Genomic DNA, 72,089 nt, shown 5'->3' on the forward strand with positions numbered 1-72,089 from the left:
ATATCTGTCTCTCATGATGTGAATAAACAACAGAGAAAATCCATTTTGCTCTTATGAGTTTGGAAAGAAAAGTGTTATATCACAGATATTCTTGTCTTCAGTTCCAATGATTTTGAACCTGTTATTCAGAACAAGAAGCCCTCTGATTCAAATACAGAACAGAATATTCTATTTAGTGAAAACACAAAGATCTGAAACTCCATTTTAAAGCCATTTCTGTACAGTAAGAATCCAGCCTGCATTTGTCAGTGGTAGAGAGAATAGCAAACGGAGGAGTCCCTCAAGAGGTCACAGTGTTGACAAAGTTCAACAAGGTAGTGGAGTCTACACAAACCCAGGGAACAAAGCTTGGCCCTTCCACACAGCTGAGAGGCCTTGACTTTGTTTTAAATCAGTGTCATTTCATGTCTCACATATTCCCCAGTGTCTGCATGATGAAATACCACAGTCACCAGGAGGTCCACTTTTCTGCAGTCTTGTGTAGATTTTCCTGCCACCCCAAAAGCCAAGGAATGTCTGCCATGGAGCACACCACCACTCGCTGGTACTGAGAAGTCTTTTTGGTGATTCAACCCAGACCATATTTCAACAGATGGTTCCCATACGGGAAGGACTGATCTGCTCCAGGAAGAAGCTCTAGGCTTCATCCGCACTTTGTACTTGGCATAGGGTACGAGGTAATCCAGAGCTGTGATGTGCAACTGAAACTTATGGGTCTTAGTGAATTTTCCGAAGCAGGTTCCCAGCAACACCAGCTTGTCCCTGGAGATACTGGCAGCCAACTTCAGAATCTTCTCACTCGCATAGCATAGGTGCCATTGGGCCTGTCAAGTGGCAGCAGATTCTCCCCGATGTATTTCATGATCTTCTCAAACATTATATGGGCCTGCTTTTCAGCCAGGTCCACATTTTCCCGCTAGAATGGAACACTGGATCCTCATGCCCCATTGGCAGGAAAACCTGAACTTTTAAAAAAACCTTTCATGTAAGTTGTGTCTGTTCTAATTAAGTCTTTCAGCTTTTGTATGCCTAATAAAGTCTTCATTTTGCTTTTGTTTTTGAAAGATATTTTTTTACCACATAGAGAATTTTAGATGAATAGTTTTTTTTTATTTCAGTATTTTAAAGATATTGCTCCACTGTCTTACTTTTTTGGATTGTTTCTAGCAAGTCGTTTATTGCTGTCCTTACTCTGTACATAATGTGGGTTTTCTTTTTTTTTTTTCCCCCTCTGAATGCTGTTTAAGATTTTCTCTTTAACACTGCTTGGGAGCATTTTGATTATAATGTACTTCCAAATTCCTTGTGCTTGGAGTTTGTTGAGCTCCTTGGATTTGTGGATTTATACTTTTCATCAAATTTTGTAAAATTTTAGTCAATAATTTTCTTCAATAATTTTTTCCTTTGTCTCTTTCCTCTCCTTTGGGGACTGCTTGAAGTCATCTCATGGTTTACTGATGCTGTTTGCATTTTTAAAATTCTCTTTTCTTTGTTTCATTTTGGGTAATTTTTATTGCTATCTATTCAAATTTACTATTTTCTTCTTCTGCGTGTCTCATCCGCTATTAATCCCATCCACAGTATTTTTTTTTTCCTTTTTGTTTTTCTCGAGACATAGTCTCGCTCTGTCGCCCAGGGTATAGTGCAATGCCGCGATCTCAGCTCACTGCAGCCTCCATCTTCCAGGTTCAAGTGATCCTTCCTGACCTCAAGTGATCTGCCTGCCTCAGCCTCCCAAAGTGCTGGGATTACAGGCATAAGCCACTGGACCCAGCCCGCAGTATTTTTCATCTCAGACATTGTAGTCTGCATCTGTAGAAGTTCAGTTTGCGTGTCTTCTCCCAGCCCTCTGGTATTATCTTCCTTGTCTCTGCTTAACTTTTTGAACACATGAAATATAATAACTGTTTTAAGGTCTATCTCTGCTAATCCTGACATCTGCATTAGTTCTGGGTTGGTTTAAACTGGTAATTTTTCTCCTCATTTTGGGTCATATTTTTTAGCTTCTTTATTAGACCCGGTAAATTTTAATTGGATGCCAGACATTCTGAGTTACGTCTTGTTTTTTGTTTTAATAAGACATTTTGTATTCCTGTAGTTATTGTATTCCTCTTACTGTCTGGGTCTTTCCAGACTCTTAGCTGTGTCTCCTCGATTGAGGGGTCGGCTGGATTCTGCTCGAATTACTCCTCCTTGTGCTGTGGCCTGGAAACTCTTTCAAGTCCATAAGCTGGGGCGGTCATAGGCTTCCCGTCATTTGTTCCTTATCACGCAGGGATCACTGTCCTTTGTTGCCTGCTACCAAGTGTCCTGGAAACTGCTGTTTCATATATTTTGTCCATTCTTTTTGGTTGTTTCAGGCATGGGGGTAAATCTGGTTTCCTTTACTCTTTCTTGGTTGGAAGTAGAAAGAAATCTCTTTTTATTGACGTGAAATTCAGATAACATAAAAGTAACCATTGAAAAATGAACGATTCAGGGGCATTTAGTATATTCACAATGTGGTGCAACCACCACCTCTGTCTAGTCCCCATTTTCATCACCCCAGAAGGAAACCTATTACCTCTCCCTCAGTCCTTGGCCTGTGCCTTCTCTCTGGATTTAAATATTCTGGATATTTCATATAAATAGGATCCTATGAGATGTGATTTTTTGTGTCTGGCTTTCACTCAGCATAATGTTTTCAGTGCTCACCCATACTGTAGCACATATCAGTACTTCGTTCCTTTTTATTGCCAAATGATATTTCTTTCATTCTATGGTGTAGGGGCCAAGGGAAAACTCCTCCTTTGCCCTGTGAAATTTTGCTGAAAAATCAACTGACAAAAGGCAAATTAATAAGAGAAAAGGCACACAGATTTATTAATGTGCACATGGGAGAAAACCACAGAGTAGTTACCCCAACCCCTCAACAGGGTTCAGAAGCTTATACAATATCTTGAGGTTGCAGAAAGAATAAGGGCTTAGATTACGGCAAAGCAGGTTATGGGAGGGGTATAAGGGGAGGTGTGGCTAGCATAGGTGGTCTTGTAATGTAAATGAAACTTCACAGGTAGCAGCCCTCAGAGAGAATAGATGGCAAATGTTTCTTCCAGACTTTTAAAGGTGACAGACTCTCAGTTAATCTTTCCTAGATTAGACAAGGGAAGGCCTCAGAGAAAGCCTGGCTGCATCCGTGCAGATTTTCTTTACAGATGCAAGTGTCTTCCACAAAAGGCAGCTTTGCAGGCCTGCTTCTGTTTGCAGGCCCTCTGATCTCAAAATACGTCCAACTTTTGGTTTTGGGTGTGCTATTTTGATTTCCTTTAATGTATATGCCATGATTTGTTGATTTCATGTATCTGCCGATGGACATTTGGGTTGTTGCACCTTTTGGATGTTGTGAATGCCGTGGCTACGAGCACGCGTGTATATGTGTTTGTTTCAGTACCTGTTTTCAATTCTTTTGTGAATATACCTGGGAGTGGGATTGCTGGGTCATATGATAATTCTATTTTTAACTTTTTGAAGAACTGCCAAATTGCTTTCCACAGTGGCTTAACCATTTCACATTTTCATCCTCTTTTTTTAAACAATCAATTTTTTGGGGGTGTGAATTTACATACCTTAAATCACACACATTTTAAGTACACAGTTCAATGAGTTTCCTCAGATGAACGCATTTGTATAATCACCATCACAATCAAGAAAAAAAACTTTTCTATCACCTTAGAGAGTTTCGTCATGTCTATCTGGAGTCAATCCGACTCTTTTAGTCAACCACTGTTTTCGTTAACTGTAGATAAACTTTGCTTGTTCCAGAACTTTATATCAATGGAATCATGCAGTGTGTACTCTTTTGGATCTGAAGTCTTTTGTTCTTCCTAATGTTTTTATGAGATTTATCCATGTTGGTATGTGTAGTACAGTTTGTCCCTTTTAATTGCTGAGTAAAATTATATTTTATTGCTATACCATGATTTGTTCATCTGTTAAATGTATATTTGGGCTGTTTTCAGTTTGGGGCTCTTATAAATAAAGCTATAAGCATTTTCAGTCTATGTGTGTCTTCGTAATGAACCTTTATGTCTTGTAGATAACATATATTTGAGTTCTACTTTTCTTTTTTTTTTTTTTTTTTGAGACGGAGTCTGGCTCTGTCGCCCAGGCTGGAGTGCAGTGGCTGGATCTCAGCTCACTGCAAGCTCCGCCTCCCGGGTTTACGCCATTCTCCTGCCTCAGCCTCCCCAGTAACTGGGACTACAGGCGCCCGCCACCTCGCCTGGCTAGTTTTTTGTATTTTTTAGTAGAGACGGGGTTTCACCGTGTTAGCCAGGATGGTCTTGATCTCCTGACCTCGTGATCCACCCGTCTTGGCCTCCCAAAGTGCTGGGATTACAGGCTTGAGCCACCGCGCCCGGCCTTGAATTCTACTTTTCATCCACTTGGCCTACAGGCACGCACCACCATGTCTGGCTAATTTTTTTGCATTTTTTGGAGAAGGGGTTTCACCATGTTGCCCAGGCTGGTCTCAAACTCCTGGGCTCAAGTGATCCTCCCACCTTGGCCTCCAAAAGTGCTGGAATTATAGGTGTGAGCCACCCTGCCGGGCCTCAATCTCTGCCTTTCAATTTGAGGCTTTTACATTGAAAGTAAGTTTTGATATGGCTGTGTTTAAATCTATTAAGTTGGTACAAAAGTAATTGCAGCAAAAACTGCAGTTACTTTTGCACCAATCTAATATTATTTTGCTACTTATTTTCCATTTGTTTTTTCAGTTTTTTTCTTCTTTGTTGCTCCTTGTCTGCCTTCTTTTTGGTCAACCAATTTTTTTTTTTTTTTTGGAGATAGAGTCTTGCTGTGTTGCCCAGGCAGGAGGGCAGTGGTGCAATATCGGCTCACTGCAACCTCCGCCTTCCAGGTTCAAGTAATTCTCTTGCCTCAGCCTCCCAAGTAGCTGGGACTACAGGCATATGCCACTACGCTCAGATAATTTTCGTTTTTTTAGCAGAGATGAGGTTTCACCATGTTGGCCAGGCTGGTCTCAAACGCCTGACCTCAAGTGATCCGCCTGCCTTGGCCTCCCTAAGTGCTGGGATTACAGGTGTGAGCCACTGCACCCACCACCAAATGTTTTTTGATATTCCATTTTATTTCCTCTATTGTTTCTTTCGTTTTCTTGTTTTTGAGATGGAGTCTCCCTCTGTGTGCGGTGCCACGATTTCAGCTCATTGCAACCTCCACCTCCCAGGATTAAGCATTTCTCCTGCCTCAGCCTCCCCAGTAGCTGGGACTACAGGCGTGTGCCACCACATCCTGCTAAATTTTCTTTTGTATGTTTTGTAGAGATGGGGTTTCACCATGTTGGCCAGGCTAGTCTTGAACTCCTGACTGCAAATGAACTGCCCTCCTCGGCCTCCCAAAGTGCTGGGATTACAGGCTTAAGGCACTGCACCCAGCCTGTTTTCTCTATTTGTTTCTCTGTTTTTTGGAGATGGAGTCTCACTCTTTTTTCTGAGATGGAGTCTAGCTCTGTCGCCCAGGCTGGAGTGCAGTGGCGCGATCTCGGCTCACTGCAAGCTCTGCCTCCCAGGGTCACACCATCCTCCTGCCTCGGCCTCCCGAGTATCTGGGACTACAGGCGCCCACCACCACGCCCGGCTAATTTTTTGTATTTTTAGTAGAGACGGGGTTTCACCGTGTTAGCCAGGATGGTCTCGAACGCCTCACTTCATGATCCTCCTGCCTTGGCCTCCCAAAGTGCTGGGATTACAGGCGTGAGCCACCGCGCCTGGCCGAGTCTCACTCTTGTTGCCCAGGCTGGAGTGCATTGGTGTGATCTTAGCTCACTGCAACATCCACCTCCCAGTTTCAAGCAATTCTCCTGTCTCAGCCTCCTGAGTAGTTGGGATTATAGGAGCCCGCCACCATGCCCAGCTAATTTTCGTATTTTTAGTAGAGACAGGGTTTCACCATGTTGGCCAGGCTGGTCTTGAACTCCTGACCTCATGATCTGCCTGCCTTAGGCCTCCCTAAGTGCTGGGATTACAGGCATGAGCCACAGTGCCCGGCCGGGAATTTAATTTTAAAAGGTGAAACTTGCAAAGTTGGAACAACAGGCAAGAGGAAGGCTTGGAAAGGGACTGAGGGGAAACCATCCAAGAAGACGGTGGCTTGTCAAGATTCCATGCTCCAAGGGAGCATTACTGGTTTCATCCACTTTTCGAATATTCCATCAGTCTTTCTGCTTCACCTAAGAGGACATTGCATGTTAACTGAGTATGTGTGGTTTTTTTTTTTTTTTTTCCATCATTAATGTACCAGTATCTGCTTATCAAAGCCCAAAGGAGGGGTCACACGACCAACCCAATGGATCACCAATGGGTCACAATCCCTGCCACCATGCAAGGTAAAGAAGGATGAGGCACCCGTTTCTCACTTTCTATCCCCACTGAATCTTGTCTTCATGCAGAGCCTCAATGAAGGTGAAAGAAGCCACCATTTATTGAGGACCTACTGTGTGCTAGGCACTGTGCAGACCATTTGTTGACATTATTTGTCCTTCCAACCTCAACAGAGAAGTGTGAGAATGCTATTAGCTAGCGGAGGAGGGGGGACTCAAAAGGTCAGAATTATGGAATGTATTTATGGCCTGAAATTTTTGCCATATTCACCTATTTTTCCTTTCTAGTATTTCCCTCCTCCTCTTTCTCTCATTCAAACAGAGAGTCACCCTGTGCTCCTGAGCTCAAGGTAGATGTGAGACAGAATTTCCTGGTGTTTATTTCCAAAATTTTAAAAACATTAATAATAGTATTTGAGGAAGGTGAGGAGGGAAGGGTTTTATTCACACTTAAAAAAGTGTGTATACACACTTCTGGGGCTAGAGATGAGTGAGGAGAGCAGAGAGCTCTCTTGTCACCAGAGCTGCAAGGGAAGTGCTTTCTAGTGTGTGTACAGGGAGGGAACAAGGACAGCCAGGCAGAGGGTCCATGCTCAAAGGTGGCACAGAAAGGGGATGAGAGAAGCATTGCACAGATGCTTTGCAGACCAGAGTAAGCGTCATCTTGGGGCTGATCTGTGTGAAGCCCTGGCTGAAAACGGATGGACCCTTTTCCATGACCAAATGTACCCTCCACCTCTTCTCACCTCCCAACCTTGATGCAGACCTTGGGAAGAGAAGGGGATCTGTGGTGCACTAGTGATCTGTGTCTCCAAAAACCAAAACTGAACATCACTGATTGGTAGCGCAGCTCCTACTGTGGCGGATTTCAGGATACCAATGTGAGTTCTCTGCAGAACTGGGAAGGGAGCGTGCAATCGGCTCCCGTGAACCATACGAGCCAGCTCTGCCACACCACCGAAATCCTCCTGGAAAAAAATCCTCCTGGAAACCCCCATGGAAAAGACTAGAATTATTATTTCTCATCAGCAAAATAGAAATGAAGTTGAAATTTAAAAAAACATACGAATCTATGTTTCTTGCCCACCTAATTTAGGGACAGAGATGGTATGTTACTTAATTATAAACACAAAGAAAGTGGCTGACCTGAGACTTTAACCCATGGCTGCCTGAATCCAAAGCCTTACCAGCTTTCTGACTGGCTCTTCTCTGGGCTGAATTCCTGGGGAGTGCTTGGCTCACACTACTGTCTGAGTCTGTTCCCATTCCTCACTCTTGCCCTTCCAGGGTCCTAGGAAAAGAATATCTTTGGCTGTGAGAGGGTGGTGGCCAGGGGCATGCCTCTTTTTCAACCATCCTTCTCCTTGCTCTAGTCCACATTTCCTAGGAAATCACTGGGTGAAGAGTTTACGTTTTACTTTCGGATTCTGGACATGACCTAATTGTGGACATTAGGTAAGAGAGCTGGATAGGGAGGTGAAAGGGAGGGACTCTGTTGATCATCGTCTTGGCTTTGTGGCTCAGCTGTCCATGCCCTTAGAAGTAAGGAAGTGGCACTCACCTCTCCTGCTCACTGTGGCGGGTAATTTAGTCACCAGAGAAAGGGCTAATATGTGGCATTCAGGCCACCACTTCTCTTTTCTGGGCTTATGGCTGACATCACCAAGTTATCACAAGATGACAAGGCCCCATAAGCCTCAATGCTGCACTCCAGGAAGCTACAACCAAACCCAAAGAAGGTGGCTGGGCCAGGTGGTGAGTTTGGAGCTGAGAGCTCCAAACTCACCCTTCCATACCCGCTTTGTGATGCTGGGGCTGCGACTCTGCCCACCAGGGGGAGCTAGAGGAAAGCAACCAGCCAGGAGGAGGAGGAGGAGGAGGAGGGAGAGGAGGGGGAGGGGAAGGGGGGAAGAGGAGAGGGAGGAGGAGGAGGAAGAGGAGGAGGAGGAGGAGGAGGAGAAGGAGGAGGAGGAGGAGGAGGAGGAGGAGGAGGAGAAGGAGTAGCATCCCTCCTTCCTATCTGCTTGTGGTTCCTGTGCACATCACCCAGGCAATGCTTGTCCTTCCAGACAACAGCAGTTTCTTCTTGTGGCAAAAGCTGAGCCAGTTTGCAGTTTTTCAAAAATTTGTGACACCACCCTCCTTGTGCCCCTCAAAGACAGTGGCACCAGCCTGCCAGCCCCTTCCTCAGAGGTCTGAATTTTGCTTTTTCCAACCTTCCATGTTTCAATACTTCCTTTGGGCTCTGGCTGTGTGGGTGGAGCTGCTTTCCATAGTTGCCATCTCCATGATGCCCTAGAGTTCCGTTTATACCCTTTTGGATACCTAGCTAACAATTCCTCATGTTCAATGCTGACTATTAAATTCACTGGTGTGATTTCTGTCCCCTGACTGGACCCTGACTACCATTGTGCAAATGAGAGAAAACGCATTTGCCATCCCTGGACCAGGCCATTATGGTGGTGTTCACGGCAGAAGCTTCTGCTACACAAAACCCAAGACTCTTGTAGGGCCTGAAGACAGTGCACATCTAGCTCTACAAGCACAGCGAGGCAAAAGAATGCACAAAGGGCCTTGAACAAAGTAGCCCTCTTGGTTCCACTCCTCTAGGAAAATTCTGTTTTGTATCACTCAGGATGGGGTATCCAGGTGGCAGGCTGCCCCAAGAGTGCACCAATTATATCCCAAGCTTTAAGGCTGGGTTGGAGGGAACCTGAGAAATTGGCCTTCTTACCTTCGAAGATGAATCCAAGGCCCAGAAAGGGGAGGGGCTTGACTCAGGTAACAGCAAGTGAATGTCAGGCTGGGATCAGACCCCAGGTCTCCCGAACCACTGGGCCTTCCTGGGTCATGGACTTTTCTCAACTCTTCCGACTTAGGAAACTTGCTAGAGATGGCTGCTGTTGTGCCAAATGGTTTCTCTACTATATCCAATAAAATAAAGACATTTCTTTTCCAGAAATGCTTAAAAATAGTTAAAACAATTCTTTTGTTGTTGTTTGTTTTGTTGTTTGAGATGGGGAGGTCTCGCTGTGTTGCTCGTGCTGATCTCAAACTCCTGAGTTTAAGCCATTCTCCTGCCTTGGCCTCCTAAGGTGTTGAGATTACAGGCATGTGCCATCATATCCTGCCACACAGCTGTTCTTTATGTTTCAAAATACCTAATCACTAAGTGTAAACCACTTCCAATTCTAAATTTAAAATATGAAATAAATATACCAATATCCTATAAAAGAGTATGCATATACCTAGGTATAACTAACGGTAAGATTGTGGATCAGTTTCTTAACTTCCGTTTCCTGCAAAACGGCAGTTAAAATATTTCCCTCTCCAGGTAAATATTGGGGTAAAGTGTTCTCTTAATAGATGGTAGCTGTTGTTGATGAATGACTAATATTCATCTCAAATATAGTATATACATTTCTTTTTCTCATTGGTCTTTTTGGCTCTGAAACCAAATCTGTTTTTTTTTTTTTCCCCAGTAGCAGTAATCCTGGCATAAAGCCCAAGCTCATTAAATGTTAGAGATTATTAAGTGGTCAGTATCAGCATGTTGCATTTTCCTTTAATTCCCACCCAAACAGTGGGTCGAGGCTATTTCTTTGTGGGAATTGAGGACTCTTCTCCCATCACCTCTTTCTAACCCTGTAACTGAGCAAGGCCTGATGACCCATTGATGGGGTCATCGAGTGTGGGGCCTTCTGGGCTTGGCCTCCAGGAGAAAGGACCCCCTAAGGCCATCACGAAGCCCCACTGATTCACACCCAGTGATTTACCGAGCACTGGGGCCGCTGACACCTTTTATGCCTGTTCTTCTAGGCCAAAGAGACAAAGCTGGGGAAGACGTGGCAGGGAACCCATCCCTGGGTCACCTCTGCAGAACTCTCCCATCATTGATGGTGTCCCTTTGCCCTGGAAAACAAAACCTAGGCCCCTTGACTTTGGGTTACCAGCACTTTGGCACCATCTTTGAAGCAATGATCTGAATTTACGACACAGGCATGAAAGCCCGTTTAAGGCTCTGCCCTATTCCCCAGCCGCTGAACTTCATGTGGTCCAGAGTAAATCACTGTAATAGCCATTGGGCCGGCATTGTTGCGGGACGTTTTATACCCGAGCTGTCAGTTATTTGGGGTGGTTAAACTGAATTGCTGAGTCTCAAGTTACAGTTGTTGCTTTCTCTTGCCTTGTGCATAATTATGGAGAGACATAACAGCCAAAGGTAGGTTCAACAACTAGATTCATAAAGGAGAGAGGGGGGAAAAAAGCAACCTGCTTTCTAACCCATGAAGGGATTTCTTTTCTCCCTTTCTCTTGGGACAATGAAGTCACTTTCTCCTGGGAGAAGGGGTGGTACCGATTGCCAGGTGGTCCCTAGACTCACTGCCCTGATGAATGGACTGTGTGTCCTGGAGCCCTCAGGTAGCCACGAACAGAGCCTTCCTGGCTCTGGGTCTTTGGTGGGCAGAGGTGGGCCAGTTGATGCTGCGGTCAGAAAAAAAGGCTTTACCCGGCTGGGCGCGGTGGCTCATGCCTGTAATCCCAGCACTCTGGGAGGCCAAGGTGGGTGGATCACCTGAGGTCAGGAGTTTGAGACCAACCTGGCCAACATGGTGAAACCCCGTTTCTAATAAAAATACAAAAAAATTATCTGGGCATGGTGGCGGGCGCCTGTAATCCCAGCTACTCGGGAGGCTGAGGCAGGAGAATCGCTTGAACCCAGGAGGTAGAGGTTGCAGTGAGCCGAGATCGCACCATTGCACTCCAGCCTGGGGAACAAGAGTGAGACTTCATCTCAAAAAAAAAAAAAAAAAAGAAAGAAAAGAAAAGAAAAGGCTTTACCCTCTTCTCCACCCACATCTGTACCTGGCACATGTTTCCATCATGGGTGCCTTGCATGGCATGTGGATAGCTGTTTGCATTTCTGCATCCATGGAAGGCCTATAAAGGCACATACTTCACTGAGCCCTTCACTGAGGCAGTCCTGGGGCCCAGGTGCTGGAATAGGAAGTCTCCAGGACACGTCATTTACGGGTGTGTAAGCTTCTTCTCCTGCCCCATCTGTAACTCTTGGGTCGGGAAGATACAGTTGATGGCTCACTTTTTTTTTGACTAGGGGTGGGGATCTCTGCTCGTTCACCTCCCAATGGGGTGGAGAAGGGCGGGGCAGAAGAGGAGGCAGACGTGCAAATGCAGCCTCTTCCCAGCCTGGGTGGCTCTGTCCCCACTGCATGCTCCCCGAAGCCCTGACCTGGTACCTCTTCTTTCTTAAGGGTTTTTGCCCTTCATGTATTTCTGGCTCAGTAACTACTTTGTTATTACAATGCAATAAGCACTACTGCATTCTCCTGGTTAAAAGGAGACAAAGGATGTGGAGTGAAGTCTCCTTCCCTCCTCGGACCCCATGTTTCTGTTCTTCACCTTCTAGAAGAAGCCATCATTATTGATTTTTGGTTTTGGATGTCCATCTGTGCATTTAATTTTTTTTTTTTTTGAGATGGGGGTCTTGCTCTGTCACACAGGCTGGAGTGCAGTGGCACAATCTTGGGCCACTGCAACCTCTGCCTCCCGGGTTCAAGCAATTCTTCTGCCTCAGCCTCCTGTATAGCTGGGACTACAGGCGTGCACCACCACACCTAGCTAATTTTTGTATTTTTAGTAGTGATAAGATTTCACCATGTTGGCCAGGTTGGTCTCAAACTCCTGACCTCAAATGATCTACCCACCTCGGTCTCCCAAAATGCTGGGATTACAGGCATGAGGCACTGCACCAGACCCGCATTTACTTTTATTTGTATGAAAATGTTGGGGATGATGCTGGGCATGGTGGCTCACTCCTATAATCCCAGCACTTTGGGAGGCTGAGGCGAGCAGATCATGAGGTTAGGAGTTCGAGACCAGCCTGGCCAACATAGTGAAACCCTGTCTCTACTAAAAATACAAAAATTAGCTGGGTGTGGTGGCACATGCCTGTAGTCTGAACTACTTGGGAGACTGAGGTGGGAGAATCGCTTGAACCTGGGAGGTGGAGATTGCAGTGAGCCAAGACCACACCAATGCTCCCCAGACTGGGTGACAGAGTGAGACTCCATCTCAAAAAAAAATATATATATATATTGGGGATGAAAGAGGCGGAAGCAGAATTGTAATTTGCCTCTTGCCCCGGCTGTGGAAGGACAACGGCAAGGCTGGACAAATCAGTCTGCTCCCTGTCTAAGAGCAGAAGGCTGCTGGCATGAGGGCCTTGAGAGGGTGGGCAGGTCTTTCTGAAGAGAGAGGAGGGGGCGATATAACTCTGGTAACAGTGCATGATTCTTCCAGAAGCCCTGAGGCATCTGTGCTTCCAGAGTCGAAAGATCGGGTCTACTCTCAAGTCTACTAGGAGACACGTGCAGAGAATTCAAATTCATGGTGATCTCCAGGTGCAATAATGATGGGGTACAGAGGGAGCAGAGGGAGAGGAGAGTAACTTAGTTGTGATGGTTGGTAGGGAAAGGCTTCCTGAAAGGTTATGTCTGAGCTGGGGTTTGGAGGATCCCTAGGGGTGAACTGGGTTAATGGGAGGGCTGTGAGGGAACCCATGTGTGCAAAGGTTTGGCAGTGGGGAATTGTAGTCAGATTGGCATCATAGAGCCTGAAGTGTGTGTGTGTGTGTGTGTGTGTGTGTGTGTGTGTGTGTGCGCGCGCAGTGTATGTGTGTAGAGGTGAGGTTGGAGATGAAGCTTGACAGGCAGGCAAGGTCTGGACTATGAAAGGAGCTGCTCTGACTGATGGTTGGGGACAGTGCGTGCTTCCTTCACTCATTACTCACTCCACAACGATGTGTGGAGCAGCAGCGCATCTCAGGCACAGCACTAGATGCCTGGGAGACAATGGAAAGCAAGGCAGAAGGGTCCTCCTGGACTGACATTCAAAGGGTATATGTTATGGGGGAGGTAGGGGATGGGCAGAAACTGCAGAAACTCCACAAACACAGACAAATCGTCAGTGTTCCAAGGAAGAACATAGTGGGGGAGCCCAGGGAAGCCTCCTTTGAGGAGGCGATGTTTCAGCAGAGACCTGAGAATGAGAAAGATCTATGTCCCGAAGAGCAGGAAAGACACCTCCGGGTGGAGGGAGCAATGGGCGGGTCAGCTGCTTGAATGAAAAGGGAGGTGGGGAGCCACTGTGTTCCCAGGTGAGCGTAGAGGTGCCCAAGCCCATGATGACCAATCCTGGTGGGATCAGAGGGGACCAGTTTAGGATCGTATTCGGGGAAGCAGAATGCCAGGCTGCCAGGCAAGGGGTGTGTGGGGCCAGGTGAGGCTGCAGATAGGAAGACAGGCTGGGTGGCATCACAGGATCCAGGTGCCAGAGCTCAGGGCCTGGGACAGGGTCAGGGCTCCACTGTCCACTATCTAGTCCATCATCACGTCAGCCTCACAGCTCCTCCTAGTAGCTCACGAACCTGTCTGTTCTTCTCCATCCCCAGTTCCCGCTGGCATCCTGGATCAGGCCACCATCCTGCCTAGATCCAATGCCTCCTGACTGGTCTCCATGGCTCCATTCTTAACCCCCTGTGATGCAGTCTGCAGCCAGCAGCCAGAGCGATGTTTTGAAATGGAAATACAATCATATCATTCCCCTATTCAACATTCTTTGGGTGTTCCCCGTTGGAACAGGGAGACCTGGGAGATTATGTTAAGGCCTCAGACTCCTTAATAATCCGGCCTTGCTGGGCTCAACATCATCACCCCTCAGAACTCTCCGCCCCGTCCACCTTCCTTGACTCCGTTTCCAGTCAGAATGAGCTCTTTTGAATTTCCTGAGCTGGTCTTACTGGCTCCCCTGCCTCTAGGCCCCTCTGTGTGCTCTTCCCTCTTTCTGAGATTTTCTTCTTCACCCCCTCAGCTGTCTAATTTCTGCTCACCTGCCAGGTTTCTCTGTTCAGGAAGACCTCTCTGGCCACACAGGGGGCAGGTGCCCCCATGGCAGGCCATGCCTATCCACACCCTAGCTCTTAGCATACTGCCTTGGAGCTGCCTGACTTCTTGTCTGTTTCCTCTACTGGACTCTAAGAAGAAAGGGCAAACTGTGTCCTTCGCACTTAGCACAGTCTCCAGTATCTGGCTGGTCCAATTGTTGGATGACCACAGTCTGAGAGATGAGAAGGAATAGCAGGAGCAAGAGCAGGGCCGGGGACGGAGGGGTTGAAGGTGATGTCATGAGGAAGGAGGATGGCCAGGGGACAGCAGTGACGACCATGGTGAATGTTCATTGGCCCTTCCTCTGTGCGAGGACCAATGTGTTTTACATGTATTAGTCCATGAATCCTCCTGAAAACAATACGAGAGGTAGACACGGTTGGTATGCCTGTTTTCCAGATGAGGAAACCGAGGCACAGCAAGCTTAACAAATTTACCCAGAGTCATATAACTAGTAAGAGAGAGGCTGAGAATCAAGCCCGGGTAGTTTAGTGCCTACACTGTACATAAACCATGAAAATACACTCACCCCTCCCGAAAATATATTTGGGCACTTCAAACTTAAAGTGACAGTAGTTTTTAAAGTGACAGTAGTTAAAGACCCATTCTCTCAGTAGCTTGCACTAGCCATACAGGGGTGTGAACAGTTCAGCTGGTTCCAATTGGACAGGTTAAAATATTCCTCTAGAATTGGAATCCCAGAGGTGTTACTTTGGCCAATATGTGAGTTCTAAGCTGGCCCCAAACTCCAACTCAGTGACGCACTCCAGTGAACAGCCTTGAAGTGATTGCCTCATGTTGGGGATCTCCTCGCAGTGACTTTCTAAATAGGGAAGATTGTGAGTAACAGTGGATTTTGTTGACAAAATGACTATGCCAGCTATGAAACTTACATCCTGCTTGGCAATATAATAACTGGCCATATCTTAAGTTACTATTAAACATTTACATCTTATGTAATGTAGAGACGGTGAAACCCTGTCTCTACTAAAAATACAAAAATTAGCTGGGTGTGATGGCACGCCTCTGTAGTCCCAGCTACTTGGGAGGCTGAGACAGGAGAATCGCTTGAACCTGAGAGGCGGAGCTTGCAGTGAGCCCCAAACTCTTGTAAACTTGGAGGCACATGTGATATAGGTAGCTTTTTGAGGGACAAAGATGAATCATTTGATTATTCAACAAAAACTGATGGAGCATCTGCTCTGTACTGGGCAGAGGGCCAGGTGCAGGGCTTACAGTGATGAATAAGACAATGTGGTCCCTTGTGGAACGTACATTATAATGAGGAACAAAGATGAGAAATAAATGAGTAAAAAGCAAGTACTTCTGTGATTAATGTTTGCAGGTAACACATGAGGGGGAGGGGCTGGGTTAGCTAATAATGGGGTAGTGATGGTGGGTTTCAGGCTGTTCCACATGCTGACCACTTTTAGTGCTAGGGCCTTTGGGGTTTCACTAAAAAGAGGGTGTAGGCTGGGGGCTCAAGCCTGTAATCCCAGCATTTTGGGAGGCCGAGGTGGGAGGATCACTTGAGTCCAGAAGTTTGAGACCAGCCTGGTCAATATAGTGAGATCCCATCTCTACAAAAAATAAAAAATTAGCTGTGTGTGGTGCCACGTGCCTGCAGTCCCAGCTACTCAGGAGGCTGAGGTGGCAGGATCACTTGAACCCAAGAGTTCAAGGTTACAGTGAGCTATGATTACACTACTGCCCTCCGGCCTGGGTGACGGAGCAAGACCCTGTCTTTAAAAACAAGAAACGGTGGAGAAACGTAACGTAGTGTCGGAGCACAGGAGTCATTTGAAGTATGGCACCTTTTTAATACACCTGAGGTTCTCTTGAAAATAAACAACAGGAAGCAGTGTGAATCCCTCTCGAATGCTCTGGTGAGCGGCCCTTCACAGCCTCCACTCAGAAGCTGATGGGCTGTGTCTCCAGGACAAGAGACTAGAGGTGGGCCTTTTAGGTCCCTCAGACTTTGCTGATGGGATTGTAAAGTGGTACAACCTTTCTGCAAAAGTTTTGCAATTTGTATAAAGAGTATCAAGTGGGATAATCCATTCTAACCCCAGCAATCCTCCTCCAGAAATTAATACTGAAGAAGTACTCAGAATTGAGGACAACAGATTTCTGATAAAAGTGTTCATTCCAGGGTTGTTTAGATTAGACATGATAGAAGAATATATAAGTACTTACGGTGCATTTACATGATGAATTATGGTATAGTCATTTTTGATGAATATTGAATGCTGGGAAATGTTCACTATATAAGTTAAGTGATAAAGCAAAGCATGAAAATATAACAAAAACTAAACAATGGTAGGGGTCTTTTTTTTTTTTTTTTTTGAGACAGAGTCTTGCTCTGTTGCCCAGTCCGGAGTGCAATGGCATGATCTTGGCTCACTGCAGCCTCCACCTCCCGGGTTCAAGTGATTCTCCTGCCTCAGCCTCCCAAGTAGCTGGGACTACAGGTGTGTGCCACCATGCCTGGCTAATTTTGTATTTTTAGTAGAGACGGGGTTTCACCATGTTGGTCAGGCTGGTCTCTAATTCCTGACCTCAAGTAATCCACCCAGCTGGGCCTCCTAAAGTGCTGGGATTACAAGCATGAGCCACCACACCCCGCAGGGAGTCTATTTTTAACAAACATAGAGATATACATGTGCAAAAAAGATTGTGAAATGTTATCCGTGGTTATCTCTGAAAGGAGGAAGTCAGGTGATTTTTTTCATCTTTGAACTTTCTGTGGTTTTCTAAATTCTCTTCAATAATCATATCCTATTTATAAACAAAGGAAGAAATTTAAAAGTCTACCTTTACTTTAAATAACAAATAAAAGTGTGTTCCAAGGTGAAACTGCTTTTGCTAGTTCCTGAACCTAAGAGGCTGTCAAGTCTTGGAAAATAGGGAAGAAGAAAAGTGAATCTTCTTTAGGAAAAATCCTGCAGGTTCCTTACCCCCACAAAGACTGTGCTGTTCACGTCTTCTCTGCTGGTACCTTAACACATCTTCTGGCAATAGTGAAAATGAGTCTGGCACATGAAGAGCCAAGGAAGGAGTATTGCCCCGGGGTTCGTTGGCAAGTTCATGATAGCCTAGGTGTAAGACACAAAGGAACTAAAAAAGCAAGGGCTAACATTTATTGAGTGCTAGCTCTGTGCCAGCCATAATGCTAAGTACCACAAGTACCACTGCCCACCCCTCTGCCACCAAACACACACCTCTGTTGTTTCTTAATGTATTTAACCCTCACTGTGACCTTACGAAGTTGGTACTGTCACTATTCTCATTTTAAAGACGGGAACACTGAAGCCTTGTATTAGGCCGTTCTTGCATTTCTATAAAGAAATACCCAAGACAGCTGGGCATGGTGGCTCACGCCTGTAATCCCAGCAGTTTGGGAGGCCGAGGCGGGCAGATCCTGAGGTCAGGAGATCGAGACTGTCCTGGCTAACACAGTGAAACCCCATCTCTACTACAAATACAAAAAATTAGCTGGGCATGGTTGCAGGCGCCTGTAGTCCCAGCTACTCAGGAGGCTGAGGCAGGAGAATGGCCTGAACTCAGGAGGCAGAGCTTGCAGTGAGCCAAGATTGTGCCACTGTACTTCAGCCTGGGTGACAGAGCGAGACTGCATTGCAAAACAAAACAAAACAACAAAACAAAACAAAACAAAACCCCAAGACTGGGTAATTTATAAAGAAAAGAGGTTTAATTGGCTTACGGCCCTGCAGGCTTTACAGAAAGCATGGTGCTGACATCTGCTTGGCTTCTGGTGAAGCCTCAGAGAGCTCTCAATCATGGCAGAAGGTGAAGGGGGAATAGGCATGTCATATGGCATGAGCAGGAGCAAGAGAGAGAGTGGGGGCAGATGCCATACACTTTTAAATGACCAGATCTCATGTGAACTCAGAGCAAAAGCTCACTATCACCAAGGGGATGGCCCAAGCCATTCATGAGGGATTTGCCCCCATGATCCAAACACCTCCCACCAGACCCCACTTCCAATATTGGGGATTACAATACAACATGAGATTTGGTGGGGACACACATTCAAACTATATCAGGCCTAGAAGGGTGGCATGCCCTGATCACACACGCCTAGTAAGTGGTATTGCCAGAACTTGAATCCAGGACGAAGCTATGCTGGGGAGTGGAAAAGTCAATGAATAGGGAGGAGGGAAGGACAAATGATGGGAGAAACAAACATGAGTATGAGTGGGAGACCAGAAGCACCGGGTCCTCTGCAGTCTGAAGAGCACAGCAGACTGGGATGCCAAGAAGCAATTTGGAGGAGGGGAAAGATGGCTGCCTTCATATAAGAGGGCCCCAACAGTTCAGCACAGTCTCTTAGGAGGGCCGCCCCTATTACCTGGACAAAGGTTTCTTCCCTCTCAGAGCAGCAATAAAAAGATTAACAAAGAAATTGTTTGTGACTGATTATGAGTGCTGGTATTTGAGAAAGTTTTTCTTAAAGGTTAAGAAAGAGGCACAGAGTTCCGAAGAGAACTTCTGGGCACCTTCCAGGACCCCCAAGGTTGATAGCAAAGTTTTTCATTCTAACTTCACTTTGAACATATGGCTTTTCTGTTCTGTGACACAGACAGGCGAGCTCCTAGAGCTAGCCTTATGTTCATCAGCTTCTGTTGAGGTTGTTTTTGGCACCAAGATGGATAGTGAAATTGGAGGCAGGTAAGAGGAAGAGTTTTCAGAGGTTTGTGAGCAAAAGAAAAGAAAGAAAATAGAGGTTTCATATGAAAGACAAAGCCTGGTCCTGGTTATGGAAGGGAAAGTGGTGGCAGGAAAAAAGGGAGAACACAGCCTGGGTGGGGAGCCTCTCCAGGAGAAAGAAGTGAAGGGAAGACCAGTTCTTCATATCTGTCACCAGGGGGCAGCACTGGCACAATACAGCTTGGTTGTGCCTAGTATTCCAGTCCCAACAATTGGTAGGTTGCTTAGGGATGCAGAATTCTCAAATAACTAACACATTATCAAATCAGTACACCTTTGAATAGCTCTGTTTCCTTCCACCTGACTTAATATCGACATCTATCCAAGCTAACAACACATCAAAAAAATCATGCAAGGATACAGGATTTCATGAAACATTCTAAAGGGTGATATTGGAAAAGTCCTATGGTTTCTGAAAAAGCTATTGAAAATATGAATATCACTAAATTAGTCCACCACCAATTGAAGAAAAGAATAGTGGCAGGATGCCTCAAAACAGAATGACTTGAATAGGAAAGGCTTCAGGAAATGGGTGAAGTCTTGTAATATTTTTGTGAAAATGACTATTTTTATGATCATGCTATAGAATAAAATCTGAAGTGAAGGTATTGCTATTGTACTGTCATGTAACGTTGACAGAAAATTGCACCAAAACCCCTTAAACTGATACATTTATTGTTTGTTCTAAGAATTAGAGCACATTTACCATTATTTTCCAAATTTCATCATATAAGATGAAATAAACTATTTAGCTTCATTTAAAAAATTATTTTCATTATTTTTTGTCATTTATTATGTTACTATTTACTACAATTTTTTTTGTAGGAATTCTTTTTTTTATTATTATACTTTAAGTTCTAGGGTACATGTGCACAATGTGCAGGTTTGTTACATATGTATACATGTGCCATGTTGGTGTGCTGCACCCATTAACTCATCATTTACATTAGGTATATCTCCTAATGCTATCCCTCCCCCCTACCCTCTTCCCACAATAGGACCCGGTGTATGATGTTCCCCTTCCTGTGTCCAAGTGATCTCATTGTTCAATTCCCACCTATGAGTGAGAACATGCAGTATTTGGTTTTCTGTTCTTGTGATAGTTTGCTGAGAATGATGGTTTCCAGCTGCATCCATGTCCCTACAAAGGACATGAACTCATCCTTTTTTATGGCTGCATAGTATTCCATGGTGTATATGTGCCACATTTTCTTAATCCAGTCTGTCACTGATGGACATTTGGGTTGATTCCAAATCTTTGCTATTGTGAATAGTGCCACAATAAACATACGTGTGCATGTGTCTTTATAGCAGCATGATTTATAATCCTTTGGGTATATCCCCAGTAATGGGATGGCTGGGTCAAATGGTATTTCTGGTTCTAAATCCTTGAGGAATCGCCACACTGTTTTCCACAATGGTTGAACTAGTTTACAGTCCCACCAACAGTGTAAAAGTGTTCCTATTTCTCCACATCCTCTCCAGCACCTGTTGTTTCCTGATTTTTTAATGATTGCCATTCTAACTGGTGTGAGATGGTATCTCATTGTGGTTTTGATTTGCATTTTTCTGATGGCCAGTGATGATGAGCATTTTTTCATGTGTCCATTGGCTGTATGAATGTCTTCTTTTGAGAAGTGTCTGTTCATATCCTTTGCCCACTTTTTGATGGGGTTGTTTGTTTTTTTTCTTGAAAATTTGATTGAGTTCTTTATAGGTTCTGGATATTAGCCCTCTGTCAGATGAGCAGATTGCAAAATTTTTCTCCCATTCTGTAGGTTGCCTGTTCACTCTGATGGTAGTTTCTTTTGCTGTGCAGAACCTCTTTAGTTTAATTAGATCCCATTTGTCAATTTTGGCTTTTGTTGCATTGCTTTTGGTGTTTTAGACATGAAGTCCTTGCCCATGCCTATGTCCTGAGTAGTATTACCTAGGTTTTCTTCTAGGGTTTTTATGGTTTTAAGTCTAACATTTAAGTCTCTAATCCATCTTGAATTAATTTTCGTATAAGGAGTAAGGAAAGGATCCAGTTTCAGCTTTCTACTTATGGCTAGCCAATTTTCCCAGCAGTATTTATTAAATAGGGAATCCTTTCCCCATTCCTTGTTTTTGTCAGATCTGTCAAAGATCAGATGGCTGTAGATGTGTGGTATTATTTCTGAGGGCTCTGTTCTGTTCCATTGGTCTATATCTCTGTTTTGGTACCAGTACCATGCTGTTTTGGTTACTGTCGCCATGTAGTATAGCTTGAAGTCAGGTAGCATGATGCTTCCAGCTTTGTTCTTTTGGCTTAGGATTGTCTTGGCAATGTGGGGTCTTTTATGGTTCCATATGAACTTTAAAGCAGTTTTTTCCAATTCTGTGAAGAAAGTCATTGGTAGCTTGATGGGGATGGCATTGAATCTATAAATTACCTTGGGCAGTATGGCCATTTTCACAATATTGATTCTTCCTATCCATGAGCATGGTATGTTCTTCCATTTGTTTGTGTCCTCTTTTATTTCACTGAGCAGTGGTTTGTAGTTCTCCTTGAAGAAGTCCTTTACATCCCTTGTAAGTTGGATTCCTAAGTATTTTATTCTCTTTGAAGCTATTGTGAATGAGAGTTCATTCATGATTTGGATCTCTGTTTGTCTGTTACCGGTGTATAAGAATGCTTGTGATTTTTGCACATTGATTTTGTACCCTGAGACTTTGCTGAAGTTGCTTATGAGCTTAAGGAGATTTTGGGCTGAGATGATGGGTTTTTCTAAATATACAATCATATCATCTGCAAACAGGGACAATTTGACTTCTTCTTTTCCTAAATGAATACCCTTTATTTCTTTCTCTTGCCTGATTGCCCTGGCCAGAACTTCCAACACTATGTTGAATAGGAGTGGTGAGAGAGGGCATCCCTGTCTTGTGCCAGTTTTCAAAGGGAATGCTTCCAGTTTTTGCCCATTCAGTATGATATTGGCTGTGGGTTTGTCATAAATAGCTCTTATTATTTTGAGATACGTTCCATCAATACCGGATTTATTGAGAGTTTTTAGCATGAAGGGCTGTTGAATTTTGTCAAAGGCCTTTTCTGCATCTATTGAGATAATCATGTGGTTTTTGTCTTTGGTTCTGTTTGTATGCTGAATTACGTTTATTGAATTGTGTATGTTGAACCAGCCTTGCATCCCAGGGATGAAGCCCACTTGATCATGGTGGATAAGCTTTTTGATGTGCTTCTGGATTCAGTTTGCCAGTATTTTATTGAGGGTTTTTGCATTGATGTTCATCAGGGATATTGGTCTAAAATTCTCTTTTTTTTATTGTATCTCTGCCAGGCTTTGGTATCAGGATGATGTTGGCCTCATAAAATGAGTTAGGGAGGATTCCCTCTTTTTCTATTGATTGGAATAGTTTCAGAAGGAATGGTACCAACTCCTCCTTGTACCTCTGGTAGAATTCGGCTGTGAATCCGTCTGGTCCTGGACTGTTTTTGGATGGTAGGCTATTAATTATTGCCTCAATTTCAGAGCCTGCTATTGGTCTATTCAGGGATTCAACTTCTTCCTGGTTTAGTCTTGGGAGAGTGTAAATGTCCAGGAAATTATCCATTTCTTCTAGGTTTCCTAGCTTATTTGCATAGAGGTGTTTATAGTATTATCTGATGGTAGTTTGTATTTCTGTGGGGTCGGTGGTGATATCCCCTTTATCATTTTTTATTGTGTCTATTTGGTTCTTCTCTCTTTTCTTCTTTATTAATCTTGCTAGTGGTCTATCAATTTTGTTGATCTTTTCAAAACACCAGTTCCTGGATTTATTGATTTTTTGGAAGGTTTTTTGTGTCTCTATCTCCTTCAGTTCTGCTCTGATCTTAGTTATTTCTTGCCTTCTGCTAGCTTTTGAATGTGTTTGCTCTTGCTTCTCTAGTTCTTTTAATTGTGATATTAGGGTGTCAATTTTAGACCTTTCCTGCTTTCTCTTGTGGGCATTTAGTGCTATAAATTTCCCTCTACTCATTGCTTTAAATGTGTCCCAGAGATTCTGGTATGTTGTATCTTTGTTCTCATTGGTTTCAAAGAACATCTTTATTTCTGCCTTCATTTCGTTATGTACCCAGTAGTCATTCAGGAGCAGGTTGTTCAGTTTCCATGTAGTTGAGCGGTTTTGACTGAGTTTCTTAATCCTGAGTTCTAGTTTGATTGCACTGTGGTCTGAGAGACAGTTTGTTATAATTTCTGTTCTTTTACATTTGCTGCAGAGTGCTTTACTTCCAACTATGTGGTCAGTTTTGGAATAAGTGCAATGTGGTGCTGAGAAGAATATATATTCTGTTGATTTGGGGTGGAGAGTTCTGTAGATGTCTATTAGGTCTGCTTGCTGCAGAGTTGAGTTCAATTCCCGGATATCCTTGTTAACTTTCTGTCTCGTTGATCTGTCTAATGTTGACAGTGGGGTGTTAAAGTCTCCCATTATTATTGTATGGGAGTCTAAGTCTGTTTGTAAGTCTCTAAGGACTTGCTTTATGAATCTGGGTGCTCCTGTATTGGGTGCATATATATTTCGGATAGTTAGCTCTTCCTGATGAATTGATCCCTTTACCATTATGTAATGGCCTTCTTTGTCTCTTTTGATCTTTGATGGTTTAAAGTCTATTTTATCAGAGACTAGGATTACAACCCCTGCTTTTTTTTTTTTTTGTTTTCCATTTGCTTGGTAGATCCTCCTCCATCCCTTTATTTTGAGCCTATGTGTGTCTCTGCATGTGAAATGGGTCTACTAAATACAGCAAACTGATGGGTCTTGACTCTTTATCCAATTTGCCAGTCTGGGTCTTTTAATTGGACCATTTAGTCCATTTACATTTAAGGTTAATATGTGTGTGAACTTGATCCTGTCATTATGATATTAGCTGGTTATTTTGCTTATTAGTTGATGCAGTTTCTTCCTAGCACTGATGGACTTTACATTTTGACATGTTTTTGCAATGACTGGTACCTGTTGTTCCTTTCCATGTTTAGTGCTTCCTTCAGGATCTCTTGTAGGGCAGGCCTGCTTTCTCTTATCTCTAAGATAAGAGAAAAAATTTCTAAGCATTTGCTTATCTGTAAAGGATTTTATTTCTCCTTCACTTATGAAACTTAGTTTGGCTGGATATGAAATTCTGGGTTGAAAATTCTTTTCTTTAAGAATGTTGAATATTGCCCCCACTCTCTTCTGGCTTGGAGAGTTTCTGCTGAGAGATCTGCTGTTAGTCTGATGGGCTTCTCTTTGTGGGTAACCCAACCTTTCTCTCTGGCTGCCCTTAACATTTTTTCCTTCATTTCAACTTTGGTGAATCTGACAATTATGTGTCTTGGAGTTGCTCTTCTCAAGGAGTATCTTTGTGGCGTTCTCTGAATTTCCTGAATTTCAATGTTGGCCTGCCTTACTAGGTTGGGGAAGTTCTCCTGGATGATATCCTGCAGAGTGTTTTTCAACTTGGTTCCATTTTTCCCATCACTTTCAGGCACACCAATCAGTTGTAGATTTGGTCTTTTCACATAATCCCATATTTCTTAGAGGCTTTGTTCATTTCTTTTTACTCTTTTTTCTCTACACTTCTCTTCTCACTTCATTTCATTCATTTGATCTTCAATCACTGATACTCTTTCTTCCAGTTGATAGAGTTGGTTACTGAAGCTTGTGCATTTGTCACATAGTTCTTGTGTTATGGTTTTCATCTCTATCAATTCTTTTAAGGACTTCTCTACATTGGTTATTCTAGTTAACCATTCATCAAATCTTTTTTCAAGGTTTTTAGTTTCTTTGAGCTGGTTATGTAGTTCCTCCTTTAGCTCTGAGAAGTTTGATCGACTGAAGCCTTCTTCTCTCAACTCGTCAAACTCATTCTCCGTCCAGCTTTGTTCCGTTGCTGGCGATGAGCTGCGTTCCTTTGGAGGGGGAGATGCACTCTGATTTTTTGAATTTCCAGCTTTTCTGGAAAAAGCACTGCTTTTTCCCCATCTTTGTGGTTTTATCTGCCTTTGCTCTTTGACGATGGTGATGTACTGATGGGGTTTTAGTGTGGGTGTCCTTTCTGTTTGTTAGTTTTCCTTCTAACAGTCAGGACCCTCAGTTGCAGGTCTGTTGGCATTTGCTTGAGGTCCATTCCAGACCCTGTTTGCCTGGGTATCAGCAGCGGAGGCTGCAGAAGATAGAATATTGCTGAACCGCGAGTGTTGCTGTCTGATTCTTTCTCTGGAAGCTTCGTCTCAGGGCTGTACCCAGCCGTGTGAGGTATGAGGTGTCGGTCTGCACCTCAGATGAAAATGCAGAAATCACCCGTCTTCTGTGTCACTCACACTGGGAGCTGGAGGCTGGAGCTGTTCCTATTTGGCCATCTTGGGCGTGCCCCCTCACTACAATTTTTAAGTTTTGTTTAAAGAGGTTTCACTTTGAGTGTGAGGATGGAAAAAATCAATGAAAAGGGAGGAGAGGAGGACAGTTATTACAGGTAAAACAGCACCCCACAATTTTAGTTATTATTTTTATTAAAGTGTAGTTTTGTGTTTTTGAGACAAGGTCTGGCTCTATTGCCTCGGCTGGAGTTCAGTGGAGCTATCTCAGCTCACTGCAACCTCCACCTCCTGAGCACAAGTGATTTTCATGCTTCACCCTCCCAAGTAGCTGGGACTACATGCATGCACCACTATGCCTAGCTAATTTTTGCAATTTTTGTAGAGACGAGGTTTTGCCATGTTGCTCAGGCTGGTCTTGAACTCCTGAGCTCATGTGATCCACCTGCCTGGGTCTCCCACAGCACTGGGATTTCAGGCAAGAGCCACTGTGCCTGGCCTAAAGTGTAATTTTTCTGGCACCAATTTTACTTGAATATGAGGGCAGTATGTTTAACATTTGATCTTAACAGTAACAGTTACCCTTTATTACATACAATTTACCAGACACATTTTGCGGTATATGACTTCATTTGATTCTCACAACCTCTCTAGGAAACAAGTAGTATTTTTAGTACCATTGCAGTGAAGGAAACTGAAGATAAATAGTAACCTTTAAGGGAGGAGACCACCCCTCACATTGTCTTATGCCCAATTTCTGCCTCCAAAGAAAGTTGTAACTAAAAGGCAGAAATGATATCTACAGGTAGACAGCCTGGCGCCGTGCCCTGGGCCTGGTTAAAGATCGACCCCTGACCTGACTCGTTATGTTATCTATAGATTCCAGACATTGTATGGAAAAGCATTGTGAAAATCCCTGTCCTGTTCTATTCTGTTCTGATTACTGGTGCATGCAGCCCCCAGTCACATACCCCCTGCTTGCTCAATCGATCATGACTCTCTCACGTGGACCCCCTTAGAGTGGCAAGCCCTTAAAAGGGACAGGAATTACTCACTGAGGGAGCTCCATTTTTGGAGACCCGAGTCTTGCCGAAGCTCCCAGCCGAATAAAGCCCTTCCTTCTTTAACTGGGTGTCTGAGGGATCCTGTCTGCAGCTTGTCCTGCTATACTTTGAGCCTTACAGCTGGTAAATGGAAGAGCCAAGATGTGAATCTAAGTTTGGCTCCAAAGAAAGGGTCTCCCAGCCTAGGTGCAATGGCTCACGCCTGTAATCCCAGCACTTTGGGAGGCCAAGGCAGGCAGATCACCTGAGGTCAGGAGTTTGAGTTCAGCCTGACCAACATGGAGAAACCCCATCTCTACTAAAAATACAAAATTAGCTGGGCATGGTGACGCATACCTGTAATCCCAGCTACTCAGGAGGCTGAGTCAGGAGAATCGCTTGAACCCAGGAGGTGGAGGTTTCAGTGAGCTGAGATCGCACCGTTGCACTCCAGCCTGGGCAACAAGCGTGAAACTCTGTCTCAAAAAATAAAAAAAAAGAAAAGAAAAAAAAATGGCCTTACTTTTTTTCCTTTCTCTCCTTTCCTTTCCTCCCTTTATTCCTTCTAAATTTTTATTATAGAAAATTGCAAACATACCCAAAAATAGCAAAATAGTACAATGAATTTCCATATAGACTCTCTCTAACTTCAATAAATATCAACTTTAGGTCAATCTTTCAACTCTATCTCCCACCTCCCCTTTCACCCCCAGGATTTTTGCACAAAATTTGCAAGATCACATCATTTCAGCCGTCAGCCCTTAATATTTCAGTGTGTATTTCTAAAAGATGAGGACTCTTTTATTCTAAACACAACCACGATATCGCCATTACCCTTAAAACAACAATGACTATATTATCCAACATCCAGATAGTCTTTGAAACTTCCCTGATTATCTCTAAGTTTAACCTTTGGTTTGACTCAGATTCCACATTGCATATGGTTCATCTATTCCTCAGATCTCTCTTAATCTGCAGATTTATTCTCTATTTTATTTTTTCCCTTGAGATTTGTTGAAGAAGCATGTTTGTCCTGAGCGTTTTCTGCAATCTGGATTTTGATGATTTCATCCCCGGGTGCTGCTTGGCATGCTCCTCTGTGAATTATTTTCTTACTTTTTAAACACATTTTTGCTGTGCTCCCACTGTGTTTAAGGTGGGAGCACCTGAGGCTTAGAGTCTAAGGAGGGACATATAAACCAAGCAAGGAAACAGATACAAAATTTTATTTGTATTATTTTATATAATATATAAATATGTATTGCTTATGATATAACTCTATTTGTCTTCAGAATACCATGAAGTAAAAGCTTTTTTTTTTAAAAAAAAAATTTACCAGGTGCAGTGGCTCACGCCTGTAATCCCAACACTTTGGGAGGCTGAGGTGGGTGAATCACCTGAGGTCAGGAGTTTGGGACCAGCCTGGCCAAACCTGTCTCTACTGAAAATAGAAAAAAATAGCTGGATGTGGTAGTGTGCACCTGTAATCCCAGCTGCTTGGGAGGCTGAGGCAGGAGAATCACTTGAACCTGGGAGGCGGAGGTTGCAGTGAGCCGAGATTGCAACATTGCACTCCAGCCTAGGCAACAAGAGTGAAACTCCATCTCAAAAAAAAAAAAAAAAAAAAAAAAGAAATTGTACCAAAGAAGACATTGTGATGTCAAAGAGAACCAGGTTTCAGGTTTTCCCTCTCAAGTGAACTATGTATGACCTTGAGGGAAGGGGTGTCCCTTACTACCTCTGGGCTTTGGGGTCCTCTTCTTAAAATGCTAGGTGTTGACTAAATGAGTGTTTTTCCAATCTTCTTAAAGCAATGGAACCTTTACGTCCCCTGCATGAACTCTCGCCCTGAATCCTAATATATAAAACAGCTAACAGGGGAGTTTCCCTGGGTGAAGTAGGGGAGAGCCATTAGGTCCTGCCTGCTCTCACTCTCTGACCCTAACTTTCACATCCACCTCTCACCCCCTAGGGCAGCCGCTGAGACACTTCTCTAGAACCTAGGTCTCCATGGACCAGTCAAAACCACTGGATTAGATAATGTTCGACATTCTTCTAAGCATCACCAAACCATGAAAGATGTGGGTGAGTAATGCCTCAGTTTCCGCAGTGGGGTTGGAGCTCTGTGTATGTTACTCTGTGTGTGTGAATTTATCTATCAATGGAGGTATGACGTGCCAGAGCTGAAATACTCTATTCCAATCTCCCTTTTTAGTCAGCCCTCCTTCAGTTGCAAGTGACAGAACCCAATTCAAACTTGCTCATGCATAACAGGGAAGTTATTAGTACATTTCACTAGGAAGTCCCTCCATATATTTGGCTTCTGGCCATGAGTTCAAGAGGTACCATCATGCTGGTCCTTTCCCCTTCTCCATTCCTCCGCGGTCTGCACGGCTTTCTTCTCTGGCAGATGTTCCTCATGTCATGGCCAACAGCAGCCCCAGACTGACTTCCCACAGCCCAACAACCTCACTGGAAAGAGAGGGCCTCTTGCTTGGTAGTTCCTATGAAAGTCCTGCATGCCCACCTTCACTGGCCAGGTGTAGACCATGTGCTCATCTCTGAAACAGTCACCATGGCTGGGAAAATTTGGAATCTTAATTGGCCATCTTCAGCTGCCTAAGCCATATGGCTTAGGCAGGAGGATTCCTCAAGAAACATTGAGGTGCTAATATTGAAAGAATGGGAAATATTCTCAAAAGACGAACACTCTACTTAAAGTGACCCTATAGCTTATCCAGACCAGAACAGTTTAGAGAGTAAAAAGGGGCGCCATTAACCATCACAGTGGGATGAACACTCGTAAACTAGTAAACTGTTTTGGGCAACCTGGAACATGTGGTCATCCTAACTATTTCCCTCAGAGAAGCTAAATGACTTTGCCAAGGTTCTCAAGCTAATGAGTGAGAGAAATGGCTGTAGAACCGATTCCAGTACTTTCTACCAAAAGGTCATTGTCAGCCATGAGAAACTTGTTTTTGTGGTAGACTTGTCTCACAGAATAGGGTATGAGAGTAGATTTTATGGAAAAATCAGACCTTTGATGAAATTAGGCCAAGTGAGGAATCCTTTGTAGGGTCATGTCAGTGACCATCTGTAACAACTTTCCATCGTTGACATGTCTGGATTGCCTGTGTTAAAATATTTTGGGTGCACAGACATATTTACCCCCAAATGGTATGGTATTATCAGTGGTTAAAGAGTGTGGGTTTGAACCCAGCTCTACCACTTAGGAGCTGTGTGATTGGGCAAATTACTTAACCTTTCTGAATCTGTTTCCTTGTCAGTGTCAGGTCCTGCCCTGCCTGCATCCACCCACCTGCCCAGGCATTTCCCTGCGTCCTGCCCTTCTGTGGTCTGATCAGCTCGTTGCAGTCCTGGTCCTACCTCTAATTAACTGGCGAGTGGTCAGCTTGTGTGTGTGGCCTCAACACTATATTGAAAAGTGTTAGTAAGTAAACCATAGGGATTTTATAGCATCTCTAGGGAATGTTAAACTGCAGGGAGGAAAAACTGTGAAAAGGACAGTCCAAACTGTAATTCAAAAAAAAAAAAAAAAAAAAAATCAAGTCACGCCATCACCACCTCTCAGTAGTTCACAGAGCTAAAATTCCTAGTCAAAAAGAAAAAAAAAAAGCAACCCAAATATTTTAGTGGATGTCTTTAGCCTCAGACACCTGGTTTCGAAACACACCACCACCTGTGCTGCATTAAACCTGCGAAAAAGCCAGGAAGGAAATACAGTGTATGAGGCCAGAAAAGGGTGGGCTCCTGGATCCCTTAGGTCAAACAGCAGGCTGTAAATGACTCTTTTCAAAACAGACACATTACTTCCCAAGATTGCGGCCTGCCACAAAAGAAGGTACACACAGCGGTTGTTCCCAGCAAGGGTTATACTATATGGTTATTAGGGGGAATAGAAGCAGCTTGATTCTCGCCAATGACAGGAAATAAGGTCAAGTAAAGATAACAGGTCTTTGAATTAAAGAGGCTTTAAACACACATCCTGGCCTCTTGGCTTTAGTAACGAGTAAGAATTATGGAATGAAGCCTCGGGTTTTCTTACTCCCTTGAAGCTGGGCTCCTGAAACACACCCTCTCCCCGATTAATGTGAGGGAGTCCTGTGTCGGGAAGGCACCGGCTTCCTCATTCATGCCTTTGGCTTGTTTATGTTCTTTCTAAATAGACCTCGCTGCTGCATTGCTAGTGAGCTCTGGGCTGGGATCGTTTCACTAGTTAGAAGTCTCACATATAGCACATTTGATGGTCTTGGTGGTAAATACCTTCAGATTTAGAGGTCAAGATTGCATGACTTTTGTCTAGATATTGGGGAAGGGAGCTCGCAAACCCCAGCCATCGTGGATCAGTATATTTCTATTTTGCCTTATTGTTCAAGGACAAGGTATCCAAACAGGCTTGACTTGATTCAATGAGACGGAATATCAGTTCAGTTCAGGGAAAATGTAAAAAACCCCAAACATCAAAAGATTGTTTGTCATGTGGAGAAACACCTGATTGTGAGTGTGGAATCCCCGCCCTAATGTGCAGGCTGCATTTATTAGATACCCACCTAATTCTCCTGCTCTTGGATAGGGAGGAGGGTGCAGGATGGGAATAGGGAATGGAGGGCGGTGGAAATTTAAGTCAAGCAACCCATTATAACATTATAAAACCAATCTGGTTTATTTGGCTAGCCCACTGGCTCTTGTACAAATAATCCACTGGTTGAACAAACTCAACTTTTCTTTGGATTCTCGTTGGCATTGGTTCTAGTGCATGTGACTGTAGACCTGGGTTAACTCTCTTCCCCCAAAACAACTAAAGAAAATGCACACATTCTTCGTACTTTTAAAGCTTTTCTTCTCTGATAATCAAATAGAAAAAAGACCTTGATTTTGACAGCTAAGCCTGGTTAAAACCCTACTCACTCTGTCGCCCAGGCTGGAGTGCAGTGGCGCAATCTTGGTTCACTGCAGCAACCTCCCGCCTCTTAGGTTCAAGCGATTCTCGTGCCTCAGCCTCCTGAGTAGTTGAGATTATAAGCGCCCACCACCACGCTCGGCTAATTTTTGTATTTTAGTAGAGACCCTGTTGGTCAGGCTGGTCTTGAACTCCTGACCTCAAATGATCCTTCTGCCTTGGCCTCCCAAAGTGCTGGGATTACAGGCGTGAGCCACCGCATCCAGCCAAGAGATAATAGCTTTTCATTGCTTGGTCTCTATGATCTCTAGTAGCTCACATATGCCCTCATCAGCTTCATGGAGAGTCTACAAATTTATAAAATGTTAATATTATCTCTATTATGTAGGGAATGGTTTGAAACCTTGCTGAGTTTCTTTGCTGTTGTTTGATTTTAAATAGATCTTTGGTTCCTTGGTTTTTATCTGAATTAAAAGCACAATTCTAGGTTCTTACAGTTCTGCAGTATTTAACGATTGTTCATATGTAGAGAATAACTTTTTTTCTTTCCACAAAGCAACCCATGTTCATTGTTTAAGAAAAGTAGACGAATATTTGCAAAAAGAAGAATATAACTGGTAATTCTGTCTCTCAAAGATGATTACTACCCACATTTTGGTGAATTATTATTGCACATGTTTTGTAACTTTTCACCTAATTATATATCAAATATCTTTTCACATCATTAACTGGCCTTCAATGTCATGTTTAATGGCAACAGAGAATTCTATCCACAGGCACCTCATTTATTTAAGTAATCCTCTATTATGGACCTTCAGACTGTTTCCAATTTTTCCACTATCAAATAACATCATTATTAAATAAACTCTAAATCATCAAATCCCAAGATGTGGTTTCCAGTTTCTGGGCCTTCATGTCATATCTGCTCAAACCTGTAGATTTTTCTGAAAGTTAGAAATTCCCTGCATCTCAGACTAGCACCAAGGACACCACTTCGAAAGGTTGAGATGTGAAATTCCTCTCTTGTTCCCAGCAAGAAGAGGCAAAATTGGGGTCATTTTCATGACAGCCATTACTGTGTATGAGGTTCTCCAGTAAGGCACCTCCCCTTCACATCTTCCCCTCATCGCAGGCCATTTCCTCACTGCAGCAGCAACCTCACCTTTCATGGGGATGTCCAAATGTGTCATCCCAATAAACTGTCCCTAAGACAAGGAAAAAGTTCACACACGTGTGCTCTGTGCAACGCTCTAGTGCCTTCAGATAATGTCTCACTTTCTGTTCTGGGGGAGAATTGACTGGCTGAAGCCCTTTCCTCTTTAATTGGATGTGGACTCATTTGAAAGATGTAGACATGACTTCACGGGCTGGTGAAGACGGGTTGTTTATCCAGAAGTGGAGGCTTCAAAGGGATTGGGAAGTATGGATGAACTGCCCCATAAAGAGAAATGGCTCAGGAGAGCACAGGAGGGGTTCATGGGAAACCCTGGTGAGCTTCCCAAGCCTAGTTACGACCTGCTAATCCTGGGCAAAACTGCCAGGTGAGTAAGGGTTATCTTCCGCGCTTCTCCTTGCCTTCTTGCTGCTGCAAGCACTTAGGAGCATCGTGGACTCCATGGGTACCTAGGGCTCTCGCTGAGCCAGCTCTTCAGGCCAACTTTTAGAGTAAACCCTCAGTATTGGTTAGAAATAGGTCCATCCCCTGTCCTAGAGGAGGAGAATATTTGTCTTTCTTGTGGCAGACAGAGGTCTGTAGGAACACAAAGATCATTGTGGTGATAAGATACCTTCTTGTGGGTGAAGCTGGTATTTGAAGGAGCTTTGGGTAAGGACTATCTAGAGGAATCACTAGGAGAGTTGCCAGATAAAATACAAGACACCTAGTTAATTTTTTTGTTTTTGTTTTTGAGACAGGGTCTTGCTTTGTCACCCAGGCTGGAGCGCAGTAGCATGATCATAGCTTACTGCAACTGCCACCTCCTGGGCTCAAGTGATTCTCCCATCTCAGCCTCCCAAGTAGCTGGGACTACAGGCAAGTGCCACTGCATCCAGCTAATTTTTAAATAATTTTGCTAGATGGGGGTTTGTTATGGTTCCCAGGCTGGGCTCAAAGTCCTGGGCTCAAGTGATCTACCTGTCTTAGCCTCCCAAAGTGCTGGGATTACAGGCATGAGCCACCTGTACCTGGCCCACCCAGTTAAATTTAAATGTCAGAAAAACAATACTTTTTTTTTTTTTTTTTTTTTAGTATAAGTATGTCCCATGCAAACAAAAAATCCTGAGTATCCAGTGTCTTACATGTATTATTTCCCCCAATCTTTTGCAATTGTTTGTTTCTCTCACACCAGGAACAAGCCCATCTTACTTTTGAAGAGCGCAGAGCTCACTTATGAGGACAGGAGGCGTGAGTCTACTTGGGAGAGGCCAGCTAGCCTGGGGTGTTCAGCTCACTGTGCTCATTAGATGGCATGACTTGCGGAACTAATGATCGGTGGCCAACCAGTGAGTTTGTTAAGTGGAGCCTATAAAAATACTGGCTGTTGTGCCAAGTTCACAGTGCCAGGCACTGGAAGTGGCCAATAAACATTAGTATGATGATGATAATTATTAACTAATCCATTGTTTGATACTTAATTTGTTTACAGTTAATTTTATGAATAACACTGTGATAAATACCTTTATAGTTTAATCTTTGGATAAATCCTTGGTGATTTCCTTAGAATGTTTTTCTAAAATTTAAAACATTTTTTTTAAAAGTTAAAAGTTTTTGTAGAGATGGGGTCTTGCTACATTGCCCAGGCTAGTCTCAAACTCTTATTCTCAAGTGATCCTCCTGCCTTGCCCTGCCAAACTGCTGAGATTATAGGCATGAGCCACTGTGCCTGGACTAAAGTTCTTTATTTTAAATGAAATACTCCTTGAGCTTTTTTTTGATCCATATGAGTACTACAGTTTGTGGCCCCAAATCTCTCTATGTGGCCAAATTTGTGTTATAAAATCTCAGGGAAATTTTATTATTGTTTTTGCTATTTTTACCTCTACAATTTTCTTTGCTGTCTGAAATTGCTGGGTGGGTTTTCTTCTAGTTCATCTTTTTCTCAGGGCATACTCTACTTGAATCTTGGCTTTATACAGGGTGGTCTGGCTCTTTACTCCTTATGAGATACTTGAAGATCCATAGATGCCCCCAGGTATGCAGTGGTGGCAATAGTTAATTTAGCTCTGATCTCCTGCTTCAACCCTGGCCTCAAGGAGTGAAGTACTCTTATTTTCTCAGAAGCTTGTTTGCTTATTTAAAGAATGTTTTTGTCTAACATTTTAAACTTTCCTTGTAGTCATGAGATGTGCTAGGATTGGCTGAGCTCAGAGCCTTTCCTCTTCGGACCATTTCCTAGGGAGGGAAACAAATTAATGAGAATTTGCTACTGGAATGGATCTGAATTCTTATATCGTCTCATTGTAGCTATTAGACTAGCTCTGAGCCTGTTTCCTCTTCTGTAGAGTGAGAGTTGCTACCACTGAGTGCTAAGCACTCAAGAGACAGTGTCCTTACCTTTTAGAACACATGTGAAAAAGAATCAGAAAAGGGGTTTCCACAGTGTCCTAAGTAACAAGAAAAGATCATCCTTAATCCATAATGCCAATAAGTCCATGTGGATCCGTTTTGCTAGGATGGATGGTTTTTGTTTGTTTCTTTGTTTGTTTTTCTGAAACTGAGTCTTGCTCTATTGCCCAGGCTGGAGTGCAGTGGTGTCATCTCAGCTTGCTGCAACCTCCGCCTCCCGGGTTCAAAGGATCTCGTGCCTCAGCCTCCCAAGTAGCTGGGATTACAGGCACCCGCCACCATGCCTGGTTAATGTTTGTGTTTTAGCAGAGACGGGGTTTTGCCATGCTGGCCAGGCTGGTCTTGAACTCCTGACCTCAAGTGATCTGCCTGTCTTGACCTCCCAAAGTGCTGGGATTACAGATGTGAGCCACCAAGCCAGGTGGATGGATGTTTTTATAGCTTGGCTTACATTGGAAAAGATGGACCAGTAATTTCTGTGAGCTCACCACTCTTCTTCCTCAGAAAAGGAGGCTTGCCAAGTTTTCTCTTTAGCTGTCATTCGTTGAATGGAGGCTGCTGTCAAATAGAGTATCCAGCTATGAGGAGGCCAGAGTCGTTCACATAAGGCTTCACTTAGCCATGAAATCATAACAATCTTAAAATATCTTAAAGTTGGGGAACTTGCTTTTTCAAAACTCAATCCTGTTTGAGTATATAAGCCACAAGAAATAAACAACAAAGAAAACAAACATCTTCTTACCCTGGAAAAAAGCCATAGCTCATTGTTGGATGAACAAATGGATCCAACTCTGCTCTCAAATACAACTCACACTCATTTTAAAACTATCAGGAGTAATCTTTCATGACTTCAGAGTTAGGATCCAGACTCCATTCCAACTCCAACCATGGAAGCAGGATTCCTGGACAGGTCAGTTTGAAGTAGCTTGTGCATGCAGTGGCTGGCTGGGAGGGGCGTAGGGGTGTGGTTTGGACACTCGTGGGCAATATGGGAATACGGGAAATACAAATGAGCTGGGGTGACTGGTGCTCTTGCAAAGAACTCGTTGTGCCCCACGTGTGGAAGGTAACATCCAAGAAGGACTCCTGCTGACTTGGAGCCTATGAAATGGCTCCGCCTCACCCTCCCCTACTCTGAGGGTAAGAAAGTTTGCTTACTGAGGAGAGTGAATCGGACACGGATGCTGCAGGCCGTGGGCTTGCCCTGGCTTGCCCGTCTTCCTGGCAAGACAAGCAGTTATTAGAGGCTGGTGATGACTCCCTGTGTCTGGGGACAAGCTGTCTGCATTTCTAGGAGATGGCTCCTTCCTAAGGGGAAAGAAAAGGTGCCAGGCTGTGGAAGGGTCCAATTATTGGCGGCTCTGTTTTACAGAATGATTGTCTTTGAGTGAAGTATGTGTTATAAAATCAAGCTGGCATTTTTAATTAACATAAAAGAATCTCAGTCCTTACATGCTATGTACATGTATAAAAAAGCGAAATTCTTTATACACTTCTCAGGAAATGGCTTTCAGAGCCGCCTCGCCGCTCTGAGAATCTCCCTGGACAATGTCCCAAGGGCAATTGCAAACATATTTCATAAATGGGTTTGTCTAATTCTTTTGTCTGTTGACTAACACCTTTATTCAACTATCTTAAGAGTTTGTGTGTGTGTGTGTGTGTGTGTGTGTGTGTGTGTTTGAGACAGGGTCTCACTCTGTTCCCCAGGCTCCTGGAGTACAGTGGTGCTATCATAGCTCACTGCAGCCTGGAACTCGTGAACTCAAGTGATCCTCCTGCCTCAACCTCTCAAGTAGTCGGGACTACAGATACATGCCACCATGCCCGGGTCATTTTTTGTGTTTTTAATAGAGATAAAGTCTCGCTAGGTTGCCCAGGCTGGTCTTGAACTCCTGAGCTCAAGTGATCCTCCTGCTTCAACCTCCCAAAATGTTGGGATTATAGATGTGAGCCACCACATCCAGCCTATTTTAAGATTTAAAAAAATTCTAAATGCTATCATCAAAGGCAGCAATTTCTGTTAATATCATTGTAATCAGCTCTGAGGGGTCGAATGGGCTGTGGACATCTTACTAGGGCCAAATACCTGTGACAGAAGAGTTTCTCAAGAGCTTCTGGAATATGGCTTAGCGTCGCAAGCTGGAAAGCTGGTAACCATATTCCAGGGTCTCAGTGGATCTGTGCTCAGTGGCTAATGATTCAGCAGACCATCCTGACCTTGACCTTTGAGCTAATGCCACTGAACTAGCACTACAACAGCAAGCAACTCTGGATCTCAGAATCCTATTTGACTTCCAATCTTAGTTCTGCTATGTATAAATTGTGAAATCTAATCAACCTCTCTGAGTCTTATAAAATGAGGAAATAACTTCTTCTTTACAGGGTTGTGGGAAGGCAATAGAAGGAAATAATGTGTACAGAGTGCCAAATTCAAAATTTGCCAAGTGGACAGTCAAGGATGATAGTGTTCCAGCCACTTCCACCTCTGGAAGTCTACCCCTTTGAAAAAAAAAAAAAATCACAGTTAGAAAGGCTTCAAGTTCTGTTTTTATTTTTTTATTTTATTTATTTTTTTTTTTGAGACGGAGTCTCGCTGTGTCGCCCAGGCTGGAGTGCAGTGGCCGGATCTCAGCTCACTGCAAGCTCTGCCTCCCGGGTTTTTACGCCATTCTCCTGCCTCAGCCTCCCGAGTAGCCGGGACTACAGGCGTCCGCCACCTCGCCCGGCTAGTTTTTTGTATTTTTTAGTAGAGACGGGGTTTCACCGTGTTAGCCAGGATGGTCTCGAACTCCTGACCTCGTGATCCGCCCGTCTCGGCCTCCCAAAGTGCTGGGATTACAGGCTTGAGCCACCGCGCCCGGCCGTGAAGTTCTGTTTTTAAATTTTATTTTATTTATTTATTATTTTGCTTTAGGCACAGAGAACAACTTGATCCTCTTGAAGCAGACGATTCCCAAATGCACATTCTAAACTTGAGACATCTTCCAGCTTTCAGGCTTATGTAGAATATTCACAAACGGTGGTTCTATCATGTTAACGTGTCTGAACATAAAACTCATCTCTGTCTTCATCACCCCACCTCAACAAACACACAAATCCCAAGTAATCAACAAACCTGCTCTTCCTTTCAGAGTTTCCTGTTCTGTTAGTGACAACGCCATTGTTCAAGATGCCCAGACTCTTTGACTTCCATTCTTACCCAATCAGCCTCCAAATCCAGCTAAAGTCTTTTTCCTTCTTCCTTCCCCACCCCTGCTCTGGCCCCCTTGCCTTCCAGCCTTTCTGCCATTCATGCCATTTCCAGTACCAGCAGTTCAGATGCAATGAGAAATGTCTGAACTGTTGAGGTCTTCTCATTCCATTCCAGATTGTAAATTCAGAGCCTCCTCTGACTCTGGAATTGGTATGGCCTTTCTCATCCATCCTGTCATTGTTCCCCCCACCACCTCCATTCAATTACATTCACAGATTCCTTTATAACACTTTTGGGCTCAGGCTCTATATGGACTATGAGAAAGATTCCTTAGTTCAGTCTCCCCCAACTTTCCATTCTTTTTTTGTGGGGGGGATTGAGTTTCATTCTTTCACTCAGGATGGAGTGCAGTGGCTGATCTCAGCTCACTGCAACCTCTGCCTCCCAGGTTCAAGCAATTCTCCTGTCTCAGTCTCTTGAGTAGCTGGGATTACAGGCATCCACCACCACACCTGGCTAATTTTTGTATTTTAAGTAGACATGGGGTTTTGCCATGTTGGCCAGGCTGGTCTCAAACTCCTGACCTCAGGTGATCCACCTGCCTAGGCCTCCCAAAGTGGTAAGATTACAGGCATGAGCCACCCCCTCAGCCCCAACTCTCCTTTCTCACCCAATCTCTCACTTTCTGCTCCAGCCATATACACCATTTACTCCAATCGTCATTCCCTTCCCCAGTCACATTCTTTCATCTACTCATCTACTCACCTCATTCGGTGGTTCCCATGTTGCCTAAGAGACCTCCTAAACTCTTTCTTTATCAATTGATTGGAACCATGATCCTTTTTGACATTTGAATGCTTTCATCAATCTGCATTTTCTCATTCTATTCTTGGGGCCACCATATTAGAATCAAATGAGACATGATTTCTGAGATGTCCCCAATAACCACTATACCACCCTAGGAGATAACACAGATTAGAAGTTAAGAATTTGTTTTTCTGGTGTCAGATGAATCTGGGTCCAAATCCCAGCTCTATCATTTACTAGTTGCATGACCTTGGCAATTTCTTTAGCCTCTCTTCCCCTCTATTCTCTCATCTATAAAACTGAATAATAATGCCTACTTCACGTGGTTGTTATGCACTAACGGGATAATGCATGGTGAAGCTCTTAGCACAGTGGCTGGCACCCAATAAGTGTTCAATAAATGATTGTGCCTGTCTTTTCATTCTTGCATTGCTTAACTTTCTATGGCTAATCAGTAATGAAGACTGACTGTGACACTTAATTGCTTGTTCTAGGGCTGTGTAGCCTTTAAGATGTGAGTGTCAATGGTTAAAAGACGGCAAATGGAAGTCTGAAAAAGGAAGTAATAGTTGACTGGGTTGTAAGATTTTCAGGGGCAGAGATAATGTTACTTTCATCTTTACATCTCCAGTCCTAGACTGGGAATGTAGTAAGCACTCAAAAATATATGTTTAAGTCAACTAAATATTGAGTTGCAAAAACTTCATTGCAATGACTTCTGGTCAGTTTTCATCTCCGTCTCCGTATTTCTTATAGTTGTCAAAGCAAACTTCCAGAATTCTGGGATTCACTCATTCCCTGCCATTAAAAAAAGAATGTATGTATATGTGTGTGTGTGTGCGCGCGTGCGTGTGTGCATGTGTGTGTGTGTATTATGTAGGAACACATACACATTTAAATTAGCACAGTTCTAGTCTAGCTTCACTGGATTTAGTGTGTGTTCTTCTTCCTATCTTCCCACTGTAGACCTTCTGGGTTTGGGTCTGTCCTTAGATTTGTCCGTGGATTATAACCATACCAGAAGAGGCTTCCTGGAAGGACAGCCACCTGCATCTGTCATACCTGAATTTTGCCCTGGGGTTAAATCCTCAGGAATCCAGCTTTCACAGTGAGTTGGAAGAGATCACGAAGGAGAGACCCATTAGGTCTTCAGATTTCTGATGAGCCATTGCCATTTTCTTGAAAATCGATTGCCTTTATTTCTGGGCCATTACATTGGATTTGTCACAATATACTTATACATTGTATAGAACTTATATATGTACTATATAAGTTCCTAGTGTAGATGTACAGACGGACATTTAAGGTGCTTATTTTGTTGGCACTTCTTAGGTTCTGAGCTTTAAAAATAGAAATTTAATGTATAAATTTTAATTCAATTCCACACATTATCGAGTGTTTATTCTATGTCAGGCACCATGTTGGGCACCATTTCTAGGGGCACTGAGACACTTACATGGTTACCAGGGTGATGAGTGAATGGTAGGTTGGGTTTTTTTTCCTCCTTACCTCCTTCTTTCCTTTCTCTCCCCATGCTTTGTGGTATAGAAAAAGACTTTCTGAGAAGAACTGTGCATCTGAGTTATGACCACTCTGAGCTATATAAGCATTTGTCTGTATTGTAGACGTTTACTGTGGAGTGCAGGAAAGATCTGGTGCCCCTGGGGGTCTGGGGGACCTCAAGGATGCCCTGCCCCTCCAAATGGAACCAAGACCCTGAGGGGAGGACAAATGTGGTAGGAAGACCCAGGTGTTCACGAGGTGGAGGGAGAAAAGAGACTGGAGACGAAACAAGGGAATCCAGGGAGGGACCTTTGAGACTCTCTTTAGTCATCATTGTCAGAGGGCTGGTCTCCTTGAGGGTTTAGGAAGGGGGTAGGTGGAGAAGCATTTGTAGGCTTTGTGGCTGGTGCACTGTGGTCACAGTAGGATTGGATATAGTCCTGCTTTTTGACTTCAGATAATACTTCACCAAGGTCTGAATATGTCATTTCTTCCTGAGCCTTTGGTTTCCCAAAATAAATCATTTCACTTCAGCTTTGGGTTAATATCACTCTGGCTCCAGGGCTTTGGCCAAGCTGACATGGGTGGGGCTTGTAGAGCTCTTTGTCCTTCCACTTCTGGATTTTGGGTCTACAGATTGGCTGCTGACCTGAGCTGATAGTTCCTGAAATGTAGTCCCTCTCTGCTCCAGCCCTGCTGATCGCCTCCTTCCCATACAGGATGTGAGGGGACTGCTGTGTACCTATAGCCTCTCCTGGCTTCATCTAGGGAAAGCAGAGCCATCTTTTCTGGGACATTTCTGGTAGGAAGACACCTTTTCTTTGGTGGTGAGCTTTGCCGTTAGATTGCTCTGGGCTCTTATTCATGCTCTGCTAGCTATTCGCTTTATGGTTTGAAACATCTGGGATAGGGAAGTTGCTGGTTGTGCAACTTGGAGCATGTGATTTTACCTCTCTAAGCCCCAATTTTCCCATTGAAAAGTGGATAAAATAATAGCTCCAACATATTATTGTTGTTGGAAGAATTAATGGGGTAGACTAAACTGCTAGGCATGAGAAATGCCTAATGAATGGGAGATACTGTAACATTCAGAACACTGAAGTTTTAATATGACTGTGCACTTATCAGTGAACATTAGCTGATTTAGCCTTTATGTATTAATAAGTCCTGATTGTACTGGGCCATCTTGTCCTGGTTCTAGAGTAAAGCCTGCATTCCAGGTATGTGTGTAGATGAGGCAGGTAGGTATACACTATGCTATGGGGTGAGGTAGGGCTTTCTTCGTAGGGGATCCTATCAGTGACATCAGCACAGATCTAGGCCTCTGGAGAGGTCTCAGAATTGTAGGGACTGTGGCTGTTTCCACATGGAATATGGTGCTTAGGACTGATATAGAAAAAGCCATCTCCTGAGGGCTTCTGTATGATAGCAGCTCTTATGATAGAATGCTATGGAAACTTCTTTTCTTTCATGGACCACATTTAGGAGCACTGAACACTAGGGGCTCAACTCCATCTTATTTACTTGGGACCTGAGGGGAGACTTGAACTTGGCTCACAACTTACGTTTGGTGATGTTAAATCCTGTTTGAGATCCTGGAAAAGTGTTTCCAAAGGGGGCCAGACTGGAGGGAGGACCATGGAGTCTCTGGAGGGAAAGTCACCGGCAGTAAAGAAGCTTGGCAGAGACAGTGGAGAGCGTCAGAAGGCAGCCAAATGCCTAGGCAGATAGGGGTGGAGCCCCAGTGAAACCCCACCTCTAAGCAAAAGACAGTTTAAAAAGCCTGAAAGCCAAACTACAAGTTCAATCCTTGGACCGGTTTGAGAACTTGTCTTCCTGTTTGGCACACTTTCCTCTGATTGTTCCCCACCCTTCATCTATTTCACATATACCTACCCTTTCCTAATTGGTTTTCTACACTATCGTGCCCACCTTTGAGTGGTGTTTTTGCTTTAAGCTTTTTTGCACACTCCCAAACCCATCAGCAAACATTCCCCATTCTGAGTCCATAAGAGGCCCTGGGTCCAGCTGTACGAGGGGAACTTTCCTGCCTTTGGGTAGGGGGACCACCTGCGTGTCCCCTCTGCTAAAATCTGTTTCATCGCTCAGTAACATTCTTCTCCCCACTCCTCACCCTTCAATGTATGGTGTGCATCCTCATTCTTCTTGGGCACAGTACAAGAGCTTGGGAACCACTGAACATGGGTACAAGCTACAACACAGGCAAGCTGGGGCACCTTAGCATGGCCAAGCAAGGCCCGGGTGGGGCATCATTGGCCAGGGGTCCCTGACATGCGAAGTGACTGGGAAGAAAAATCCTGCATCACAGTCAGATTAAACAGCAGGCAGGGCTGAGAGGGGTCCCAGGTTTCCGGGTGTGCATGGCCCCCATTTCCATGCCTGTTCCCTCACTGGCCCTCCTACAAAGGGTGCTCTGGAAAAGGGCTGGGGTAGTAAGGTAAGAACTGTCACTTGGAGCCCAATGTCTCTGCTGTGGAGAGCCCAGGAAACAGGAGAAGATCGCTGGAGGTGGATGGTCAGGAGAGGGTGGTGGCATTTCAGGCAATACCCAGTGGAAGACAGAAAAATAGTGGCCCGGCAATCACAAGGCGATAAGTTGGTGTGGCCCTGAGTGAGGGGCTGTCAAGCTACATTTTACATGGTGAGGCTCATGTAACACAGTTCTTACCTCTGTGGAAAGGGCATAATAACAGTACCTATCGTAGGCCGGGCGCAGTGGCTCATGCCTGTAATCCCAGCACTTTGGGAGGCCAAGGTGGGTGGATTGCCTGAGGTCAGGAGTTCGAGACCAGCCTGGCCAACGTGATGAAACCCCATCTCTACTAAAAATACAAAAATTAGCCGGGGGTGGTGATGGGCGCCTGTAATCCCAGCTACTTGGGAGGCTGAGGCAGGAGAATTGCTTGAACCCAGGAGGCAGAGGTTACAGTGGGCCAAGATTATGCTACTGTACTCCAGCCTGGGCAACAAGAATGAGGCTCCATCTAAAAAAAAAATAAAAATAAATAGTACCCATCTCCTGGATTACTGACAGCCAAGAACGGTGCCCAGCACAAAGTAGGTGCTCAGTAAATGTTAGCCATTATTGTGTGAGAGCTGTCCAGGAGACAGACCTCCTGAAGAGAAGAGTTGGAAGTGAAATCCTAGGAAAAGCCTGGGCAGCCTGGGGTATGGCTATCAATGGGACCATGGTACTCACTCTTAGGTAAAAACATGGGAGATCCCAGTAACACACACACAGGATCTGCTCCCTACCAGCTCTCTCACCAGCTCCCTGGTCCCTGTGGGCCCTGATCCTGGGACTGGACCCGGAGAAGACACTAGTTTGTAATAAAATTCATGGTTGATTTGTCTGCATCAAACTGATGGCTCTGATTGTGGCTTGTTGAAACAGCCTATTCTGGGGCAGTTGAGGTGGAACAGTGTTTCTAAAGAGCCCTGAATATTCCCAGTGTTTTGCCTTTGGTGCAGGGTTGTATGGTAGGACAAAGCCTGCTTGCTTCCTTTTGCAGTGATCTTTCAGCTGGGAGATTACTCTCTTTACTTCTCCATCACAGCAGTTAACTCCCTCTACTTGCAGATATCTCCTTCCCACTGGGATCCTACTTAATTTCTAAGGCCCAGCTCATGTTGGATCAAGTCATTCCTTGCTCCTAGAACTCTTTGTTTATCTATTACCCTTGGTCATTATCCCATTCGTATTCTGCAATGGTTCATGAATCTCTGCCTCCCTTGCTTTGTTGTAAGTTCTTTGAGAAGGTGCGCACATGCATGTGGCATCTCATTCATCATCTTATTCCCCACAGGCTTCTGTGATGTTTACTACAACTACAATGAAATCCCATGAAGTAAGAAATACAGCATCCCCATTTCACAGATGAGGAAACTGAGGCATAGAAAAGGTAAGTGCCTTGCTCAAGGCCACTCACCTGGTGGGCAAAGAAGTCAAGATCCAAGCAATCCAGGGTCCCAGCTTCCTCACTACACTCTACTGACTTTCATGGTAGGAACTTCAATATTTCATGAATTGAGTATGGTTAGTTTCACAGGCTTTGTTCTGAATATTATCTATAATACATATTCCTGCCATTTGGGGATGATAGACCACTTTCCCTTCTGAAATGACTGTGTCCAAAAGACTGCCAAAAGCATCTTATCGAATTGCCTGTCATTAGCTTAAAAAAATTTCCAGAAGATAAAAAAGAAAGCAGCACATGGTGACAATGCAGCTTTATCCTTGGCACAGACAGGCTTCTTTGGGGCTGCTAGATACATGAGTAATGTTTCAAGTTATATGCCTTTCAGTTTGGAAGACTTTGAATAAGGCTTAAGATCAGCATTTGGAAGACCTTTCTTCTACTTTTCCCCAGCTAACATTGCAATCCCTCTGACTGAGTAATTTATCCTGAAACATCAATATATAGGGTCTGTTCATGTCTTAGGAAATGTTCTAATAACTCATTTTCCCTTCTCTGTGAAAGTCATTGAATTGAATCATGCTCTCAATGAAACTCTCTTAAAATCCATTAATGAAAATGTTAGTACCTTAACAGAGTACCACGATATCCATCTAGATTTAAATATTTATTGGGCAAACAGGAGAAATGATTAAACCCCCTTAGGAAAATCAATCAAAACTTCCCCAAAGCCTTGTCTTGTAACTAGTGTCACATACCAGCCACACTCACCCTGTCATCTGCTTTTTTGGCACTAAATTCAGTCAGCTGAGACCAAGCTACCGTGTAAGGAACAGATTAAACTAACATCCATCAAGGTGAAAGATAATTATTACTTGTGTCAGACAACACCTGTTTTTGCAGCATTCTTCAACTTAGTTAAACTGGAGACAGGCTAAACTTTCCACTGAATTTTCCATTTGACAGTTGCTCCAGGCAGTGTGTCTGCAGAACACCCTTGCTATGTTTACATTTTTGAGGCAGATTAAAAATGTCATCTGTGAAATATAACCTGAAAATCTCAAACTGTAATATATTCGCCTATATAAATATAGAGGCTGAATGGGAGTCAAACGGAAGGCGAGGCAAACGCTTAGCTTACTCTGGAGCAGAAATCTTTCATCGGACATCTTTTATGATGTTAAACGTGCAGGTTGTCTACAGATAGTCTTCATACTTCAAATTGTGGTGGTGTTGATCACTCTTCACTCTCCAGTTTTAGGACTATTCATCATTTCTCAACAGCTTGTGGTATTTTCTTACAAACGGGGAGCCAGAAGTCAGGTGCCGTTTGGAATATGTGAGCGTGGGTCTCCTTTTCACAGTCTTGACTCCATGCCTATGATGGCATTTTTACCTGAGAAAGGAATCTGACCTGGGGCAAAAATCTGAAGAGTGTTTATTTTTTGTTTTGTTTTGTTTTGCTTTTTAAATTGAAAAGTGACACTGGTGTGGCTACTGCAGAAGTGCTAATGTCATTGCCAAGTTCGCTCCCAGGGTTGTCCTTTGTTGGAGAGGCCCTGGTGCACTTCCAGATGTTTCAGTTGGGGCACAATTTGGTACATGTCCAAGAGACAAAAGAAGAAAAAAAGAGAACACGTCGGCTCCCCTCTGGGGGAAGGTTATGGGCCCTGCAGCTTTTCTGGGTGTTAATCTTACTCTTAACATCTGTGTTGACTTCAATCACTGTTTCTTTTGACGTACTTTAAATACAGGCTCCAGCCCAGCTGAAATGGAGGGGAAGGAGACTTGAGGCTTCCCTTTATTATAGCTGTAGACATTAAAAAGCATTTAAGATACTTTTTATTCTTGGGATTACAGTAATGAGTGTATTTTTAAAAATTCTGTAGTTGTCTCTACTTATGCTCTGTATTCTCTCAGGTTCCAAGTCCTTTCATGGGACCTGAATCTCGTCTCTTTTCCTCCCCACCTCCAAGCCATCCCTTGGTTCAGCCCACCTCACCTGCACTGTTATGGTAGCTTTCTGTTCTCTCCCCTCAATTCAGTCTGTTCCAATCCCCTTTTATCTTCTGTGTCCTAATAGTCATTTGTTCCAAACACAAGTTAGGTCACTCCCCTATTAAAAATGTCTAACCCCTGATGACAGGTGCCTGCATTGCACCTCACCATGGCCTTCAAGGTCTTTTGTAAGCTGGCCTTGACCTTTTAAATCAGCAATGTCAGTTAGGATGCTTTGGGCTGCAAGTAACAGAAACTGCAGTTCAGATAATAGGAAAATGTATGATTTCACAATACAGAAAGTCCACTAAAAGAGAAGACTTCAAGTTGCTTAAGGACTCAGTGACATCCATGAAGAGCCAGATTCTTTCTACCTGTCCATTCTGCTCTCCTTTGGGTGCTGATTTCTTCCCCTAGTTGGGTATAAGATGGCTAGAGGGATTCCATGACACACAGCCAGACCAACGATGTCCAGATGAAGAGGAGAGAAGAAAGCTTTCCTCAGGGCCCCTGCCTTTGGTGACTTCCCTTCCTCTCACTGGCCAGAACTGGGCACATACCCATTGGCTGGTGTCACTCTCAGGCCAATGGGTCTCCTCCCACCCCAGAGTGGGGAGCGGTGCCAGCTTCCCCTGAGGCATGTGGCTTTGTGGGGTAAGAGGTACCGGAGAAAACTTGGGATTTGGCTAAGAAGGTAGTAGGGGGCACTGATGCCGGATAGGCAACCAACAGCATCCACTACCATTTGCCAGCAGCTTCCCCCACCCACTGTGTTTTGTCACTCCTGTCTTGGTCTTTCTATTTCTTCTCAAGAATGTCTTGCAGCTGGTTGCAGTGGCTCACACCTGTAATCCCAGCACGTTGGGCGACTGAGACGGGTGGATCACCTGAGATAAGGAGTTCAAGAGCAGCCTGGCGAACATGGTGAGACCCCAGTCTCTACTAAAAATACAAAAATTAGCCAGCTGTGGCGGTAGGTGCCTGTAGTCCCAGCTATTTGGGAGGCTGAGGCAGGAGAATCGCTTGAACCTGGGAGGCAGAGGGTGTAGTGAGCCAAGATCGTGCCACTGCACTCCAGCCTATGTAGCACAGTGAAACTGTGTCACTAAAAAAAAAAAAAAAAAAAAAAAAAAGTCTTGCTTCTCCATGTTTCTTCTGGAAGACTTCTTCATCCTTTTTGACTGGGTTAGTTTACTACTGCTGCCATAACAAATTGCCACCTGTTTAGTGGCTTAAATGACGTAAATGTGTTATAGTTGTGGAGGGCAGAAGTCAAAAACGGGTATCTTGGGGGCTAATATCAAAGTGTCTGTAGAACTGCGTACCTTCTGGAGGCTCTAAAGAGAATCTGTTCCTTGCCCTTTCCAGCTTCTAGAGGCCTGCTGCATTCCTTGGCTCATGGCCACATCATTCTGACCACTGCTTCTGTTGTGACATCTTCTCCCTCTGATCCTCCCACCTCTCAAATGAACCTTTGTGATCACATTGGGCCCTCCCCGATAATTCCCCCATTTTAACACCCTCAACTTAAGTGCATCTGCAAAGTCCCTTTTGCCATATAAGGTACCATATTCACAGGTTCTAGGGATTAGGATACAGACGTATTTGGGGGGCCATTATTTTACCTACCACAATGACGTAACTCAACCCCACCTTCTCTGTGATACCCTCCCTGGTTCCATTCCAGAAATGTCATTCTAGAAGAAATATAAAGAAGATATTGGGAGGGGGCAGGACATTTGCCACCCTTGGGGCACTGGTCTCAGTGCCACCTCTCTTGGCTGTCCAGGGAAGGCTGGATGGCAATGATCTGCGGCCTCCACCTTTCTCTGACCTGCTCTCTGGGCATGTTCTCTCACCTCCCTCTCCCTGTTTTTTGACCTGACATTGAACTTCCTTCAGGTCTGAGTCAAAGAGACTTCATACCCAACCCAATGTGGTTTGTGGAGGCGTTCACTAAAGGAAATGAAGAGGAAATTCTACCTACAGGACAAAGTGTTGTCTTTTTCTGCCCCCAGGTTACAATGATTTTTCTAGGGTGAGCCCTTTTTTTCTGACCATATGCTGTCCTGGCCAGGCCTGAGTTCTTGTCTATGGACAGAAGCAGCTCAGGTCATGCTAGAATGTCCCTCTGCCTCTGTCTGTCTCTCTCTCCAAATATTTAACATGCACCTGTGCAAGGCATGGTGGTAGATACCATTGCTGCGAAGCACAGTTCCCCAGGCACAAACCCTGAGATGTGAAGGATTCTTGCCAAGTGATTCGTTTATAAGTATTCCCAGGAAAAACCAGAGGGCAGTGGGGAATGAGGCAGGCAGGGGAGAAAGCTAACCAGGGGTGCACTATCAAGCACAGCCACATAAGGCTGCTTTGGTTCCATCCTCTGGGGATGCACTGAGGCATGTAAGTCACATCTCAGATGGTCCTGATCAGGGGGCCATTGTCATTGGTTAAGGGCTGCCCCCAAAGAGACAAATTCCCAGGGAAAGGGATTCTGACTGCCAGAGGGGAGCCCTCCATTAAAAGAGGTGCAGGTGCTGTTGTGAATAAAAGGCTACTGGGAGCCAGTATGCCCCAAGATGGTGCAGCAACCCCAGCAGGTCCGGGCAGAGCGCTCATATCCTCCATGCACTGGAGAAGGCCCTGTATTCAGGCATTTCCTCTTCTCACGTGGCGTAGTCATCCCTGCCCCAACTTCACTCCCAGCCAAGGCTCTAGAGCAAGACTCCTAGCCTCTTTAGAAGGCTGATCTTCTGGCTGATCTTCCCAAGCTCAGACACTCTGTGTAGGCTTCAGGTCATGCTGTGCAGCCTCTTGGGCTGTCCAGGCTTTGAAATCCTTTTAGAACTGAAAATTGCTTGCTGACTTCCTAGTCACCACCTTCCACTAAAAACTGCTTGATTGCCTGAGGATGATGGATGTATCTATCTCCGAGGCAGGCCGGGGTTCCTGCCATCTATCTATTGCTATGTGCCAGCCGTTGGGCTACCTCCTGAGCACCCAGATAGAGAGGAGGCCATTTTGTCCCTGGCTGGTCATCTTGTCTCACTGGAGGCTCGCCTCTCTCTCCCCACTCCCTGCAACTTGACCCCACTCTTGATTCTGCTTACCTGGTCTATGCTTCCCTACCATGTAGCAGAATTTGGTTCTGCATTCAAGTCAGAGCTTCTGGCTCCCTTTTCCTGAGGCTCTAACAGTCACCAGGTGCTAGAATTACTTCCTTGGGTGGTAACACGTGATGCTGCCTCCTCAAGTAACTCAAATGGAGGACTTTCCAAAAGCACATCATTGTTTTAAAAATGTAATCATTATTGTATTCTACTTAAACTGATACATAAATTATACTAATGATAATAAGCAGAACAACAGCTCATATGTGAGTACTGTGCCATGTGCTTTACATGCAACATTTCATTTCATTCTTTACCCCCAAATAGTCCTACAAGGTTGGAACTCTCGTTATCACCACTTACTTGGTGGGGAAATGAGGCTCAGAGAGGTCAAATCAGAGCTTGCAGAGCTAAGACTTGAACCCAGGTCTGGCTGAGTCCATAAAACCCACCCTCTGCCTTGTCACCCTATATTGCCTCCCACCTCACAATGACAGAAGGGGTCTCCTACTCAGAGTTGAGGGTATTGAATAGGGATGGATAGGTCTGGCAGATGAGAGTGTTTTTCCAGAGCTTTAAATTCCAATGGTGTTTAGTCACATCATTTATTAGATTTCTTACCCAAGAATTAAGTTAAAAATGGGCTCTTTCTCTAAAATCCCTTTCAGATGTGTTGGCCAGCATAGCAGCCTTCATCACCCCAAAGTGAGTCATCATGCAAAACTGTTGTGCTTTTCTGGGAGAGGGGCTTAGACCCTCCACATAAGATCCTTTTGAAAGAGTTTTTCCTGGAAGTCCCACAGAGTATCTGTTGCTTTTGTCTTGTTGGCCAGAACTGTGTCAAATGACTACTCACCCTTAGCTGCAAGGTGGGCTAAGAAGTAAAGTTTGAGTTTTTTTTTTTTTTTTTTTTTTTTAAGTTTGGGCTTCTCTATTCTTTCCCCCCTCTGTTTAGCAAGATACAAAAAGCATAATATATTGTTATCAACTAAGGTTTATACCAGGGTTACAAGGATGGTTCAATTTTAGGAAATTTATCAATGTAATTCACTATATTAACAAATTAAAGGAAAATAATCATGGGGAGATCATAAAATGAGAAAAGTATTTCATAAAATTAATACTTTCTTCTACAGTTAGAAACAAATAAGAATAAAATACCTAGGAATGAATTTAGCCAAATAGGTGAAAGAATTATACATAATAAACTATAAAACATTACCAAAAAATTAGAAAAGACCTAAATAATTGAAAAGATATCCTGTGTTCATGAATTAGAAGGCTTAATATGGGTGAAATGGCAATACCACCCAAAGAGATCTACAGATTCAATGCAATAATTATCAAAATACCATGTCTTTTTTTGCAGAAATGGGAGAGCCAGTCCTAAAATTCACAAGAAATTGAAAGGGACTCCAAATAGTCAAAATAATTTTGAAAAAGATGAACAAAGTTGGAGGGTTCACTCACACTTTCCAATTTCAAAACTTACTATAAAGTTACAGTAATCAAAATGGTGTGGTCCTGGCATAAGGGTAGAAATACAGATCAATGGAATAGAATTGAAAGTTGTCTTAGTCAGCTTGGGTTGCCATAATAAAATACGATAGACAGGTAGTTTGAACAGCAAAAATTTATTTCTCATAGTTTTGAAGGCTGGAAGTCTAAGATAAAGGTGCTGGCTGATTCAGTTCCTGGTGAAGACTCTCTTCTTGGCTTGCAGATGGCGGTCTTTTTGCTATGTCTTCACATGGCCTTTTCTTGGAGCATGCCTTTGGAGAGGAGGGCTGAGAGAACTCTCTTCCTTCTGATAAGTCTACTAATCCCATCATGGGGGCCTTGAGATTATGACTTAATCTAAACCTAATTACCTCCTGCTATGGTTTGAATGTGTCTTCCAAAAACCATGTATTGAAAACTTAACCCCCAATGTAACAGTGTTGGGAGGTGGGGCCTAACCGGGAGGTGTTTAGATTATGCGGACTCCACGTTCATGAATGAATTAATGCAGATTAGAAAAGGGCTTGAAGCTGCAAGTTTGAAATATTGCTCTCTCTCTTGCTCTCTCTTGTTCATTGCCTTCTGCCATGGGATGATACAGCAAGAAGGCCCTCACAAGATGTTGGCTGCCTGATCTTGGACTTTCCAGCCTCCACAACCATGAGACAATAAATTTCTGTTTATTATAAATTACCTAGTCTCAAGTATTCCATTATAGTAGCACAATATGGACTAAGATACCTCCTAAAGGCCTATCTCCAAATACCATTGCATTAGGGGTTAGGGCTTCAACATGTGAATTTTGGAGTTATACAAACTTTCAGTTAATAACGAAAGTCCAGAAACAAACCCAACATCTATGGTCAATTTATTATTACAAAGGTATCAAGACCATCCAATGGGGAAAGAGACTACTCTTTGATAAATAGCACTGAAACAACTGGATGTCCACATACAAAAGAATAAAGTTTGGCCAGGTGCAGTGGCTCATGCCTGTAATCCAAGCACTTTGAGAAGCTGAGGCAGTAGGATTGCTTGAGGCCAGGAGTTCAGGATCAGCCTGGACCACATAGCAAGACCCTATAAAAAATAAATAAGTAAGTTGGACCCTTATTTTATACCATATACAAATATAAAACAGATAGAAGTCCTAAATATGAGAATGAGAGATTGAAATCTCTTACAAAAAAACATATGGGTAAATCTTTATGACCTTGATTTGGCAATGGTTTCTTAGATATGACACCAAAAGCACAAACAAGATAAGAAAAAAAATAGATGAATTAGACTTCATTAAAATTAAAAACTTTTGTTCCTCAAGGAACATTATCAACAAAGTGAAAATAATACCCACAAAATAGGAGAAAATATGTGGAAATTACATATTTGACAAAGGACTAGTATCCATAATATACAAATAACTCTTGCAACTGAACGACAACAACAAAATAGGCAACTAAATTGAATAGGCATTTCTACAAAAAAGATATACAAGTGGCCAACAAGTATATGGAATGATGCTCAACAGCAGTAGTCATTAAGAAAATTCAAACCAAAACCACAAGGTATTACTTCATACCCATTAAGATAGTTATCATAAAAAAAGAAAGAAAGAAAACAAGCATGGGCAAGTATGTGGAGAAGTTGGACCTCTTTAACATTGGTAGTGAGAACGTAAAATGGTGCAGAGGCTGTGAAAAACACTTTGACATTTCTTCCGTAAGTTAAACATAGGATTAGCGTAGACCCAACAATTCCATGCCTGGGTATATAACTGAAAGAACTAAAAACAGATGTTCAAACAAAAACTTATACACAAATCTTCATAGCAGCACTATTCACAATAGTCGAAAGATGGACACAATTTAAATGTTCATCAACTAACAAATGGATAAACAAAATGTGGCATATCCAGATAACAGAATATTATTCAGTCATAAAAAGGAGTGAAGTACCAATACATGCTACAGTATGGGCAAACCTTGACAACATTATGCTATGTGAAAGAAGCCAGACACCAAAACCACATATTGTATGATTACATTTCCAGAATATAAAATGTACAGACATAAAACAGATTAATGGTTGCCAGAGGCTGGGATTAGGGGGAAATGGGGAGGATTACTTCATGGGTGCAGGATTTCCTTTTGGAGTGATGAAAATTTTCTGGAACTAGATAGTGGTGATGATTGCAAAAGATTATACATATACTAAATGTTACCAGTGATAAATTTTATGTTATGTGTACTTTATCTCACACATGCACACACACACACACAGCCCAAAACAAGCAAACATTACAAACATTACATTTTTAGCAAAATGGGAATAGAAGATAACTTCCTCAACCTGATAAAGAGTATTGACTAGAAGCCTATATTAATAAGTCTAAGTGAGAAAGCATTAGAAATCTTCTCACTATAGTTAGGAATAAGCAAGGATGTCAATATCATCTCTATTACCAGTATTGGACTATAAATCCTAGACAAGGCAATATGACAAGAAACAGAAAAAAGCTGATTGGGGTCTTTAAGATGCTGCAAGTTTTCAGTGTCCTCTGCACAAATGTATCAGTTGAAGCCTTAAGCATAGATGACTGGAAGAAGCATAGATAAGTCAAGCCTTAACTTTGAAAACTCTTATGTGTATGTGGCGTACAGAGTAGAGAATGGAGAATAAGAAAAAGGAAGGCTTAAGAAGAACCACATAATTTATTATTATAGAAGTATTGGAAGAGTTTTAGGAAGGAGGGAGTGGTCAGGATGTAAATTCTACGGAGAGGCTGAAAAGAACAAAAGCTGAAAACCCTATTTTCTTTGTCCACTAAGATTATTGGTGAGCTTTAAGAAAATGGTCTCAGTGGAGGGAGTAGAAACCGGTTTGAAGGGGAGATGTGGGAAGGAGAGGCAGCGGTGCAGACCATTCCTTTGAAAAGCTGGGTGGTGACTGATAGCAGTGGTGCCAGCTGAGATGGCTTGTGTGGCAGTGGTGTGGACATAGCTTTTACTTCCTTGGCAGTTCTATTAACCCTCACAAAACTACTCTAGATAGACAACTGAAGTAAAAATAGTGCTCTTTGAAAAAGCCCCCATGTCTAACTAGAATATTGTCACCAAATCACTCATACGTTGAAATCCTTATTGGTTAGGCCAGGCACGGTGGCTCACGCATGTAATCCCAGCACTTTGGGAAGCCAAGGCAGGTGGATCACCTGAGATCAGGAGTTTGAGACCAGCCTGGCCAATATGGTGAAACCCTGTGTCTACTAAAAATACAAAAATTAGCTGGGCGTGGTGGCACATGCCTATAATCCCAACTACTCAGGAGGCCGAGACAGGAGAATCACTTGAACCCAGGAAGCAGAGGTAGCAGTGAGCCAAGATTGTGCCACTGTACTCCAGTCTGGGTGATAGAGCGAGACCCCATTTTAAAAAACAAAAAAAAGAAAAGAAAAGAAAAAAAGAAATCCTTATTGTTTAAGTATACGGCTTTAGCATCTCTGTCAGGGCACACTCTGAGCCTGGTTTTGAGTCTGTATTATTCTGTGTGCTCAGTAATGAATCCCTAACTGCATGCCTGTGCAGCTACAAGAGCAGCAAAGTAGGAGTAAAAGTCAGTTGGAGGTGGCTGGGTGCAGCGGCTCGCGCCTGTAATTCCAGCACTTTGGGAGGCGGAGGTGGGTAGATTGCTTGAGGTCAGGAGCTCGAGACAAGCCTGGCCAACATGGCAAAACCCTAAAAATATAAAAATTAGAAACCCCATCTCTACTAAAAATACAAAAATTATCCAGGGTTGGTGGCGCCTGCCTGTAGTCCCAGCTACTCGGGAGGCTGAGGTGGGAAAATCACTTGAACCCAGGAGGTGGAGGTCGCAGTGAGCTGAGATCTCTCTACTGCACTCCAGTCTGGGCAACAGATCAAGACTCCATCTCAAAAAAATAAAGTCAGTTGGAGGCAAGGTGCAACTTCTAATATTGCTCACTTTCATCTTTCTGCATAACTTGAAAAAACTTGCCTGCCATTTGCATATTCTCTTTCATTTTTTGGCAACAGTACTTTCTCTTATTAAGAGCTTAATTTATTTTTCAAATTGATCCATGTGGCTTACAAAGTGCCACATCTACAACCACCTCAGGTGCCTTCCTGAATTCTGTTCTTTGTGTCTGCTGCAATACTACATTCGGATTTGTAGAATTCACATGTAATGCTTTTGCTCCAAATGTTAGTTGTGATGTGTGGTCACAAGAGAGCAAGTTGTGATCACCTTTCCTTTGCTGAGGAAATATTATAGGCCCATTTTATATTTTACATAGTAAATTTTTATTCTATTTATTCTCAGTACATATCTGGCACAGAATTCTGTAATACTCTATAGATGAAACAATTCTGATATGGTTTGAATATTTGTCCCCTTTAATATCATGTTAAAATGTAATCCCCAGTGTTGAAGGTGGGGCCTGGTGGGAGGTGTTTGGGTCATGGGGGCAGATCCCTTATGAATGGGCTGGTGCCACCCTCACAATAATGAGTGAATTCTTGTTCTGTGAGTTCATGTGAAATCTGGTTATTTAAGAGTCTGAGACCTCCTTCTCACCCTTGCTCCGTCTCTTGCCATGTGATGTGCCTGCTCCTGCTTCAACTTCTGCCATGAGTAAAAGCTCTCTGAGGCTTCACCAGAAGTCAAATAGATGCCAGCACCATGCTTCTCATATAGCTTGCTGAACTGTGAGCCAATTAAACCTCTTTTCTTGGCCAGGCACAGTGGCTCACGCCTGTAATCCCAGCACTTTGGGAGGCCGAGGCAGGCAGATCACCTGAGGTCAGGAGTTCAAGACCAGTCTGGCCAACATAGTGAAACCCCAACTCTACTAAAAATACAAAGATTAGCCGGGTGTGGTGGCGCCTGCCTGTAGTCCCAGCTACTTGGGAGGCTGAGGCAGGAGAATCACTTGAACCCAGGAGGAGGAGGTTGCAGTGAGCCAAGATCATGCCACTGTGCTCCAACCTGGGCGACAGGGTGAGACTCTATCTCAAAAAAAAAAAAGCCTCTTTTCTTTATAAGTTACCCAGTCTCAGATATTCTTTTATAATAGTGCAAAATGAACTAACACAAACTCCAACCTCATTTCTCTTTAAGAAATGCTAAGGAATATACTCATGCTTACATTGTTGATTTTATGTGGTAATATTCTTGTGCAATGTTCTCCCCACCAGTTCCCTGCTTACCCCATTTATCAACAGAGTCACAGTCAGCCAGAGTTTGCTTAGGTCATCCACCTCCATGATGGCTTCCCTGACTTCCCCAGACTGGGTCAACCTTTCTTTTCTTTGCAAATTTTATTTTACTTTTCTGATAGATGAGTGACGTGGTTTGAATGTGTGTCCCTTCCAAATCTCATGTGATCCCCAATGTTAGAGGTGGGGCCTAGTGGGAGGTGTTTGGATCATGGGGTTGGATCCCTCATGAATGTCTTGGTGCCTTCCTTACAGTAATGAGTGCGGTCTCACTCTGAGTTTAAGTGAGATCTTGTTGTTTAAAAAAATGTGGCACACCCCCCACCTTGCTCACTCTCTTGCCGTGTGACATGCTGGCTCCCATTGCCTGCCATGACTGTAAGCTTCCTGAGGCCTCACCAGAAGCAGATGCCAGCACTATGCTACGTGTACAGTCTTCAGAACCGTGAGCCAAATAAATCTCTTTTCTTTATAAATTACCCAGCTTCAGGTATTCCTTTATAACAATGCAAATAGACTAAAACAATGTGTTTTGATAGTGGCATTGGTGTTATTGCTTCCTGATATGGTTTGGGTGTGTCCCCACCCAAATCTCATCTTGAATTGTAGTTCCCATAATTCCCACATGTGTGAGAAGGACTGGGTGGGAGAGAATTGAATCATGGGGTGGTTTCCCCCATACTGTTCTCTTGGTAGTAAATAAGTCTCATGAGATCTGATGGTTTTATAAGGGGTTTTCCCTTTCACTTGGCTCCCATTGTCTCTTGTCTGCCACTATGTAAGACGTGGCTTTTGCCTTCCACCATGATTGTGAGGCCTCCCCAGCCATGGGGAACTGTGAGTCCATTAAACCTTTTTTTCTTTATAAATTACCTAGTCTCGGATATGTCTTTATCAGCAGCATGAAAATGGACTAATACACTTTCATTGTCGGGAGAACTCTTCAAGAAAAGGAACGCTGGCTCACTCATCTTCATGGCCCAAATCCTAGCTCTTCTCCCAGCACTTGGTGCTCATGAAGCCTTTGTTGAATTGAAAGACAATGAACCACTGATATGGGATAAGAGCAAAAAGCCACGGGAGCACTCAGGAAAGACTGATGGGGCCTTGAGTTCTCCAGGCACAGGGAAAGGGTTTTCTTGTTAGAGAAAACAACAAGTGCAAATGCCTAAAGATACAAAAGACTGGAAGTTCAATGTGGTGGTAACAGAGGTGGGGCTGAAGAAGATGGTTTGATCATAATGATCTGTATTCTGGGAAATGTGGGCTTAAGTTACAGAGGCCCAGTGGAGGTTTTTAGGCAAGAGTATGACATAAGACTTGTTTTTTCAAAAGGTAACTCTAGAAACTTAATGTAAATGATGGACTTCCAGTGCTAATAACGTTTTGATATAGGTTCATCTGTTGTAAAAATGTACCTCTCCAGTGGGGGATGCTGATAATGAGGGATGCTATACAAGTGGGGGAAGCAGGTATATAAAAAAAAATCTCTGTACTTTCCTCACAATTTTGCTGTGAAGCTAAAACTGCTCTACAGAATAAAGTCAATTAAAAAAAATAAGGGTAACTTTTGCACTAGTGGGCTTCTAATGGGTGGCCTTTGTAAGATCATTTTCTTCGTGTGTTCCAGAGATGGAAGGGGCTAAATTTTTCATTGGGTATTTTAACTGTCAATTGTCAGAGTCCCATAAATCACACTGGATCTAGGCATGTTCTTCTGACTAAAAACAATAAGTGAAAAGGAAGACCTTAGAAGGGTATCAGAAGTTTGAGCCTAGAAAAATACATCTCATGTTTTCCAGCAGGAAGTATTAAACTGGACAAGTAGAGGGCCAGAAAGACAAGGTTATGTCCAGAAGCCAACTGGGCAAGAGACAACAGAGAACTGGATGGGATGAGAGCTAGGCAAGAGTATCTGTGAAGTTGGGAGGTTCCACAAGTGGCCAGACGGAGTTTCTTTTAGGATTACAGAATGTGGTTGTTTAACAAAAGTCTTTGTTGCTTCTAAGGGAATTCTTGAAAAAGTAGTGTGATGTAGGTTTTAGAACAAATAACGTTTTACTTTATCCTTTTCTCTACCATGTCCTAACTGTGTTCTTTGGATGAGTTTCTTAATTTCTCAAGTCCTCAATCTCCTTGTCTATAATATGAGGATAATGACACCTCACATGTGAGATTATCGTAAGAATTAGAAATAATATACGTACAAGCCATTTAGCAAAATACCTGGAAATTACATAGGAATTACCATTCTTCTTAGCCTATATTTTAAAAATTTGACTTTTCCAAGGGAGGAAGACGTATTGAAGTCTCTTGTCTTTGCATGATTAGCACGTTGTTCCCTTAGGAAAGGCTATTCCTTTGGCAGTTGTAGCTTCCTCGAGTGGGTAGGTCAGAGTTCTCAGGCTACATCTTACACGAGGCTCCTGCTGGTGGCTCTGTTCCCGACGTGGGCTGCCCTGTGTGAGGAGGCCCCCACACATGGTGTGAATGTGGGAGGCCTGGCCTTTGCTTTTGTGTGTGCCCAGTGTCTGATGAGGCGCTCCTGTTTGTGGCTTGGCCTCTCTGCTTCCCACTCCGCCTAGGAGGAGCCACGCTGTCTGTTCTGTGAGCCAAGCCTGTCTGCTACTGCTGGTTCCTGGGAATCAGCCACTTCCCTCTTCTGGGGAAGCACATCGTCATAGTGTGGATGACCACCACTGGGAAACTCACTCATGACTGAAATAAGGCAATAGCTTTCAAGGCAAGAATAGGAGAAAGCAAATTATGAGCTGAGTGTACTCTGGTGAGTGTGGGAGTGTTTCCTCCCAGCTCAGCTATGGTGGACACCCAAAGGTGGGCAGAGAGAGTAACAGAGCCTCAAATCACCATGGAGTCCTCCAAAGAGGAAGCTTTTGACCAGAACTCTTGCCATGAGGAAACGATCTGCCCATAAAATTAAGTTTAGGATGGGTGTGGTGTCTCACGCCTATAATCCCAGCACTTTGGGAGGCCGAGGTCGGGGGGGATTGCTTGAGGCCAGGAGTTTGAGGCTAGCCTGGACAACATAGGTAGACCCTGTCTCTACAACAAATACAAAAATTGGCTGGGCATGATGGTGTTCGCCTGTAGTCCCAGATACTGGGGAGGCTGAGATGGCAGGATCACATGAGCCCACGAGTTTGAGGCTGCAATGAGTCATGGCTGTGCCACAGCACTCCAGCCTGGGTGACAGAGTGAGACCTTGTCCCTGCCCCCTCCACAAAAAAAAAATTAAGTTTAGTTGAAAGTTGGGGACAACTTTCTTTTTTAATCACAGGGAACAAAAATTCCCCTTAGGGAGGAAACCGTCTTTGTTCAAGAAAATAACTCAATAAGCCTCTTCAGGCAGAAGATGAGATAATGAAAGCATGAGTTAGCAAAGTTCAAGGAAACAAATATGACAACGAAATTGATTATCATCATAAAAGAAAAGAAAGAAAAGAGGCTGGAGAAGAGAGGGGGTGGCAATTGCAGTGCAATTAGGAGAAGCAATAGGGAAGGGTAGTAGAGACTTTTAAAGAACAGAAAATGTCCAATATTCAATTTAAAGTTTGGGTCATAGTATTTGGCCTGTCTTGGTGAATGTTCTGTGTGTACTTGAAAGTAATTTGTATTCTGCAGTTGTTCAGTGCTCTATAAATGTCAGTTGGGCCCAGTTGTTTAATAATGTTCTTTCAATCTATACCCTTACTGACATTATGCCTTTTTGTTCTGACAATTACTGAGAAAGGAAGTGTTACAGTCTCCAAACATAATTGTGGATTTATCTATTTCTCCCTTTAATTTTGCCAATTTTTGCATTGTGTATTTTGAGACCCCATTACTAGATGTATATGCAGTTAAAATTGTTATATTTTCTTCATTAATGTTGTAAAATGTCCCTCTTTATTTTAAGTAATTCTCTTTATCTCTGGTGTTTATCTCTGGTAATCCATGTCAAAGGTATCGAAGTATTCTCTATCTGATGTTAACATGCTTAGTGTTTGTACAATAACTATTTTCTTTCTTTCAATTTGTGTTTAATGTGTATTTCTTGTAAACAGCACATAGCTGGATCTAATAATATCTAACTTTTAGTTGGAGTGTTTAGTCTACTTATAGTTAATGTAATTATTGATATGATTGGGTTCAAGTCTCTAATCCTGCTATTTGTTTTCTATTTGTACCTCTGTTCTTTGTTTCTCTATTCCTAGTTTTGTGCCTTTTGGGGAGCTAACTTAAAAAAAAGCAGTGTTTCATTCTATTATATTAAATGTTTAGCTTTTTTTTTTTTTCGGTTTTATTGTTTTACTGGTTGTTCTAGGGACTATAATATGCATCTTTGTCTTAATCACAAATTGTGGCTTTACTTGATTTTATTCAGCCTGAAGTTCCCTTGATATCTTGGGTGTGTGGGTTGATGCTTTCAATCAAAGAAGAAAAAAATTTGGGCCAATATTACTTCAAATTTATATGTTTTTCTACCCACTCCTTTTTTACTCTTACTTTTTGGGATTCCAATTACCCATATGTTAGGCTAGTTAATACTCTCTGATGAGTCACCATGACTCTTTTTTTTTTTTTTCCAACCTTTCTTCTCTCTGTTATTCAATTTGTTTAATTTTTTCCCCTCTTTTTCTTTCTTTCTTTTTTATTTTTATTTTTTTTTGAGACGGAGTCTTTGCTCTTGTCACCCAGGCTGAAGTGTAGTGGCATGATCTTGGCTCACTGCAACCTCTGCCTCCCAGGTTCAAGTGATTCTCCTGCCTCAGCCTCCCGAGAAGCTGGGAGTACAGGTGCCTACCACCACACCTGGCTAATTTTTTTTTTTTTTTTTTTGAGACACTGTCTATCTCTGTCACCCAGGCTGGAGTACAGTAGTACAATCCCAGCTCACTGCAACCTTCACATCCTGGGCTCAAGTCATCCTCACACATCAGCCTCCCAAATAGCTGGGACTACAGGCACATACCACCAGGCCCAGCTAATTTTTGTATTTTTTTTTTTTGTTGGTAGAGACAGGGTTTTACCATGTTGCCTAGGCTGGAATCAGACTCCTGGGCTCAAGCAATCTGCCCACTTTGACCTCCCAAAGTGCTGGAATTATAGGCCTGAGCCACCACATCCAGCCTTGTTTAATTTCTATTAAGCTGTCAAGTTCACAAATTTTTTTACTGTATTGCCAAATTTACTGTGAATCTTAAATAAAATTTTTTATGTGAAATACTTTATTTTTCATATTTGCGAGTTTCATTTGATTCTTTTTTAGAGTTTCTATATCTTTCCTGAAACTTCCCATTTCTCATCTATTATATTCCCCTTTTCCTATAAAATTCTGTAACATATTTATCAGAGTTACTTTAAGGATTTTGTCTACTAATTATAACATTTGGTCACCTTTGAATGTTTCTATTGACTGCTTTTATTTCTTTTCATGTCTTAATTACATTTTCTGCCTTTTCATACATTTAGTAACTTTTGCTTGACTGTGGTACACCATAGATATTTTGGGTTCTGTTTTCTTTTTTTTAACTTTTAAGTTCATGGGTACATGTGCCGGTTTGTTACATAAGTAAACTTGTGTCATGGCGGTTTGTTGTACAGATTATTTTATCACTTAGCCTAGTAACCATTAGTTATTTTTCCTGATCCTCTTCTTCCTCCCACCCTTCACCCTCTGAGAGGCCCCAGTGCATGTTATTCCCCTCTATGTGTCCATGTGTTCTCATCACTTAGCTCCCACCTATAAGTGAGAACATGTGGTATTTGGTTTTCTGTTACTGTGTTAGTTTGTTGAGGCTAATGGCCTCCAGCCTCCTTCCATGTCCCTGCAAAGGACATGATCTCATTCCTTTTTATGGCTGCATAGTATTCCATGGTGTATATGTACCGTATTTTCTTTAGTCTATCATTGATGGGCATTTAGGTTGATTTCATATCTTTGTTATTGTGAATAGGAATTTTTTTTTGGTAGAACAATTTATATTTCTTTGGGTATATACCCAGTAATGGGATTGCTGAGTTGAATGACATTTCTGTCTTTAGGTCTTTGAGGAATCACCACACTGTCTTCCACATGGTTGAACTAATTCCATAATGGTAGAACACTCCCTTCAACAGTGTATAAGCATTTGTTTTTCTCCACAACATCACCAGCATCTGTTAGTTTTCGACCTTTTAATAATCACCATTCTGACTGGTGTGAGATGGTTGTCTCATGATGGTTTTGATTTGCATTTCTCTAATGATCAGGGATGAGAGTTTTTTCATATGCTTGTCGGCCACATGTATGTCTTCTTTTGAAAACTGTCTGTTCACGTCCTTTGCCCACTTTTTAATGTCTTTTTTTCTTGTAAATTTGTTTAATTTTCTTATAGATGTTGGATATTAGACCTTTGTCAGATGCATAATTTTAAAAAATGTTTCTGTCATTCTGTAGGTTGTCTGTTCATTCTGATGATAGTTTCTTTTGCTGTGCAGAAGCTCTTCAGTTTCATGAGATCCTATTTGCCAAATTTGCTTTTGTTGCAATTGCTTTTGGTGTCTGTGTCATGAAATCTTTGCCCATGGCTATGACTTAAACAGTATTGCCTAGGTTATCTTCCAGGGTTTTTATTGTTTTGGGTTTTACATTTAAGTCTTTAATCTACCTCAAGTTAATTTTTGTATATGGTATAAGGAAGGGGTCCAGTTTTAATCTTCTGCATATGGCTGCTGGGTTCTATTTTCTTTCTTTAAGGAGTATTGATTTAAGGTAGTTCCAGCAGACAAATCACCTTGATCCTGTGAAGGCATGGTATAAGGTTCATTAGAGTTGGTTTATTTGGACTTTGCCCTTAGATCTAGAACATAGCCTTTACACTGTGCTGTGATCCTTACTCCTAAGGATTGAAGTTCCTCCTAAATATGGCCTTTCTGGGTTTCAGTGGAAGACTTGGAGTGTTTACCAACTATCTGATTTGCTGGGACTTGAACTTCAAACTCCAGATCCCCAGCACTGGATAGCTGCTCAGTCTTTTTCAGTCTCTCAGTTGTTGCTTTCCATTGGACTTCTTGTCATCTTCCCCATGCATGCACAGCTCAGGGGTTAGTAAAGGATTGAAGGATAATTTCTATGGAAAATGTGATGCTCCCCTTCTGTGACTCACTGTTTTGGGAATTTCTCCCTTCAATTTTCAGCTGCTATGACAGCCCTGAATTCCAAACTCTGACTCCTCAGCCTGATAAAACTGATATTTTCTGCTTGAGCCACTTCTGTTCTGCACCACTCAGACTGAGGAATGCCCTCAGGTGGAACTTTATGTAAAAGTAGATTTCATCCATTTCAGTTCCATTCTTTAAGTGTCTATCCCCTCCAGTTTCTGCTGTTTTTTTTTATCGCTCTCTAGCGACTTTGAACTATTATTTTATTTTGTCGTGTCTATAATTTTAATAGGAAGAGACAGAACTAGCGACAGAATTAGAAACAGAACTTCCTAAGTGATTCTTTAAAAATACAATTATATTTCCTTTAATGACTCCTATCTTTTTGCTTTGAATTCCCTCAGAAGCAGGTTCCAATATAAGGGTTTTTAAGGCAAATAGTTTATTTGGGAGGTGATCCCAGGAAACACCTGCAAGGGAGTGGAGAAGTGAAACCTGGAAGCCAAATAAGGTGTGTTAAGTTACAAGTTACAACTGGAGCTCAGTCCTGCCAAGGAACTCTGAAAGAAAGTAAGGCCATGCCTCAGAGTTATCCCAACAAAGGTATAGGGTAGGGTATTTATCCACCAACTCCCTGTATTTATCCAGCAGTGCTGGTGGTATTTATCCACCAATGCCTTACCAGAGAGCAGCTTCCAGGTGCATTGATCCCTGGAACTTCTGGCTTGCTTTGCATGCAGTCATCAGGTAGACAGGCACTGGTGTTTGCAGTAAGCAAACTTTGTTGTTTAGATATGAATGCTGAGAAGATCTGGGTGGGGCATCTACATATTATAGTACTAAGAAAAACTACTACTCTACTACTAGGAAAAAAATCAAAACTCCCTATCCTATCTTAAAAAGCATTGCCTACCGCTCCTACCTGATCCCCATTCTCCCTCTCACCTACCAGGACCCAAGCGTGCCTCAGCCTCCTGAGTGGCTGGAACTACAAGGCATGTGCCACCATGCCCAGCTTATCTTTTTATTTTGATTTTTTTAGAGACAGGGTCTCACTGTGTTGCCCAGGCTGGTCTCAAACTCCTGGCCTCAAGCAGCCCTCCCACTTCAGTCTTCTGAGTAGCTGAGACTCCAGGCGTGAGTCACCTTGCCTGGTGTTGGCTCCTTTCTTACATTCAAATGTTTGCTCACATGTTATCTTTTCAGATATGTTTTCCCTGAGCACCCTGTCGAAAGTAGCCTCCAACTTGTTAACTATAACGTCATTCTATTTTAATTCTATGCATATCACATATCATACTGCATGATTTTTGATAATTTATACACTTGCTTGTCTATCATCTGCTTCTCCCACCAGTATAAAATCTGTGTGAGAGTAAGAACCTTGTTTATCTTGTCATAGCTATAAACCCCTGAGCTTATAATAGGAAAGAATACATATTTGTTGAATGAATGAATAAATGAATAGATGAACATACTCAAATTTGCAAATAAAATAAGTTGCAAATAAAAAAGTTAAGGTGGAAGCAACCCAAGCGTCCATCAACTGATGCATGGATAAACAAGAGATGAAATATACAACAATAAAATATTCAGCCTTAAAAAGGAAGGAAAGGCCAGGTGCAGTGGCTCATGCCTGTAATCCCAGCACTTTGGGAAATTGAGGCGTGCAGATCTCCTGAGGTCAGGAGTTTGAGACCAGCCTGGCCAATATGGTGAAACCCTGTCTCTACTAAAAATACAAAAATTAGCCACGCGCGGTGGCAGGTGCCTGTAATCCCAGCTACTCAGGAGGCTCAGGCACAAGAATCCCTTGAACCTGGGAGGCGGAGGCTGCAGTGAGCTGAGATGGCACCACTGCACTCCAGCCTAGGTGACAGAGCGAGACTCCGTCTCAAAAAAAAAAAAAAGGAAAGGAAATTGTGACACATGCTATGACATGGATGAACCTTGAAGACATTATGCTAGGTTAAAGAAGCCAGTCACAGAGGGATAAATATTATATGATTTCACTACATGAGGAAATTAGAGTAGTCAAATTCATAGAGACAGAAAGATGAATGGTGGCTACCACGGGCTAGAGGGAGGTGAGAATAGAGAATTAGTGTTTCATTGGTACAGAGTTTCAGTTGGGGAAGAGGGAAAACTTCTAGAGAGGGATGGTGATGATAATTGCACAACAGTGTGAATATACTTAATACCACAGAACTATACATTTTTAAATGGTAAAAAATGGTAAATTTTATGTATTGTATTAATCCATTTTCACATTGCTCTAAATAACTACCTAAAACTGGGTAATTTATGAAGAAAAGAGGTTTAATCGACTCACAGTTCCATATGGCTGGGGAGGCCTCAGGAAACTTACAATCATGGTAGAAGGCAAAGGGGAAGCAAGACATGTCCTCTCTTGGTGACAGGAGAGAGAGAGTGAAGGGGGAAGGGTCATATACTTTTAAACCATCAGATGTCATGAGATCTCACTCATTATTACAAGAACAGCAAGATAGCAGACAGCAAGTCTGCCCCCATGATTTAGTCACCTCCCCCCATGCCCCTCCTCTGACACATGGGGATTACAATTTGAGATGAGATTTGAGTGGAGACACAGAACCAAACCATATTGTGTATATTTAATGAAAATTTAAAACTTAAAAAATTAACCCCCAATTGCTAAAGGAAGATAAGCCTGGATTTAAAATCTGACTTAGCCCTTACTTGCATAATCCTAAGGAAATTATGTTATGAAATTTTTTTTTTGAGACTCCATCTCAAAACTCCGTCACCCAGAATGGAGTGCAGTGGTGCAATCTCAGCTCACTGCGACCTCTGCCTCCCAGGTTCAAGTGATTCTCATGCCCCAGCCTCCCGAGCAGCTGGGATTACAGGCATGTGCCACCATGCCTGGCTAATTTTTGTATTTTTAATAGAGACAGGGTTTTGCTGTGTTGGCCAGGCTGGTCTCAAACTCCTGACCTCAGGTGATCCGCCAGCCTTGGCCTCCCAAAGTGCTGGGATTACAGGCGTAAGCCACCGATGGAGTTTCACTCTTGTTGCCCAGGCTGGAGTGCAATGGCACAATCTCGGCTCACTGTACCTCCCAGGTTCAAGTGATTCTCCTACCTCAGCCTCTCAAGTAACTGGGATTACAGCATGCACTATCGCGCCCAGCTAATTTTGTGTGTTTAGTAGAGATGAGGTTTCTTCATGTTGGTCAGGCTGGTCTTGAACTCCCAACCTTGGGTAATTCACCGCCTTGGCCTCCCAAAGTGCTGGGATTACAGGCATGAGCCATGGCACCCGGCCCTGGCCAGAATTATATTATAGAACTTCTGTGAAGCAGTCTCCTCATCTGTAAAGTAAGAATAATAATAGTGCCTACTCTATAGGTTTATTATAATAATGTAGGTGTTCCTGAATTTATAAGTTTTATGACTCATTAACATTTCAAAGGAATTTTGGGAACTGCTATTAGATTGACATTATTTTTGGTCAATATGATTAAAAAAACACAAAACTTTCATTTTGCTCTGATCATCACTTTCTAAAAGAAAAAGGATTTTAACGTAAAAAAAACTAGAAAAAGAACAATCTCAATGTAAAGAACATTAAAAATACTTTTAAAAAATTTTCACTGTTAATAATTATAGAATAGGTAATTTGGACCAATGCTACTGGTGAGGATAAGTAGTAAAGCTAAACAAACTATATTTTTAAAAAATCTCTGTGTAGTCATTAGAAAGACATAGAGATAGTGAAGAACTACTGGTATAAGATCCAAGAAAACAAGGAAATCCAGAAAGGTAATTCTGGCACTTAGGGTGTTTGTGGAATCTGAAGAGGTGGTTGAGAGAATGACCTCTTCTTTTAACAGTCTCATGGGGCTAAGGTAACAAAAGGTAGAACGTAAGGCCTGAAAAAGTGATTGGCTAACCCCTCCCACTACTGTCTCTTTGAGGTAAGATCTTGAGAGGCTACACCTTAGGTGTAAAGGTGAACTTTAGGCTTTCTCTGTCCAGCTTTGAATGGTATCAGTCCAAGAAATTGGATTAGGGTAAGCCTAGATTGCTAGTGCCCCTAAGCACTGGAATATGAAAATATAAACCTTCTCTAGAAGAAGATAATACCCTAGCCTTCAAAATAATTTTACAAATAGTTTTACAAACACAACATGTGGCACACAATAAAAAATAACCAGACACACATGGAGACAACACAAAATAAATCAGAAGAAACAACAGATAATAGAACAGTCCCATATAGACTCTAGATATTGAAATTATTAAACACAGACTTTAAAACAACTATGCTTAATATTCAAAGAAAAAAGGACAAGATTGAGAATTTTGTCAGAGACCTAAAAACCATAATAAAAGACTTGGTAGATCTGAAAAAGAACCAAGCAGAAAACTTAGAACTGAAAAATACAGTAACCCAAATTGTTAATACTATTGATAGGTTTTATAAAGAATAGATACTGTTGAAGAGAGAATTAATGCAGTAAAAGATATGTCAGTGAAAAGATCTGGAATGAAACACAAAAAATTCAGAAAGGATAGAAAATACAGAAGAGAGAGTAAGAGACACAGAGGATGAGAGGATTTGGAATCCCAGAAGTAGAGTGGGGGAGACAAGGCAGAAATAATTATTTGGAGTTGAAGGCTGAGAATTTTCCTAAACTGATAAAATCATCAAGTCACAGATTTAACCCCAAACAGGTAAATATAAAGAAACACACCTGGATACGTCACAGTAAAACTACTAAAAACCAAAGATAAGGCCAGGCGCGGTGGCTCATGCCTGTAATCCCAGCACTTTGGGAGGCCAAGGTGGGTGGATCACCTGAGGTCAGGAGTTTGAGGCCAGCCTGACCAATATGATGAAACCCCGTCTCTACTAAAAATACAAAAATTAGCTGGGCGTGGTGGCATGCTCCTGTAATCCCAGCTACTCAGGAGGCTGAGACAGGAGAATTGCTTGAATCTGGAAGGCAGAGTTTGCAGTGAGCTGAGATGGCACCATTGCACTCCAGCCTGGGCAACAAGAGCAAAACTCCGTCTCAAAAAAAAAAAAAAAAAAAAAAGACAAGATGTCTTAGTCAGTTTTGTGCTGCTGTAACAGAATACCCAGACTGGGTAATTTATGAAGAAAAGAGATTTATTTCTTACAGTTCTGGAGGCTGGAAAGTCCAAGACTGAAGAGCCCGCACCTGGCAAAGGCTTTTGTGCTGTGTCATCCTATGGTGGAAAGCAGGACGAGAGAGTGCAAGAGAGCAAGAGAGTGTCAAACTCGCTTTTACAACAAACCACTCTCATGATAATGACATTAATCCATTCATTGTCTTCATGGCCTAATCATCTCTTAGAGGTCCCACCTCTCAATACTATTTTACGGGGGATTAAATTTCCAACACATAAACGTTGGGGAACACATTCAAACCACAGCACAAAACAAAATCTTAAAAACAGTCAGAGAGGCTGGGCTCAGTGGCTTACGCCTGTAATCCTAACACTTTGAAAGGCCGAGGCAGGAGGATAGCTTGGGCCAGGAGTTTAAGACCAGCCCAGGCAACATGGTAAAACCCCATCTCTACAAAACATACAAAAATTAGCCAGGCATGGTGGCAGGCCCCTGTAGTCCCAGCTACTTGGGCGGCCGAGGTGGGAGAATTACCTGAGCCCAGGAGGTTGAGGCTATAGTCAACCGTGATTGTGCCACTGCACTCCAGCCTGAGTGACAGAGTGAGACCCTGTCTCAAAAAAACAAGACACAACAAAATGAAAAACAAAAACAGAAAACAAAAAACAGCTAGAGAGAAAGCAACATTTAGACTAACACTAAACTTCTCAAAAAATATAATGGATGCCTTCACAACAGAAACAATGGCAGACAGAAAACAATGGGATATATATTTAATGTAGTGAAAGAAAATAACTGCCAACCTGCTATTCTAAAGCCAGGAACATATCATTTAAGAATGATAACCAAAGTCAAGAAAATGTATCATCAGCAGATTACACGAAAGGAAATATAAAAGAGTGTTCTTCAGACAGAAAAAAAATAATCCACACGGAGGGTCAGAGATTCAAGAAGTAAGAAAAAAGGCAAATATGTGGTAAATCTAAATGTGTATTACTCATATAAAACAGTTATAATATCTAGGAAGGCTCAAGATGTAGAGTTAAAATACAAAATCACGGTATAACATCATGGAGGAGAAAGTAATAAGAAATGGGTAAAAGTATCAAATAACACTAGAACCTGATAAATCAAGGATGAGTGTTATAATCTTTAGGTGTTGTGGTCTGAATGTTTGTGTCCTCCCAAAATTCATGTTGACACCTAATCACCAATGCGATGGTGTTAGAAGGTGAGGCCTTTGGTGGGAGGTGAACAGATTATGAAGATGGAGCCATCATGAATGGGAGTAGTGCCCTTATGAAGGTGACCTGAGAGAGACCCCTTACCCCTTCCATCACAAGAAGACATGTGAGGGGGTACCATCCATGAACCAAAATGCAGGCCTTCACCAGTCATCAGATCCACTAGCACTCTGGTCTTGGACTTTCCAGCCTCCGAACTATAAGAAATAGCTACCCAGTTTATCATATTTTGTTATAGCAACCTGAACAGACTAATGCACTAGGGTAGCCCCTAAAAATTAATATAGTGTATATATCTCCAAACTAATGGTGGCATGGGTGGAATAATAAAACAGTATTTTATTTATCCAAAAGAAGACAAAAGTAATGTAAATCAAGTAGGGAAATTCAGAATGCAAACTATAACATGGCAGCCTTAAACCCACATAAACTAGTAATTAAGCTACATGTAAATAGATAAAGTGTCCAATTAAAAGACAAAATAATGAAATTTTTTAAAACCCCAAATCTACACATTGCTATATATTAGGCATATATAAAATGTAAGGGAGAAGTCCTGTTGGACATTGATAATGGCTAGGATATGGAGTGGGAGGACCTTGTGTTCTTATTTTTCAAGTAGGAATAACCACAATGTAGTAATAGGTAACTTTGTTAAGCATTTACTAAATAACTAGACTAAGCATTTTATGCATTTCTCTCAATTATTAATGTGCAGCAGGTTTTCTTCATTGGCTTCCTCAAGAGCAGTCACACCAAAGGCAATGCGACCAGGGATAGCAGGGGTTAGCACCACACTGTAGGAGAGCTTTTGGACACAGTTACTCCCAAATCCAAGAGGTGAAGCTTTTGTTTATTAGAATAAAAACTCTGAAGTAATAACTCTGATATTTAGTACAAACAAACCCTCCTTCCCACCCTTAGCCTGCCAACCTTCACTCTCAAACTCAATCGAAATTTTTAATGTGGAGGTGGAGACCAAAGGACATCACACTGACTTTGCAGTCAAGAGATGGACGAAGCATAAGCTTTAGAGTCTGGAATTTTATCCTAACTTTGCTCCTGCCAGCTGTGTGACCTTGGGCAAGTCAACTAACCCATGTAAACTCAATTTCTTCAATAAAGTTGAGGTTATCCTACCTCAACTTACTTCATAGGTCGTGTTGGGATTACAGTGAATGAAAGCTCTTCTATCTTCCACATGGAATTTCCCTCTCTGACTGCCGCATGCATGTAAGCCAGGACTTAAAACCTCAAGTCTGAGATCACTTAGTCCAACATCTGTTTTGCAGATGAGGAAACTGAGGCACAGATATCAGCTGTATGATCTTGGACAAACTGCTTAACGTCTCTGGTCTCAGTTTTCTCATCTATAAAATGGAGATGGCAATCCTAGCCTGGCATAGTTCTTGTGAAGATTTAATGAAGAAGTGTGTACCTGGTACTGGTCCTTGGTAGTCATTCAATGCATTGTGGCAGCTACTATTTTTTAAATGAATATTCTTATTATTTTGTGTGGCATTTGAAAGGTCATTCTGCACTGAGGTATTGAAAGCTGGCAGGCTGCAGCCATTTGGTCACAAACCTTAGAGTTGTTGGGTTGTCCTGGGGAGACCTTCCTCACGGGGTCAGGTAGAGTTCAGTGAACTCGCAAAGAAGCGTGATTTTAGACGCTCCAAGGTACATCCACTCATCTCCTCTCCACTCCCTCTGCCTGTTATTAAACTGGTAGTTTTTACAACATCAATAAAGAACTTTCCTACCCAATTACCCCAGACAATAGGCTGAAAAGCAGTTTCGACTATGAAAACTTCGTGTTGGGTTCATTTAGATTGTTTTGCTGTGTCAAATCCTCACTTGAGTTCAAAAGTTCAGCTGAACCATGAACTTTGTAATTTCACAGCAGGCAGTTCTACAAATACAGTGGAAAGTGAATAAACATACAATATTTAAGGTGGGCTTGTCACATTGTATATAATATAGTTAGCAATGGTTTTAGGTGAAACAGCCCTTAATTTCCAGAGCACAGTGACGTATCAAAAAGAAAGAGGGAAACAAAATTAAACCAAACTGTTCCTTGAGTTACCTGACCTCTGAGGCTTCCAAGGGAATGCACATTCAGTGACTAATCATTAGTGGACAAACTAAAGCCAACTAATCTTCTTAATAAATTGTGAAGTCTTGTATACCTCTTGGTTTTAGTGGTGGCTTTTCTGCCTGTCTGGACCAGGCAGCATATCAAAACAAAAGGGTCATGACTTTATGTATTTGTTAAAGTTAGAATCCACGTTCTCATATAACTCAGGCTTGATTTGACCTGGTTACACAAGTGTAGGTGGAGTGAAATTTTCACAGGAATG

General features: G+C 42.8%; 1 pseudogene; it reads right to left on the bottom strand.

Moving 5' to 3' along the window:
• Window positions 1-386: 386 nt before the first annotated feature.
• Window positions 387-8,176, bottom strand: LOC135964901 (60S ribosome subunit biogenesis protein NIP7 homolog pseudogene; annotated as a pseudogene).
• Window positions 8,177-72,089: the final 63,913 nt, after the last annotated feature.

This window comes from Macaca fascicularis, chromosome 9 (genome assembly GCF_037993035.2).
Source record: "Macaca fascicularis isolate 582-1 chromosome 9, T2T-MFA8v1.1".
In the NCBI taxonomy this organism is placed as follows: Eukaryota; Metazoa; Chordata; class Mammalia; order Primates; family Cercopithecidae; genus Macaca; species Macaca fascicularis.